Source organism: Bombus pascuorum, chromosome 10 (assembly GCF_905332965.1).
Source record: "Bombus pascuorum chromosome 10, iyBomPasc1.1, whole genome shotgun sequence".
In the NCBI taxonomy this organism is placed as follows: domain Eukaryota; kingdom Metazoa; phylum Arthropoda; class Insecta; order Hymenoptera; family Apidae; genus Bombus; species Bombus pascuorum.
The window spans coordinates 3,257,534-3,329,622 of record NC_083497.1 but is presented as its reverse complement, the minus strand read 5'-3'; the positions used below and the strand labels follow the sequence as shown (position 1 = coordinate 3,329,622).

Genomic DNA, 72,089 nt, shown 5'->3' with positions numbered 1-72,089 from the left:
ATCTCTACCGTGAATATATCTTAATTGAAAAAAATGGCAAAACTTCGTCTCTTGACACAATTTTTCCTGAGCAATTATTTCGTATTTTTTTGATAACACAGGAAGTACTCGATAATTGTACAAAAGTCAGGACTCAAATATTGCATTAATGGAGATGTAGAAACGATTCTATTTTTGGAAATTGAGATCTTAGACGTGTCAAATGTAGAAAAGGACAATGCGAGACAAATATTAAAACGCTGCGATAATTTGACTTTTAACTCAAAAATCAAACTTTCTTATTTTAATTTGTGATCAATAAAACTTTTACCAATATGCTTCCTACATTTTTCTATTAAAATAACACCAAATACGATATAATTTGGTTTCATCTTTAAATTAGTACCCAGGTACATTGTCTCAACGATATCCGACATTGGATCACGTTACATTATACGATCGCGGCGGACCGTCAAGCTTTTCGGTGCATCAGGAGAACCTCCTCTCTATAGTAGAAATGACGAATGTGCAACCAAGATACCTCTTTAGTTGTTAAATAGTTTTTTGCAAAAACTAATAAACATTTGAGCATGAGATTTTGGACACTTTTTCGGAATGACCAAAACTATATGTTCATAAAGTTTCTACTTCGAATTCTCAATTTTACGTGAATAATTGACAATTGAAAATAATGCGATTTTGGATAATTTTTATTTATTTACGACTTAACCATTCTTAACGTGTAACGCCTCATTTGATAGATATCTTTAACACCTACAATTTTAAATGCAAACTTTTTATGATCCGATTATTAGAATCATTGTTATATGCAAAAAATCTGGTTTCGATAACCTTAAAGGTAGTCTACAAAATCTGTGTCAGAAATTTTGAGTGATAAACATATAGGATTTGTTCCTCAATATGATTTTGCAAACATAAAAACTGTTCTGTATCTTTGGATTACATTTTGATACGCAATACATCAAAGAAATGGTACGCAAAGGCTTTTAAGCAATAAGTACATTATATCCACCTTTAAAGTTGAAAATAATTAATTAAATAATTAATATTAAAATGGCGAAAAGATTTTCTACCACAAAATGTCACACATATGTAGATACGTTTGAGTATTAATATCTAACAGAAATCAAGAATTTAATGATATTATTTATGTTCTTGAACTTTATCAAAAATTTTTTTATTTGATACTTGTTCGACCGTTCACAGAAAGACGCGTTCGCCATAGATCGCATCAACGGAAGTTGTAAATTCCCGTTACGATTATCTAATCGACGTTATGAAATGATCGATCCCCTATTTCGTTTCGAATAATAGAGGTGGTTGAACCGATTATAACACTGCAGTAACAGGTTACAATGTATACTTTATTCCAACAACTTAATGGATTTAACATCCAATAGAAAGGTGAATATGTCAACAGACAGTATACAAGTTAAGACGGAATACAAGATACACGTGGATACGGTGACAGAGAACAAATTGAAAACTAAAACTAAAAACTCCTGTTCTGTGACGGAGACATTTACACCATAGGTCAGTTACTAGTGGAAATTCCGGGAAAAATGGGAAAACCCACGTTTCCCCATTTTTTATTGACTGGAACAATGGCCCTAAGGAACGTCTCGAATTGACCTCTACGTTTCAGCAATTGAGGGCCATGAAGTTAAAACAAAATGATATTTCGTTTTATGACCATGCCTTAGGATTATTGCGGGCCGACCCATGATGTTTGCACCGCTAACGGACGTCCCGACCAAAGGACGGACTTCAGCCCGCACCAGATAACTGGACGTAACATCCTCGCCCCGTTGAGAGGGTACCGATCAAGATATTGTAACTATAGGATTAATTGGATCTTTCGTCAAAATCCTTCTCGATTGATTCTGTTGGATCGAGTTGGCTCGCTGGAGGGACGAGACGTTTGACACCTCGATCCAAGATGCTGGTTACCGTCTTCACCGTGGCCGTTCGGATGATGTTGTCTTAATTGTTGGAGATGTTGCCAATTAGATAAACGGTTGGGTGGAGTGTCTCTGAAATCTTGCTCCTGAAATCAGGCTCATTAGTGAATCGCCAATGAGGAAGTGGCGGGGAGTGAGGACCATTAGGTCATTTGGATCAGTGAAGATCGGAGTTAGCGATCTTGAGTTGAAAATGAATTTAATTTCAATGATGAGAATATTGAAATTTTCAAATGTGAGTAACTCATTGCCGATGATGCGTCTGAAATGGCATTTGAATGATTTCACCGCGGCCTCTCATAACCCGCCGAAGTGTGGGGAGTGAGGGGGTATGAAGCGCTATTCAATTTGCCGATCGGATAGAAATGTCTCCTTGTGAGCGTCCGACTGTAGGAGAATGCGAAGTTCTCTCAATTCGTTGTTGGCCCCAACGAAGTTCGCGCCGTTGTCGGAGTGGATGGTCGAGTAAAACCCTCGCCGCACGATGAATCTCCGAAGTGCGGCGTGAAGGCTTCGCTCGTGAGGTCGCTAACGAGTTCGATGTGCACTGCTTTGACTGATAGGCACATGAAGATGGCCACGTATACCTTGACCTTGCGGCGGTTGCGATCTTTTCTGTCCTTGATATAAAATAGTCCACAATAGTCGACGCCTACGTTTGCGAGTGGGTGAATTTCTGTTACTCGCGCTTCCGGCAGATTACCCATCACGTAATCCAACGGCGGTGGATTGGCGCAGCAGCAGCGGACGCAACTCTTTACTGTACGCCAGACTTGACTTCGGCCGTCGATGAGCCAGTACCTTTGTCTTACAATGTGGCTTGTGTTCCGGAATGCAGGTGGATTTTATGTTCATGTTCGATTATTAGAGCTATTACGGATGAATTAGGCAATATGATTGGATGCCTTTGGGTGAAGGATATAGGCGAGTGACTGAGTCGGCCCCCAACTCGCAATATCCCTTCCTTATCGATAAATGGATTGGGTCGTGTGACTTTCCTTTTACCGCCGCGTCTCAACCCTTACGAAGAGTGCTAATTTCTTCGGGGAAATGGCTGTTTTGTAACAATTTTATAATTTTGTTGCGTGCTATATTTAATTCGTTTACGGTTAAGCATATCGCTCGGTTCTACTTCTGTTTCCATCGAAGGCAGCGAGCGGTGATTTGGATTAATTTAGGCCAAGATGAGTATTTTTGCAACAAATTGTAGTCGGCGGGAGTAGCGGACAGACAGATCACCCTTTTCTGCTCCGGTATTTCAATTTATGGTGTTAGTGTTCATGTCGATCAGCAGTCTTCCGAGTGTTGGAGTCATTCAGCTCCGCGCTGGCAAATGGTCAGGTGCAGAAACTCTTCGGGCGTTTGACCTCGTGATATTAGATCCGCGGAATTGTCGTTAGTGGGAATATGGCGCCAATCGCGGATATTTGTTATTGTTTGAACCTCAGACACTCGGTTGGCGACAAATGCTTTGAACATGTGAGATGAGGTGTTTATCCAGTGGAGCACGATGGTAGAATCAGTTCAATAAACGGTTCGACTAAGATTGTTCAATAGAGCTTGCTGTACTGCCGAGATCAGAGCCGTGAGAAGCAGTGCTCCGCTCAGCTTAAGCCGAGAAATGGTCCGGGATTTGAGCGGGGCTACCTTTGATTTCGCCGTTAAAAGTTGTGTCCAGACGAGCCCGTCAGGGTTAATGATTCGGAGATAATGATGCGGAATGAGACTTTGCGTGATGTTTGACCTGATGCAGTATCGTATGATGCCATTGTCCGCACGTACGACATGATCTGGTGTTACAATCTCGCGCTGAGTGTCCTTTCTTCAGGCAATCGATGCATAAAGATGCCCTTATAACGTTAAAGATGTCCTTAAGGCGCTCGCCAAAGGGTTTAACCTGGAAAGTGTCACACCTCCTAATGATGTGTGGTTCTCGACAGGTGGGACATGTCGACGGAGCCTGTGTTACGATAAATGCGTGCCCCTTTTGGCATGCATTGACGGACCAGATTGTGTAGATCCGGTGATCCTTTTGTCGGTATGACCGTGGAGGTCGATATGGAACTTCGTGCCAATTTCTCGAAGAAGTACTGGACTGAACTGAAATGAGTGTACTGGGGCACTTCCTTGTTAGGTAACGTAAATTCCCATTGTTTCCTGATATTAGCTGGTAGTTTCGAAATGATGAGGCCGATAAGCATAGCGTTTGTATTGGTATAGGACTCTCCTAAATTATTCAATGAGTGGATATTTTGTTTGATCGTGTTCATTAAGTCCCTCAAGGCCGTTGGAGATTCTTTAGCTATTTCTGGATAATTAATGGTTGCGAGACAGTGGCATAAAGCGATGTGTCGTGGATACTCGAACCTCTCCTTGAGAAGGGCTATAACGTCAATGTAATTTGCATTGTTGGGGGTTAATACATTCACGCAGTCCACTGCCTCTCCCATTAGGGCAGACTGCAGGTATTAGAATTTTTGTATGGGCGTGAGGTGGTGGTTGTTGTCTATTATGAGGAGAAAGTGTCATAGAACGCTCCATGTCTTCAATTTCGCGTCGAACGTGGGGAGCCGCATTTCTGGTAATTGAACCGCTATCGACCTTGAGGTTACAGAGTCGAAGCTTATAGGTTTTGTAGGTTTTGATGGTGATAGGTTGTCAATGAAGTCTGTTAATCATATGTCAATAGCGTGATATTTGTCTAATAGAGCTTCTAGACGCGCATTTTCTTTCTTGTCGAGCTCCTTTAATTCTTTTTGGATAACGTTCATCCTGCTTCACGTGTCGTCAATTGTTTTGCGGCAAGACATTAAGATGTTTTTAATTTAATTATGCATTGTATATATTAATAATAATTTAATTATGCATTGTATATATTAATCTTTTTTAAATAAATAAACAAACAAATGTTGAACAAATAATAAGTTTTGACTTTCTTCTCTGAAATTTATTTATGTAAAATAATCGCCACAATTCTTCAAGCTTTTCCGCTAAATCATTAAAAAAAGTTATTAGACAAAAGTTAGTCGATATTCAGTTAATAACAAATTGCAATAATGTAAATGTGCAAAAAACTTGTTATTCAATAAAAAATCTGGATTATCACAATTTTTTGAATGATAACGTATATTTTTCTATACATTACTCGATGTAACTGTAGTGGCACATGAGTAGAGGACAATTCAAATCATATTATTGTTTTGCCTCGGAGTATCAAGTTCGTTAGGATACAAGTAATGTAAGAATAAATAGACTCCAGGCAAAACAATGTCGCCGCTACGAACAATCGTCGAACAAAGACGAATTTGAATTTTCCGACTCCCCCTACGAGTTTCCTTCTGTATCAACGAGCTATCTAAGTGTTATCGACGAGTATCTAGCGAACATTTTATCGAGTATTAATTAGCAATTTTACTTTGCGATTTATACTCTGTACGAGCGACTCAGCGAATATAGTTTGTATCCTATATATTATTTTTAAATATATTCGACGGTTAAGACAACAAACTATAACATCTAGTAAACCTCACGGTCAAACGTCCTATATACCAGTCCTCTACATAGCTTTATATATCTTTTAAAAGGTATTAGGGTACTTAGGTCGATTAGTCTAGAAGTTATAAATTTTGTCCTGAGTGCCCATACACTTGACACGCGCCGAAAAGAGGGAAGTATTAGAGTATCTATAACAACTCGAAGAAGATTAAAAATCCTCTTCAAGACACTCAGTGCGAAGTCAAAACGTATATCAAGGAGAACGAATCCCTTCAGTTATGACATTCACACATATATATTACATTTATATATTGACATTACATATTAAGTATGCCAACACACGGTGGTACACTTTTCATTTAAACTACGACAAAACAATAAAAAAGATCATACATTAACTTTTTATGGGTCGTTGTAAAGGGGAAGGAAAAATGAATTCTGAAAAAGTTGGTTAAAAGTAGAAAGCAACTACCACGAATCAGATAATGGGCACAGGATGTTGATTCGATCAGCGTGCCAATAAAACCCTTGCCTCGCTCAAAATGTTGAATTTTACAACATATTCCGAAATCGAATATGACGGCTACTTTCTAAATAATTACCATGTTTGGTCTTGTTTTAAACAGAAAAATCTCACAACGACATTAGTAAAAGTTTAAGTAAACAAAGAATTTCATCATTGTATTAGTATTATCACGTCTGCATCTAAATTCCTCCGGTGATCTCATTTGACCTTTTCAACTTGAACTTTTTTTGGAGAGGGGGGTAGGAGAATTAGTTGACTAGATAGTACAAAAATAGTACTAATGTAAAAAAATTTATGGGAAATGTAATTGATCAGAATCACGAACGAAAAAGTACAGGTCAAATTTTATAACATTTTATGTGGGCCTGTAATGAAAATATAAACAACACATTTTGAAGATTCATGTCATCTATATACATGCTGAAAATTTCATCGAAATCGGTTAATGCAGGAACAAGTAACAGGAACCAAAAGATGGACAAAAATGTAGATTTATTCCAGTTGTAGGCCGAAAATCATAAAAAACTGTGATTTTCATCATTTTTAATCATTTGTAGTTTATAATAACATCAACCGATTTTGATGAAATTTCTAGTATTTCTTTTTTTTGCGCACGCAAGGAAGGGAAAATGCAATTACGCATACCCAGTGGTCCGTAACACTGGGTTATGTAGGACTCGGCAAAATCGAAACACCTCTAATCACTTAAAACCCCTCCTCTTCCTAGTCTTTAACCCTTTCGCTACGGTCGCTTTCTCCGGAACGGCACTCCCGCTGAACGAGCCGCCGCGCCAAAACTGTGCACGATGCGCAAGATCGACAAATACAAAAATCGATCTCTACTCATAACTTCTCCAAAAATTTTACTCTTCAACAGTTCATTGTTGGGCCAGTATTCACAATATTCTTTTTATACGTGGGGAAATCCTCATGGACACCCCTCACCCACTCTTCTGGAATGCGGCGGGATAGTGTCCGACTTTGCCGACTAAAACCTCACAGTGAACCTGACGCTCAACAGGGATACTCGGGGACCTCTTTCGAATTACTGTCGGAGCCCTCTGCTTCGAATTACTGCGTCTTCTCTTATCTGAGGGAGTCGTTCCTTGGTTAGTTCGGGCATTGGGAGGGATTACCCCTCTCAACGCTATCCCCTGGGTCGTCGTGCAAGTCTGAGGAGATCCAGATCCTCCTCGGTCTATCGGCCCCTATGACCGCCTAGGCTGACGCAGGGTCGCCCTTTGGCGCAGAGCCGTACAAGGCTGGGATGTTCTCACTCACTCCCGCTCTGTTCGCTCCTTTACGAACATTACGCCTTCGCAGTATAAGCGGACTGCGAGGAACTCTTGTTGCCCCCTCAGCATCACTTTCACAACTGACGAAGGGTCTAATCTATCGCCAATCGTTAGTCGCAGAATACGACGTGAGGCCTCCCTCGCCGGACAAAATTCCAACATATGGTGGGCCGTGTCCTCGCCCTCTCCGCAGTGGTGACAAGTGTTCGTCACCTCTTCCGATTTTCTGCAGGTATTCCCCGAATATTCCATATCCTGCGAGCACCTGCGTCATCCGGAAGGACAGCAGAAGCCCTCCGCGGTTCCTCCAATTTGGCAAGACCGATTTAACGGCCTGGTGGCCACGAGCTTGGTTTTCGTCGAGTAGGTCGGAGCGCCACTGCTCTCACACCTCTCGTCTAGCTTCCCCCCGAACTTCTCGGACCGCCTGCCCGGCGGGGGATTCACAATATGACAATTTTTTATTTCGCGACATTAATAACTTGATGGTGAGAAAGCAATAAATTTCTGGAAGAGAAATGTTTCGGGAATTTATCGTATTAGCATCCTCATCAACGCTATTCCGATAATCGTTTGTCATGTTGAGGCGATGGATCGTGATAATGAGAAGAAGAAACACTTGAGTATATTTAACAATAAAAATTTATTAATATATTCAAGGTGTACACTTAGCGTAGGACTCGCGACTATTAAATTAGCAGTTCGCGGTTATTATTAGTAGCGGTTCGCGATTCGCAATTGCAAGTTCAACTTCTGGTCGATGCGTTTTGATGCGCGATATAAATTCGGATGCCGAGGAACTCTGATCAATTATCACGAACTGCCAACTATTGCTTTGGACCGATATGTAACGACTGACTTTCCTTCACGATGATGCCGCGAAGAAAAACTGTGATGGGATGTGTCTAAGGATGCGAGATCATCGGATTCGTTAAGGAAAGTCTTGGTTCGGAAAGTGAGGGAAATGAACGTCGTTGTTAATTGGCTAATTTTGTGTTGGTGCTAACTGCCCTTGAAAGAAAGTTGCTAGCGAGAAGCATCGTACGTGAGAAAAGCAGATTTCTCGTATCTTCCCGTAGGAGGTGGTAGGTTTAGTGACTGCTAAGAGAAAGATTGTTTGTCCCTTTGGAGAACCTTAGCTAAATAAATCCTAAGATTTATAGCAGGTCCTTAGGTTAGCTGAAAATATTCCGTGAGGATGTATCGACATCTGGCAATCATCTTATCCGAAGAATAGGGTCTTTGTGTAGCGAGAAACCGTTGGAAAGTTTACTGTCGAGTACCGCTACAATGTCAACAATGAAATTTATAAAGTTTTCGGAACAGAGTAATTGAAAAAAATCTAAAACTAGTGCCGAATAACTAATTGATGTTTTTATTCTCGAATGCTTGCAATGAAATTTATGAATATTTGGCCGGAATAATTCGTTAGTCCATGTAATATCCAAATTCAGTTGAAGTGTCTTCTTCGGATTCGGACATGTTGAATATGATTTCTCGAAATCTTTTATTACTTGTATTATATCTTTCTCGTGCCAGATTTGAATTTATCTGGTCACCTTCTGATAGCGGTCAGTTCCCTTTTGACTGCCGAAGAGTGCAGACGTGCCGGGTGCCCGGAGAGGTCTCTCCCTCGAAACAGGACGTGGAGAGAAAGCGTTCCCGAAAGTGCGAAAAACATGAAAACAAAAATGCAACGAGTGCCACCGCTCAGGATATCAAGCAACGGAGAAACATATGCCGTACACAAAAATACGGAAATCCAAGAATCTACAGAAACCGAAATGGAAATCACTCGAATGAACGACGATACAAACGCCAACAACAACGAAATGGCACAACAAGACGGAAGCTGGAAGGTCGTAACTCCCAGCAAAAGAAGAAAAATTACAACAAACGCAAATACTAGGAGGGCTGCAGAAACAGAAAGTAAGCAGTGGCTCCAAGAAATCCCACTACAAAACCCCTTCAGCATACTACCACAAGAGAAGGAACCAGAAACAACTGAAAAACCAAAACACAACGCCAAATCACCACCAATATACATCGATGCGCAAGTAATAGACCCCCTTCTCGAACTGCTAAACAATACGGCAGGCAAAGAAAACTACTCAATAAAACAATTAAAACTGGACCAGGTAAAAGTGCAAACCAACGCCCCAGAAACCTACAGAAAAGTGGTAAAAGTGCTAAAAGAAAAAAACGCCGGGTACCACACCTACCAGCTCAAAACTGACAAAAGCTATAAAGCAGTTATCAGAGGGCTACACCCAAGAACAAACACAAGCAACATATGCGACGAACTAGCCAAGATCGGACACCAGGTAAGGGCAATAAACAACATAACAAGATTTGATACCAAACAACCACTACCGCTGTTCCTAATAGAACTAGAACCGAACAAAAACAACAAGGAAATCTATGACATTAAACAAATCTTAAACACAATAATCACAGTTGAACCACCCAGACAAAAAAAAGACATACCTCAATGCATGCGGTGCCAACAATATGGGCACACAAAAAATTACTGCAACAGAAACCCGGTGTGCGTCAAATGCGCAGAAAAGCACCTGACAACTTACTGCCCATATACGGGAAAAATAAACGAGGTAAAGTGCTACAACTGCAACGGAAACCACCCAATCAGCTACAAAGACTGCCCAGCCAGAAAAATACTCCAACGTAAATTGTTTCCGCCGCTTAGAAGCAGGTCATATAACTACCACCACACACAACAAGACAGGGCAGAAGCTGAGACACCAATAAAAGTACAGTATGTAATGAACAACAACCACAACAATATCAACACCACTGGCAGTCGAAGCTACGCGCAAGCAACCAAGGAAGTAACACCCGTAGCCAACCAAAACCACAACAATAACACCAACGACGCTACAGAAATAAAAGAACTATTAAAACAATCCATCAAAAGCACCGACATGTTAACAAGAACGATAAGCGAACTAAACGAAGCATTCAAACAGCAATCATTACAAATCACAGCTATGATACAACTGATAACAACCATGCTAAGCAAAAAGTAAAAACGGACATACTAAAAATAGCTGCCTGGAACTCTAACGGCCTACAACAAAGGGCCATTGAAACCAAAGCATTCCTATACCACAACAACATAGACATACTACTCGTATCAGAGACGCATTTCACAACAAAAAGCTACACAAAAATACCGCACTATACTATATACGATACCAAGCACCCCTCAGGAAAAGCACACGGAGGAACCGCAGTGATAATAAGAAACGACATTAAACACCACCTACACAGCCAAGTTAGTAAAGAACACATATAAGCAACTACCGTTACCGTACAAACTAGCAGCAACCGTCTACAGCTGTCAGCAGTATATGCACCACCGCGACACAAAATTACAGCACAAATGTGGGAAGAATACTTCCAACAACTAGGCGACAAGTTTATCGCAGCAGGAGACTACAACTCAAAGCACACAACATAGGGATCAAGAATCACTACACCTCGAGGCAGAACCCTGGAAAAACACATCAGGAAAAACAATCTCAATATATTATCCACAGGAAGACCGACATACTGGCCGACAGACCTGAGCAAAATCCCTGACCTACTCGACTTTGCAGTCACAAAGGGATTAAACGGAAATAAAATAAATATAGCATCCAGCCTCGAGCTTAGCTCCGACCATACACCCATAATAATAACATACAGAAACAAGCCAATACTCTACAACAACTCAGAGACGCTATGCAACAAATCCACTAATTGGCAAACCTTCAAAGAAATAATTGAAAGCAAAATCAACTGCAACATCCCACTGAAAACGCCCCAACACATCGAACAAGCTGTAACAACACTTACAAAAACTATACAAGAGGCAGCACGGGCAACCACAAAACCAGCAACTACCACTAGACAAACAAAACAAATCCCATCAGACATCCTCGAAAAAATTAGAGATAAAAGAAAAGCGAAAGCAAAATGGCAAAAACATAGAACAAAAGAAAACAAAAAACACCTAAACAAACTCGCAAAGGAAATAAAAAACGAAATAAAAGAGCACAACAACAACGAATTCACAAAGTTCATAGAGTCACTATCTGCACACGAGAACTGCAACTACTCGCTATGGAAAGCCACAAAAAAAATAAAGAAGGCGATAAAACCAGCCCCAGCAATCAGAAAAGCAGACAACACATGGGCAAGAAGCAACGAAGAGCAAGCCGAAGAATTTTCCATCCACTTATGCAACACATTTACACCACACAACATCAATAACAGCAACCACAACAGCCATACGGACGACGACGCGATAGCCACTAGCACTGCAATCGACAAGCAATACACCATACCCAAAACAACAGCACAAGAAATAAGAAAAATAATAGAAAAAAACAAAAACAACAAAGCACCAGGAATCGATCTAACCAATGGCAAAATATTGAAAAACCTCCCTCCAAAAGCGATACGGCTAATTACAATAATATTCAATGCAATACTAAGAATACAATATTATCCTACATTATGGAAACAGGCACAAATCATAATGTTACCCAAACCAGGCAAAGACCCACATGAAGCAACATCCTACAGACCAATATCACTACTCCCCGTGCTCTCCAAAATACTAGAAAAAGTAATATACGCCCGACTAAAACCAATAATAGAGAAGGAAAAACTAATACCAGACCATCAATTTGGATTCAGAAATAAACACTCCACCATAGAACAAATGCACAGGCTTGTCAAGGAAACAATACACACAATAGAAAACAAACAATATTGTACAGCCCTATTCATGGACATAGAGAAAGCTTTCGACAAAATAAACCACGAAAGCCTAATACAAACAATCAAGAAACAATTCCCGGAAAAAATATACCAAATAATAAAATCATACATAAGCAACAGAACCTTCACAGTAAAAATCAAGGACGCACACTCCGAAGCAAAAGACATCAAAGCAGGTGTTCCACAAGGAAGCGTCCTAGGACCCATACTATACACACTATACACGGCCAACATTCCAGCAACTACCAATAGCAAAATACTGACATTCGCAGACGACACAGCCGTGCTAGTCAGGCACACTAACCCTGTAACAGCAGCCACAATACTACAAGAGCACATCACAAAAATAGAAAAGTGGCTACAGGACAAACAAATCAAAGCTAACCATGACAAATGCAACCACATTACATTCACATTGAGAAAACAGATAACACCAAACATCTTCCTGAACGGCACGCAAATAACACAAACAAGGCAAGTCAAATACCTTGGACTTCACATAGATACACACTTCACATGGAAACAGCACATCAAATCAATAATAGACAAGATACAGATAGCAAGGAGACAAATGCACTGGCTAACAAGCCGAAAATCCAAACTAAGCACAGAAAACAAACTGAAAATATACAAAATAATCATAAAGCCAATCTGGACATACGGAATTCCACTATGGGGAACAGCAGCAATGAGCCACATAAACAAAATAGAAACAATCCAAGCCAAAATCCTTAGAACAATGGTAAACGCCCCGTGGTACGTTAGAAACGAGGACATAAGGAAAGACCTCAGAATACCAACGGTCAAGGAGGAGATTACCAGATTCGCAACAAGATACAGAACAAGAATAGAAACACACCCGAACCAGCTGGCAGCTGAAACGTGCAACACAACAAACATCGCAAGAAGACTAAAAAGGAAACACCCAATAGACCTCACAAAAGATATAACTTAGAAAAAAACGAAGCTGGCACCCCGCTGGGGGTAGCCGCCCACATGCTATATTATTTTTTATTTATATTTTTTTTTCTTCACCAACAAGATATAACACTTTACCAAATGTCCGCAAGGACAAATTGTAAAATAACCAAAATAAAAAAAAAAAAAAAAAAAAACCTCCTGATAGCTACGAATAATTTCAATTTATGTTAATACCTCCTTTTCTGTTATTTGTCATCATTTTAAGGGTGGCATAAAATCTGTTCAGAAATAATTAATCTAAAGAAAGGTAAACAAATTTGAAAAACAACAAAGCATACTATTTTGTCTGTTGTTGGGAAAAAAGTAAATTTAATTATCTTTCTTCAGTAAGCGCTAACTTTATTCGCTACGAACATTCGGACAAGTGTCTCGAGACTGATTAGGCTGATACATAGTATTGAGATGTTTCGTCCATGAGAAACAAATGATACAAAATAATGCAAAACAAAGTACTAACGCTACATGTCCAAAGTACGATACTTGATTTTCTTTTTTCTTTTTTTTTTATTTTATTTTTGGTTTTTACAATTTGTTCTGAAGGACATTTGGTAAAGTGTTATATCTCATTGGTAAATAAAAAAATAAAATAAAATAAATATAGCATGTGAGTGGCTACCACCAGCGGGGTGCCAGCTTCGTGTCTTCTAAGTTATATCTTTTATGAAGATACTTGATGTGCAATAACTCCAGTCGCTCATTGTATGTACAATACGCGGCATCTTGCGCAGAGCGACTATAGTCGCCCGTAGTACGTCAGTGACATTTTATGGAATAGTAAAGAAAGGGTTGATAAGTACTCAAATCACGTCGACACCGCCTTTCGGCATTACTTAAGCGTGCTTTTCTATACCTCTTTATTCAATTTATGGCCTAATCATCCAGTTTAGAACTTTTTCCTTTGCTTTCAAAATTTTATTTATTAATTACTAATTAATAATTATTTAATTTTTATTAGGTAATAAAGAACTATTACATAGTGAATCCTTATTTCGCCCTGTATTTCACCCGTTATTCATCAATACTTTCTACTATGTTTGTAAGTAGTAATACTTATTATTGTCATCGACGGGATACCCGGTCAAGGCCGACATAGCGTCGATAAAAACGATCGTCGGTAAATCAATGTACCACTACTCTTCACAGAATTTCCGAACGTAACCCGTCCGCCCGTTTTCGGAAGAGGAAGAACCCGGCACGGTGTAAAACGTCACATCAAGACGACACCAGGACCACCGGTCTACAGCAAGCCTCGATATGCCTCAAACAGGTGAAGGCGGAATCCGGAATGATGTTAAAACAAGGAGTGATTAGGCCATCGAAGAGCCCATGAGAGTCACCCCTGCACGTCGTCCCCAAAGAAAACGGAGGGCTACAACCCTGCGGGGACAACCGGGCGCTAAACGACCGTACCATAGCCGACAGGTATTCGTCGCCGCATGTCGAAGATTTCGCGCAACAACTGCATGGTAAGCGAATATTCTCAAAAATCGACCTCATCCGCGCGTAACATCAAATTCTGATAGCTCCCAATGACATCGAAAAGATAGCGATCAGAATCCCGTTCGGACTATTCGAAGCAGTAGATACCATGTTTGGACTTCGCAACACGACACAAATGTGCCAAAGATTCGTCGACGAAATTACGCGCGATTTAGATTTCGTTTATGCGTACATCGACGATTTCCTGATAGCCTCGGAAGACGAAAAGCAACACCGCGAACATTTGCGAACGCTGTTTAAACGTCTAAACGATTACGGCGTGGTAATAAACCCCGCGAAATGTGATTTCGGCGCGAGTGAAATACGGCGCTGAACGCGTGAATGCAATACTAAAAGTTCGGTATGATTAATTTCTACCGACGTTTCCGGGGCCGCGAATATTTTCCAACCGCTAAATGAAATGCTAAAAGGCGTAAAGAAGGGCAACGCACCCATCACGTGGTTAAAACAGGCTGAAGATGCCTTCCACGAGTCAAAACGCGACCTCGCAGACACCACGATGTTAGTCCATCCGATACCAAGCGCGTCAGTCAGCCTCGCAGTAGACGCGTCCGATTATGCGATAGAAGCGGTCTTACAGCAACGTGTGTGCAACCTGGCAACCGCTGGGATTCGTTACGAAATCCCTGACTCGCGCGTAGTGGAAGTACTTCGAATACTACGAAGTACTTGCGATGTACACCGCGTTAAACGGTTTAGACACGCTGCGGAGAGGAGAAATTTTGTGATTTTTATAGACCACGAATCTCTCGCATACACGTTTAACCAAAATCTCGATAAGTGTTCGCCACGCCAATTCCGACACCTCGATTATATTGGGCAGTTTACAACCGACACTCGGTATATTAAAGGCCTAGATAACAACGTAGCCGACGCTTTATCCCGAATCGAAGCGATAGAGAAATCCGTAGACCACCGAACTCTCGCAGCCACACAAAAGAATGATACCGAGTTACATGAAATCGTCAACTCCGGCACATGCGCGTTGCAGCTAAAAAAGGTACGTTTCCCCGACCACGACGTGGAAATATTTTGCGATATAACGAGTGAAGTCGTACGACCGTATGTACCAAAACCCTTGCGGCAGCGTATTCAATTCGCTACACGGACTTTTCCGTCCAGGGAAACTGACGACGCGTTTCGTCTGGCCGTTGATGAACAAGGATTTTTGAAACTGGACACGGCAATGAATCCTGTGTCAGCGATGTAAGGTCACCAAGCATGTTTCCACATCCGTCGGAACATTCGGAGCTTTGGCAGGTCGCTTTGAACACATACATGTAGACATGTAACGGCACTTGACAACAACAACGACCGGAAGACTGCAGCGCAGTGAGTCCTGTTTTGCGGCCAAGTTTCAGGACAAAATACAACACACACAAGAATACACAAAAATCACGCACCAATGCGACTTAAACCCAAAAAAACAAAAAAATAAACGCAAAAACCTAAAACCCACGACACATATTAGACCATGGCTACGTCGTACCGACGCGTATCGGTACTTTTGCCTAATCCACCCTACAACCGAAATTCATTGTTTATTGTGAATAACATACACATGTAATACTCATCTTCTTGGACAATAAACGTTATAAAAAAAAAAAAAAAAAAACTGCAGCGCAGTGGTTAACGCCTTTGGTTACGAACATTCAGAAGACCCGGGTTCAAATCCCGGCGTCCGTAATCTAATTTTTCTAAATCTAAATGAGAAGAAAGCAGCAGTACCTCACCCAGCTACATCTACACCAGCAGTAGCCTACTACCACAACTATACCACCTTAGACACATTATCGTGATGCGATATTCTCTCAAGGCTACCGATATTGTCTTTAATGTATATCGACGTTTTCTCACGTTGTCCCGAAGCCATTCCCATCGCCGATATGGAAGCATCAATCGTTGCTTCAGCCCTCCTCCTTCCTTCCTGGATAGCTCCTTTCGACGTGCCTTTAAGATATAACATCCGATCACGGACGCCAATTCGAGTTCTAACCATTTGAAGAATTATGCCGGTTGCTCAGCATTTGCACACGACGGCCTACATCCCGGCAGTTAAAAGCAGCAATCAAATACCACGATACGAATGACTGGGTAGAGAAATTTTACCAATCGTTTTATTGGGTATACGAACCGCCATTAAGGAGGACCTGAACGCAATGGCAGCCGAAATGGTTTATGGCACCGGAATACGGTTGCCGGCAGAATTCTTTTTACTAGCGGATCAACAGGCAAACTCAGAATACGCGATCTGGTTAAAAGAGCGAATCGAAAAAATCAAATCACACCCGATCGCACGACATGGCATGAAGAAAATTTTCATTTTCTACAAACTCGCGTCATCGCCATATGCATTTTTTGCGCTACTATGCTGCCAGAAACCCTTTACAACCACCTTTCGACGGACCATATAAGGTGATACAACGAGACGATAAACACTTTACCGTAGATATAAACAACAAGATGCTAAGAGTTTCCATAGACCAGTTAAAACCCGCTTTTGTTGTACCCGACGACATCGAACAACAACAATAAGACGAAACTAGCTCAGTAACCTACGACGCGTTCGTCCAGCTCAAAATCCAAAATAATCGAAACGTAGGGCGGGCAATTCGGAGCGAAGAGAACCAAAAAAAGTAAACACACTATACTCACGGGTAGGAATGTCCGCTTTCCTGAGCGATTCCAAGCGGGTTATAAATGGATAAGTCAATAAACTAACCAAATTAAGCGAATAGGTTAAATGCGTAGCATTAAGTAGATTAAGAAAATAAATATAAATAATAGAATAAGCTTAGTATATAGGATCTACCTGCGCGGAACAACGACAGCCCTAATACTCAACAACCTTCGTAAAAAGAAAGGAAGAAGAAAAAAGAAAAACGTTAGCACTGGTAAGAGGGTAATGTAGCGGCACAAGGCCGTTGTTACGTCCCGGAACCAGCAATAATCCTAACCCTGGGACAGCGTCCGATCTCCCACTTCTTCGCTCTCGAACAACTTCCACACTCTCGTACTGTCCGAATCGGCCAGTCTTTTGATAAGTTCGTTCTTCAACCGGTCGTATAGTCCCGTCGCCGGCAGGTCGAGCACTATGTCCTCGACTTGTTTTATTTATCATTCCCCTAGTTCGCGATGGCGATGTTAAATTTCGTTCTGTCCCTCACGATGCGCGCGGACTCGAACTGCGCTTCCAAGAGGATTAACCACAGCACGACTTCTTGCAGCCAAAATTATGGTATGCGGAGTTATTGACCCACCGTGTCTATACTGTCGGTGGCGTTCGTCTGACACTTTCTCGCCGACACTTTCGCCTAACATCGCCTAATACGTTCACCTCTTTCTCTTGAGATCACGTCGGGATCACCAATTTGAGATGTAGAATGTGAAGAGTGTCAAAGGACTGCTCGGCATATTAATTTAACGGTGCGTTTATTAATATTATTAGCACGTGTTGCCTGGGCCGTATTCGGATATTTCATCGGTCTTTCTTAAACGATCTCTCCGCGATACTATAGTAAAGGCCAAAGAAGCAGCTGGAAAAAGAATCATTGTGCCAGGGCCGCGAGACGCGACGCGTTCGTCGTTAATTGTAGTTTTAGCAAGATGACAATTCCTTAGGATTATTGCGGTTCCCGGGACGTAACAGAAGCCTTGTGCCGCTACATTAGTTCTGATTATCTCCTATTATTCCCTCAACATTATACTTCTTATTTAATAATTTTATTAGCTTCAAATTTTCCTTTTATTTTTTTTTATTTCATTTCATTTTATTTCATTTTATTTCATTTCATTTTATTTCATTTTATTTCATTTCATTTTATTTTATTTTATTTTGAATTTAATTTTGCTTCAGTTCTATTGTTAATTGTAATTTAATATTTTAATGTACTTTAAGCTTGAAGTTATGTTAATTATTGAGACTACTTTATTTTACTTTAATTTAATTTTTATTTTAATTTTATTCTTAATTTTACTCTTAATTTAATTTAATTATACTTATTTTTTATTGCAATATAGTTAAGAATAAAATATCTACTGCCTCATGCATCATTATATATTATTTAGTTTATCAATCATAATTAGTTAACTGTACTTGGGTGAAAAATTCAATCTATTTCTCCTTTCTGAAGGCCGATTCCCATGAACTTCCAAGAGTTCTGTCTCTGTGTATATGATGTATTATATTACATTAATTCATATTATCTATATTTTCTTTTTCTTACTACACCCGTCTTCTTATGTGGAGCTAACACTTCCTTTGTTGAATTACTATCTCACCAGATACCATCTTATGGTTGAAAATACAATTCACTTCGCAACATGTAATGTTTACTTCATGCACGCATCGATTATTATTGCCTTCAAGATGGCTGCTTGTGTACCGTTACCAATATATTTTAGTCTTGTGTCTTATAATTCTTGATTAGTACTGTGTTAATTATTTATCTACTTCTTATTTCTAATCCTCTTTTAATGAGTAACGTGCAACTGAAATAACTGTAATACCATTTTAGTGTTTTATTATAATGTGTGTATTTATAGTGTGTTAATTTAATATCAAATGCATTGTATTGCTGTTAGAGTCCATAAATTATTAATAGCCCAGCCTCCCAACTAGGCTGTGAATAGGTTATTAACCACCTATTATTCTTTATTTGGTATTTTGTTTAATTTGTTTAATTTAATACATCACTGGTGTATAATACCAACAACCGCTATTGTCATGTAATTTAAAATATAGTGTTATAGATTATTTCAATTCGTCAGGTTGTTATAAAACTTATTTTTCTAAATAAAATTTAATATAATAATATCATATATGCCATAGCAGTATAATAACCTCTTATTTTAGTCGTGTTTGCCGTTGATATTCTGTTAACCTGTCTTGATTAATTTCTAACCTCTTTTTATGTTCATTAGCTGTTTATATTTCTTTCTCTTTCCTTTGTTTTTGCTTCATAATTGCATGACGCAGTTTTTTAAATCTATTCCATATGTCGTCGTTAGTTAAAATTTTGCTCATTAAATTATTGCTATTTATAGTTTCTCGAATTTTATTCTCCAGTTCAATATGCTGTGTCGCCCACTTAGGACATATACACAGTGCATGTTAAGCATTGTCTGGTTCTTCATTACATTTTCAACATTTATTATTACTTCCTTTATTTATTCTGCTTCTATATGCATTAAAAATGTAAGTATCTGCATATTATAATAACCTTATCTTTTTTTATTAGTGAAGATCACTACGCCATCAATTAATTTTCTTGCCCACTTTTCTTTTTTGTAATGTAACCATTCTTTTTCCTGGTCTTCTGTAGCTTTCTCAATCATCCTTTCAATTTCCTCTTTCAAAGAGTTTAGCTCTCTACCAGTAGTGTCAGCTAACATGTTCCATAAGTATTTACTTTTCATGTGGTATATCTTTGCTAACATTTGCACTTTTATGTATATCGGCATGTTACTTGTCAGCATGTACAGTGCTGCATGTGATACAGTTCTGTATGGTATGTAAGTTCTAGTTAATGCTGCTCTTTGCTCTCTTGTCATTATTTACTTATTCTTAATCATCTTTAAGGCTCCAGCTCCATATTGGTATAGCATACATTAATACGGATTCCCAAATATTATAATAAAGTCTTCTGGCATGGTTCAACGATCCTCCCACATTTGATAACAGGCTTCTCATTGCTCCTACAATCGCATTGGCTCTCGTGCATACTTTTTCAATGTGAGTAGTATATTTCGTACTGTTATCGATTTCGATTCCTAGGTATTTTATAACATTTTTTGTTTTCAGGTTATGGTTCCCTATCTTGATATCTATTACTTTAGGTATTCTCATACCTGTTACCAGTATAATTTCAGTTTTTCTATTGCCCAACTGTAGTTGTTCATTGTACACCATTTGTTCATTGCTTCATTTAATTTAAAATTGATATTCTTACCTTTCTTTATTAAAGATATGAGAGCAAAGTCTTCCGCAAAGACAATTGACGTTAATTTGTCTATTCTTTTCAGGTTGTTCAACAACTATCGTACACCAGATTGCATAAAAATAGACCCAGAATCAATCCCTGTGGAACTCCCATGTACACATATCTTTCAATTGTCCCAAATAAGTTTGCTACTGCTATTTTTCTTCCAGATAAGTAATTGCGTAAGAGTATCATAAGTTTATCAGATACTTTCCTTTCTTTAACCTCATTTAGAATATTTAACCATTTTATTGAATTAAAGGCATTTTTGATGTTTATAGTGACTAGTATGCATACTAAATTCTTTTTCTTGCGGGTATCAGCTATCCTCATTACTTAACAGCCAGCATCTACAGTACTGTGTTTCCTCCTAACACCAAACTGATTATTATTAAATAGATCCATTCCAATACATCTCTCAATCAGTTTTTTGAAGATGTTTTCCCACATTTTACTTAGCGCAGGTAAGATACTAATCGGCCTATATGCTCTGGGCTGTAATGGATCTTCCCCAGATTTCAGCAGAAACCCTAGCTATTTTCAATATTCCCGGAATTCTCCCATCCTTGGTGATATTATTAAGCATTTGGCATACTTCACTTGTTCTCTTCTGTGCAATCAACTTAATAATATCAGCTGGAACTCCATCCTACACAACCACTTTCTTAGATTTACCTTTCTGGCTGCTTCAATTACGTCTTCATTACTGATCGTTAAGTCAGTATTTATTTCATCTTCGTCATTATTGTGTAAAATTTCTCCTGCCGGCAATGTCGGTTTCGTCGTAAATAGCGTTTCTATTATTTTTGTAACAGATATGTCCTTAGGTGCGGCTCTCTTAGCTATTTTTGCCATGACGCTTTGTACGGTTTACCCCATGGGTCCTATTCTAAAGTGGTACAGTACTCATTCCATGCTTTTGCTTTGCTCTTTTTGATTTCATTGATCAATTCTTTTCTATTTTTTTTTTTTTGTAAATACTCAATAATTCGTTGTAATATTCTCTGTTTCTTTTTTTGGCTCTAATAGCTTTTCTTCAACATTTGTTCGTTTTTATCCTAATTTTTTCTATCCCTTTGCTTCACCAAGAGTTCGCTTCTGTTGCCAAGCTTACAGCCGTGCATTGATAGGTCATATATCCAATCATGTGACATCTGAAGCATTTTGTTATTTTAGGAATGACCCTTGTTGCAGCGATGGTTAACCCCATTCTGTTTTTTATTATTTTACTATCATCTAGCATATAGGACGATGGTATTGTCACGGATCGAATTTTTGTCTGGTCATGGATAGCGACGTTTGTGTGGTTATTGATCTGCTTTCGCAGACTATTCTTTTATCCGCCCTACCCCTAGTCGCCTTTTTTTTCTTTAGGTTCTTCATCTACTCAACCAAAGACGTAGCATGTCCATCAGAGTTATTGCCCCAATTCTTACAATTTCTGGGTCCTTTTTCTATAACAAATGCAATCTTCTTTTTAACGTATTAATATTCATTACTGCCTCCATCAGTATTTCAATTAGTAGCTTTAGCTCATCTGTTTTATAGTGATTGATTCAGCGTCTTCTGATAGAGATGCTTTATCTTCTTTTTCTTGTTTTCCTCTCCTCTTGTTTATGTTCTGCATTGAGGTGGTTTTATTTAAATCCGCCTTATCTTTTGCACGCCTCGGTGCAATTAGTGTACTATAGTTACTGCAATCAGAATCGCCCGGTCTGTCATCCTCGATTTTACTGATTGCAGTTATTTTATTTTTGTTTCTTTCAATAGGACTCTTCGCCTCCTCTTCATACTCCTTTTTGGAATGAACGGGTCTGTTTCCTTTCTTGCACTCCTCTTTAGATGTGGTAATATTTTGCACGTTACCTTTAGTTTCCTCTTTCTTGTGGTTCTCCGTATTCCGTTTCCAGTTTCCTCATCAGAGTCGTTTGGACTGGTGTCTTCTTCTTTCTCCGTTTCCTCCACGTCGTTCCTCCAGTCATATGATGACCGTCGAGTCGAGTCTGATGAAATTTCCACTATGTGACAGATATAACTCTACAAAATATGTTGTTTAAATTTTCATTAGAGGCTCAGATAAAAAGATTGTAAAAAGTGACCTTTACTATTTTCTTCATGATTCCGAACGCTTGTAATTCTCTCAATACATTATCTAGTAAACTATTCCTCCTAATTTCCACCCCAAAAACTCAGGTTATTTGGCCCAGTTTCTAAAAAGTTATTATTTTTTGAAGGGCGTTCGAATACTTTCATGAGCTGCTGTATATATAAACAAGGGTTGGGCGGGCTTACACGATGGTGTAAGAAATGTCTGCTTTAACTCAATTGCAAATGAATATTATGAATATCTGGGTTAACTTTTTCAATGCTTTGGTGCAAGGCGGCCTGCAGCGCTTGCGTGTCGTGAATTACTTTTCGTTTAATTAAATACTACAATAACTAATCGTAATTATTACATAAACTTAAAGATTCATATAATTTCATTATGGTTACATTTCTCAACTTTTTAACGACTTTAATGTAGGTACAGGATAACTGAGAGATTCGAAGATGCAAACATCGAATATCTCGGAAATATCTAGGGCCGAGTGGCAGTTATATGCATGTATAGAAAAAAGTTGTTCAGAATTATGCCCCCGATAACATATTCAAAAATCATCGACATCGTTGTGTAATAAGGACAAACTTCTAAATAATTACCAAAAATTAGTCACATGAAATTATGTCTCTTTTAAAACCATTCAAATTTTATCTGAAACATTTTTCATAAAAATCGTTATTTATGTAGTAATTGAGATGGTTTCATTATTCGTACCCCACACTGTATACATACTTGTACTTTTCCTTTTCATTAAATCTTCATAAAATCATCAAAGCTTATTGTTCATATTAAATAAACAATTATTATGATAATATGGATAAATAATGGTAGTTTTTGCGAGATCGCGTCAACGAGAGTCGTAAATTCCTGTTACGATACGTTAATCAACGCCACGAATCAGCCGATCCCCCATTTCAATTAAGATAATAGGGGCGGTTGAAATGATTATAACACTGGGTTAACAGGTTTAATATACACTCTTATTTCCAACAACTTTTAAGAATACGATTAATTCGTAGTGAAGTATTTTTCACGAAGATAACAATTTGAGATGTTGACTGATCGAAGATGTATTAACCAACTAGTAACTCGCTCTCAACTCGCTCTCAACTCTCTCTCGACTCAACTGACGATTCGCGACTAGACTCTTGACTAACAACTGACTGTTAATCAATTTTCTCCCTCAAGTATCCCATTGTTGTCTTTTCATATCCCCACAACGCACGTGCTCCGTAACCATCTGTGATCATGGTCATGTACGCCTTCTTCCGAGTAACTATTTGACTGAAGGACCGAAGGCATATTGATGGATCAGTAGGCCGATTGAAGTTTACCAACCCTTTCGGTCTATCGGCACTTACGTTTTATCACAACACGGTATATATTTCGTCGGTCTTTCTTAAACGATCTTTCCGCGATACTACAATAAATACCAAAGAAGCCGCTGAAAAAAGAATTGTTGTGCCAGGGCTGCGAAACGCGTCGCGTTCATCATTTGTTATACTTTTAGCAAGATGACGGTTCCTTAGGATTATTGCGGGTCGAAATAAGTATGTTTATACAGATGGTGGCTATCTTGACCGAGGGATGGATTATGATTTACGGTAGGTCCCGGGACGTAACATAAAATAATAAATAAGATTTCAGAGATAGGAATAAATAAGATAAAGAAAAAAAAATATTTCAGAAATTGATAATATTTTCGTTATGCTGTAGTAGAAAGTAAATTGATAAATAAATTTCATTTTCGGCTTTACTTTTTAGTTACTGACAATTAATAATCCGCCAAGATACCCCTGCACGTGAGCAAACCTCCTTACACGAACGAAAAGAGGTCAGTCCAAGCAGCGGAGCGCTCAGTGATGCTCAATCCAAATGTTGATTTGACATTTTGTAGGAGTTATTGAAAAATTGACTTTAGGTTTTCCGGTAAATATTCACTTCACATCATAAAATGTCAAATTAATTCGTCTTTCCTATGTTAGAGTTTTTTTAGAACATATTTCTAATCTTTTTCTTCCCACGCTCAAAATATATTACGATCATAAAAGGAAGAATGAGATATTTCCGAAACCCATCTGGTAAAGGGAAAGTCTACTTATCTAATGACCATCTGTAATAAATCTTTAGCTATGTGAGGTTTCCAGATCGTGCAAAATAAGTTTGCGCTTTTTTTGAACACATCTGGAGCACAGCCTATTCGCTTCCTCTATACCATATCCTTGTTTCCAAAAAAATTTCTCAAATATCATAACCGTTCTGAGATAATACCGAGTTATGCAACGGAGGTGAAAGCATTGGCAAAGAGTATTGTAAATTTTTCTTTCGGAATGAACTCTCCATCACTACAATGCCGTGTTTTAGACATTTTGAAGCAAGGGCTAGAATAGTTTTGGAAGAACAGAATCATTCTGACAGTCTACGAGAAACTTCCAAAGAAGTGAAAATAATAAGTTAGTTATTTGGGCGTATTGTGTGTGCAATCTGCGTAGTGCGTGTATTATGCGGGTAATGAGTGTTGTACATAGTGTAGCAGTATTTATATTGTAGCCATATTTATTACAATATGTATAAATTTGGAGAACTTTCGAACATGCACCTTTGCTACGGTGCGGCGGATAGCAATAGCACAAAAGCACAAATTTTATACGTCGAAAAATATCCCAATAGGACTATATCCAGCGCAAATATATTTTGCAAAATAGACCAACGATAATGTACCGGGATACCGGTACATTAAAACCTGCTAAATCTAGCGGACAAATTCAGCACGATGATCCGGATCTGGGAAATAGAATACTGCATCGTATGCAAGAAAATTCAAGAAGAAAAGATTTTTGCGAATGGATATAACATCATTCTATTTATGATACAACATGTAATAAATGTGGAATAACAAATATACGTAACGAACATTTCTGGGCATGTGAAAATCCACACGCATTAAAAGTTGACTCATGCAGGATGGTGCACCGTCACAATTTACCAATGCAGTGCAACAGTACTTGACCAGCTGTTTTGGAAACGGGTGGATCGGTCGAAGAGGATGTGTGCTTTGTTCTGTTAGCCAAGTTCTGTTTACAAGAAAGAGGAGAACATGTTAAACATCTATTGTAATTTGTTGTATTTTTTGTAGACACTCGCGGCTGGGACAATCGCGGTGCATGTGTGATTTTGTTGTAGACACTCGCAAAGGCAAAGATTAGAGGAAACATGAATCAGCTCCTACTCGAAAATTTTATAGGGCGTTTTTCGATATTTTCTTATAGGTTTCTACGAGTAAGTTTCGATATTTTCTTATAGGTTTCTACGAGTAAGCAGGTTTAATGTTCATCTACCATTTCTTTTGCGAAACATCGTGCGGGGTTGTTTACGTCTGTGAATACCATGGTTTTCTTCTCTACGATTTATATGAGGTAAGCGGTTATCCATGTGTGACCTTCGTTTGTCTAAGGTTTACGTGTAGGGGTATTTTTAATTGTCAATAATTAGAAGACAAAGCTGAAAACGCAATTTTTTTACTCTTGATTTTCATCTTATTTCGATGTCAAGAATCACCCCTCAAATTTCTTGACATCTGTAACTGAACACCCTATATGCATAATTGAACTTATATGAAAACTTAACTGCTGCCGTCAAATTGTTCAATATTCCAAAAGGCAACGTAATGTATACATACACATATATCATTTCTAGTGTAACCGCGTAACCATGTGTAATGCATAACCAGGAGGGTATTTTTATCACAAATTTTTATTTCTATTAATTTTACCACACTCGTCTGTGATTTTACCATCTTTATTATTTGGATTCAATTCCTATACTGACTGCTATAAGTCGCAGAAGGCGTGAGAAATACTCTGCTTTTTTACGCGATCAGTATTTGAAAATATGGGACATGAAGTTCGATAAGATGCAAGGTCTATGTTGCATACTCTGGTTTAGTTCATATTCTTTACCTTCAACACTTTCACCGGAGGATGGCGTTAAACATCGTAGTATTCTACATATGTATAACGGTTGATTTATAAAACAAAACTCCTGGCACACAGTGGGATGGATTAACAATTAAGTAGGCACTTATTTCATTTTTTACATATTTCATCATTTATTGATTCTAATTCAAGATCATAGATAATACTACTACTATTCATTTAAATCTGTGATAAAAATATATTTAAAAAATAGGAGGCTTTATTATGTATCTGAGTCAGTATCTATACCTCCTCGTCTAGCAAATACGTATAATTTGTCCAACTGTGTCCTGTCTATCAAAAACAAATCACTAATCGACTCACAAGTCAATAGTGGTAAATAGGATATCCGTGAGATAGGCATGTAAAATAATATAGTTAAGAGGCAAAAGATATTAGTTAAGGACTAGCGAACGATGGACAATCGTTAAAGTCAAGAGTGAATTTACCAAAGTCATTTTCAGGGATGTCATTAGTTATAACGAAAGTTATAATTAAAAGGAAAAAAGTTGCAGTATAAGAATGTAGGGTGTATGTGCATGTGCACTCTGTGACACACATGTACCCTGATACATGGAGGTGTCGGCGACCAAGTCGAACATGCTTTGATTCCGTTATCTCAACCGACAAAACCATTTCGCGTCTGATTTCACAATCCGTGAGATCGCTGAAACCGGCAACCGAAAATGCACGCACGCGCACGTGTGTGTAAGTGTGAACACACGTGTGCGTGAATTAAGGAAATAAAAGAGACGATCCTGACTGTGACCAAACAGTCCAAAGGAAACCCGAACCGAGTGACTTATTAAACTCACCTCTACAAGACGCTCTTACAAGAATTACTAGATTAATTTAAACGATTTTAGTTGCAAATAACTATCATAAAAGATCAAATTGTTTTTGGCCATCGATATTATAATTATAACTGTTAGGGTCCCTGATCATTTCACCTATCCTCCACCCACTTTTGTTGTAAAAAGAATATCAATTCCTCAATGCGTTGGATGCGGATGAATATAAGTAACTAAATTTTGGGAAATTGAATTTATCTAGAATAACGAGGTATGCTTGAATTTACAAATACAAAAAATTTCTTTAACTTAAACAAATTTAAGAATAATAACAAAATACGTTATGTTGATAATAGATTAATGGTCATATAAGCATTTATAATTTTCCTTATAAGAAGAAAGCTAACTAAAACCATTTCAATAGAATTTAGGCAGCTGACTGCTTTTTAGAAATAGAAATCTAAAAAATATTTTAGGACAACTTTAAGTTTAAGACAATATTTAGCAGATTATGAAAAAATATGCATTATTCATAAAACTTGGCTGCATATTTGTTTTATAGCAATAGAAGAATTAAAAAATTAATCCCCAAGGTGGTCCAAGGGAAAGCGGTGTAAAAGTGTTCATTGCTGTTGAGGAAAGTTTTGTAAAGAGATTCGTTTCTCTTCGCTTAAAGGTCCTCGCTTAAAGGTACTATAAAATTTATAAATTTCGAGAACCTATTCGGGATCTCTCAGTTGTCTCTATTTATTATATCTAGTTGCATTCTCATTTATGGATTGTTCCTTACTCGAATGACAAGCTAATTTAGTCGAGTATTTCTCCATGGGTGTTTTTATTAAGGTGTTAAGGTAAGGTCTTAGGTATGATACACCACTATATGTCATCTTATCATCTGTCTATCTATCATATGTCATCTTATATTACGACGCGCCACTATAGTGGCTCACTCTACTGACTCATTAGCTTACCGTTTGAACCGTTTGATCTTTTTCATTTGTCTTGCTTTACACTTTTTTCGCCCTCACAACATTTTATAACAGTATTAACAATATACAGATAGAATATATGGTCTTCTTTTTTGTAAAGCCAGTGTCAGGTATCAAATGTTGCTTTTCATCAAAATAAATATTCCATTATTAAATGCTCTTTTTAACATGCCGATCCGTATCCTTATAATTCTTTAGAATTTTCAACCTGAAAATGTCGCTTTAAAAAAAAAATTAAGAGCAATTTGACAGACACTATCGCGTTATAAGTGTGAAAATTGTGATGTGGGTCTATGTGACGTGCTGTGCTCTAAAATATATCACACTCAATTGTAGTATTAATTGTTACAGTAAATTATTAAAGTTAAAATATACGCATCATATTTTTAAGAAAAATTATAATTTAGTTATCAAAAACTTCGTTCCAATGTGCTTGCGTAGAGAACAGCATTATCCGTCACACATTGCAGTGCTGTATCGATTACGCGTAATTCGTGTCAACTTCTGCCGTACAGAAAAACAGCCTCGCACAAAATTCAGCCATATTTTTGATTGATAGTTCTCCGCGACTTGTAATTATCGATCAAGTAATATATAAAGATTTCGTGCTGGTTTATTATTTAGTAAGTCTTGCCAGAGGTTTACTTATAAATTTTAATATTTTTAGATTTAGAATTTTTAATTCATATTAGATCAGTTGTTTGTTACATTTTCGAATATAGTATGCTTAATCATCAAAACAGTTTTTCCGTTTATGTACTTCGCAATTTTAATTTAAAAAATATTTACTCCGCTATAGTAATGTTATATGTGTAAACAATCTTAAAAATACTTTCAATCGCGTAATTACATTATTTTTTTCTATTGTAATCTATTTACTGCATTACTACATTATTTATTATATATAGGTATGTTGCGGGTATTTTATTTCAAATAGTATAATGCGTAGAAAAATGTATAAAACATTAAAAATATAGTTTTAGTAGATTGTATGATAATTATCTTTTAAGAAGTAATTATGTGTATGTATAATCAATAATAGAAGAAGATTCTTAATGTAACTCTTTTCAAATGAAAAAAAAAATTGGATTTTATCCATTATAACATATTTAATCTAATTAATATCCAGTACAACAAAAAGTAATACAAGACAAATAAGTGTACTTACGAGTTACGTTAACAATTAACATTACACAGTTTACATTGATAATATTTTAACTACATGTATCATTTATTTAAAATCTAAAATGTTTTCATATATTTGGAGCCATTTTTGGTAATGTTATCTGGAACTTTTGTATCTGTCTTTTTTTCACGAACTATTTTCGTAAAATGATTTATGCGCTTTTATTTGCTAACTTATACTCGTGTATATGATATACATATATATATATATATTTATTGTAATAAACCGTTTTATAGGCGGCGCTGTACAAAAAATGCACATACTATATCAGCTATACATATAATATATATATTAGACTGCACGTACTACAAGCTGCTACAAGTCAACAAGTTAACAATACACATATAGTGCCTTTGCAAAGCAGCAAAATTGTTCATTACATCAAGTTTACAAATTATAATGTTTTCTCTAAATATTGTATATATTAAAACGAACTAAGTAGATTATTCAATAAGTACTATAAAGAAAAAGAAGCTCTAAACAGGAAAGAACAACTTATCATTACTATAAAATTTTTAAGTACATTCCTCTGCTTTTTATATTTATATTCTTTTAGTTTTATCATGTTGGAAAGATTGGAACTTTGTTCCAAGCATGGTTTCAAGTTAATAAGTTGTAGTACTCATATATAAGAAACACGTGTAAATTTGTACAAGAATAATATTAGTGCCTATATTATAAGAACTAATTTTTAAAATATCATTTCTGTAAATAATAAATGTAAGACAACTTGTATTTTAAAAAGGTAGTATTAACTATGTTATCGTTATGTTTTAATTTATTAGAGAATAAAATTGATAAAATAATATTCGTAATATATTAATTTTTTATGTGTAATATAAATAATAAATTTAGTTTTTATTTTTTCAGAATGCATATTTTATAGTTTATCCAAACCTAAGATACTATGAACCGTTTACTACTATTATTATTCTTCGTTAATTTTATAAATAATAGTATATCATGGGAGACTTTTATGAGGAGTCGAAGCAAATATGGTAATCTAGGTGCTCCAATTTTATCTGAAGATCATGAACTTCCAAGTGCTGAATGGTTTACATAGTTTCTAGATCACTTTGATCCAACTGATGTGCGTGTTTGGCAACAGGTAATAAGAATATATTAAATATTTCTTAATTTTTATTTTATAATATAAATCTTTTTATTATTTTTTCAGAGATATTTCGTAAATGGAGAGCACTATAAGAAAGGTGGTCCAGTATTTTTGGTGATAAGTGGTGAAGCTGCAGCAAATGCTAAATGGATGGCAGAAGGTCAATGGATCGAATATGCTAAGCAATTTGGAGCGCTATGTTTTCAAGTGGAACACAGCTTTTATGGACAAAGTCATCCTACTTCGTATGTAACATTGTTTATAAAATATATAATTGATACATTTTAAGTTATAATGTTACGTTTTTGTTATCTGCAGGGATCTCGGCGTGAAAAATTTAATGTATCTTTCATCGCAACAGGCACTTGCAGATTTGGCTTACTTTATAGAATTCATGAATATTAATTACAAGTTACCAGCTGGTACTAAATGGATTGCATTTGGAGGATCATATGCTGGATCATTAGCTGCTTGATTGCGTAATAAATATCCTCATTTAGTACACGGGGCTGTTTCTGCTAGTGGTCCTTTATTAGCAGAAATTGATTTTCAGGGTAAATATAAGATACACTTAAATATAAAAAATATTTTATTTAAAACAGAAGTGTTTTATATTAATAATTATACTTTATAGAATACTTTGTTGTTGTTGAAAATGCCCTCAAAGAATATTCTGAAGCATGTGTAAATGCAATACTAGAAGCAAACAAACAATTTCATATAATGTTACATCATCCTATCGGTCAACAAGGAATAGCTAAAAATTTATGTAAGTAAAAGTAAAATTCTTCATTTACAAATCAAATATATCATTATTGAAAAATTATTTTTACTTATAGTTTATGTGATCCAATCAACGAACATACCAAACGTAATGATATTTCGAATTTGTATGAAACAATAGCAAGCATCTTTGCTGGTATTGTACAGTACAATAAAGACAATCGTAATAATTCCGCAATGGCTAATTTAACTATCGATAGTGCCTGCGACATATTAACGAACGAAACATTGGGTATTGCTATTGACAGACTTGCAATTTTGAGCACTAAAATATTACAGGCATCAGAAAAAAAGTGTTTGGATTATATGTATAATAAAATGATTCATAAACTTCGGAACATAACATGGGCTAGCGAAGAAGCAGAAGGGGGTAATGTATTTTTTTACTTATACTATTGCTGTTTTAATTTTTATTTATTGTATTTTAAAATATATTTCTTGTAGGACGTCAATGGACGTACCAAACGTGTACAGAATTTGGATTCTTTCAAACTTCGACAGCACGCCCAAAATTATTTAGTGAAACTTTCCCAGTAGATTTCTTTGTACAACAATGCATTGATATATTTGGCCCAAGGTTTATTTAAAATTTCTCAATTATGATAAATCATTAGCTATAAAATTATAACATTTCCGTATTCTAACAGGTACAATATTCATTTGCTGAATTCGGCAGTGAATAGAACAAATATTCTGTATGGAGGATTAGATTTAAAGACTACAAATGTAGTATTTATTTGTACATGGATCAATTGATCCTTGGCATGTTTTGGGAATTACAAAATCACCAAATCCGCAAATACCTGTCATTTATATTGATGGTGTGTACATATTAATTGAAATTTTTCATTTTTCGTGTAATACAAAAAATTTATTTATTATTATGACGATAGGTACTGTTCATTGTGCCAACATGTATCCTCCTTCCAAAAATGATCCACTTCGGTTGAAAGCTGCCAGAGTTGAGGTTGAACATTTAATAGATGAATGGCTGCATAATTAAATATGATATTTTTAACGCTGTGTGTGCTACATTTAACTACTTTATGATAAGTAGTTTTTTATTTTTTTAAACAAAAATGATGTATTAAAAGAATTAAATTTATCTTATTAACTTTTTGAACAATTTGTATTTTCCTTTATGAACTTCTGTGAAACAATTATGATACATAAATATTTTTAGTTGAAACAATTCGTGCATAACTAAGACTAAAACTAACTATGTACGTACATAACAAGTTACTGAAGATACACGAGTGTTCACCATTCTGTGTTTATGTTTAAACAACTAGAATGCATGTATAGATACAATTAAACAAGTTTGCCCATAATGGCACTATTACAATTTTTTGTAGATTACTGAAGTATTAAATAAATACATGTACAAACTTACTACGAATATCTTACGTCAGTCAATGAATAAATACATATCTATTAATTATATATGTTTTATTCTTGACAAGCATGAGAAAAGATGTTCAACTGGTTAAAATAATACTAAACACAAATAATTTATTAAGGTGTTTTAAAATCTGCAAAAACAGATCCGACATGAATTTGAATAAGTGCAAAGTGTCTTAAAATGAGCACCATAACTGAATGAATTTTGATTCTGATATGTATAGCGTCGGCCTTTCCTTAACGGTACCATCTTCGAATATCGTTTCGTTATGAGTTTGTTCGATTCCTTTAAGGCGAGGCCAAGGTACCCATTACAGATATTGATCAACCGAGTATGCGTATGATTTTCATAAAATATTGTCAATCCTATTATAATCGAACATTCTTATAATAGTTTGTATAGAATTCGTTTAAAAATTATTAGAATTCGTTTGATCAGTAATTATACATATACATATATTACTCTCTCATTTTTTTGGCATATCCTTCGATCAACTCGTGATCCTCCTACATTCACAACTTTCGTCTTTGACTTACGCTACTGCAGTATACGGTATTTACATTACGTAACAAGGTAGTCGTAAATAATTTACTGTATAACAGAACAATAAATGTAGAATGAATTAGTTTTTCTATCTATGAATCACGCTTAAAAATTCTCCTACGCAACGTTTGAATTGTTCACCATGTTCTTTTAAGTTTCCATTTTAAATGGAGTTACAAATTATTTCATAAATGATATTTCATAAGATCGTTGAAATTCCATGGAAAATGGTTAATCCCCTACTTACTGTGGCTATAAAAAGTATTACTGCACCATTGTATTTCTTATAGCACTTACATATCAATTAATTAGATTACAGAATATTACATTTCGTATCGCTTAGTTAATAGTTATTTCATACGACTCGTATGTCATTTAAACGTTTCATTTAAAAATGAGAGTATGTGTCAATACTTGTCGTGGCCATTGTATTTATTTGAATTCATTGAGAAAATAATTGTCATATAATTAAACCATCAGATTTAATAGAGATGGAATTCATTTAAGAGATATGTCACTTTAAAATTTTTCTTGTATCTTCTTCGAAACTACAATGCTCTCTGATCCAGCTATCGCGAAATTTCTAGAACTATACATCAAATTTTCATCAAATTTTATTCTGCATAATTTACTATTATTTTTGCAATTTAAAACTTTATATCTTCGGAAGAAATTCAAAACCAATAATGTAATGGCACAAACTCTCCTATCCTACCATACTACCATTATATTTATTATTTCTTAAAGACAGACTAATGAAAATAACATACAAATTTGCTGTATTTTCATTGCTGCAAGGAATAAGAATAGGTACATACAATTGTCATTTACAAATCAATTCAGTTAATCAGTTAACTATTTAGTATTTTTTGATCTTTTAAATAATTAAATATAAAAACAAAAATATATGTGGAATGAATATAAGTTTTGGAAATATACTTATTATACACATATATTTACAGAAAAAATTTCTTTAAAAGAAAATTAATTTAGATAGAATATCATTTCATATATTATCATTTATATTCTTTAACGATAGTCAAAGGTATAATGAATAATGGTATTTAATTTTACATTCGACCCAAACAGAGATTTCAACGACGACGTACCCCAAGGCCGGTAGACAGAATGCCCACTATCGGCGAGGAAAAGGGAGTACCATATACATTTGTATAATGGTATCGAAGGTACAGCGGCAGAAGACTTTGTGCTGGTATTGATTACACCAGGCCGACAGTGGGACAACTAATGTCCAATAATGAAATGTATTTAAAACTCTATTAATCACAAAAATTATGAACATTATAATGTAACGTGCGCTTTCCCTTTAATTAAAATTATAATACTATAATAACAGATAGACTGCACTGTTGCTTGTTGCAAAATGAACATCTTAAAATATCAACCCTTCTTCTTTCTACATACAACTCACTAATATCTATGTACAACTATTATGATACACTTTATACATTTCTCAAGTATAAATTACCACTACGTTCACGAGTGCTTAGAGGAAAACAAGATAAATATAATTAAAGTAAGTACAGGCGAAAATACTGCGGATATTTTTACGAAGGCACTGTGTAGAGAGAAATTTGAAAGGTTTAGATCATGGATGAATGTAAACTAAGAGGAATGTAAATAAAGTAATAAGGTTTAAAGGTTCTATTAAGTAATTCGACAAATCATGTAAATCCGATAAGCAGTCGTTAAGAAGCATCTGGAAGAGTAGGTTGACAACAAGCGAGCGTGCGAGTAGGTTTACGAGGTCTTCAGAGTATAACATATGTGTATAACTGTTGTGTGTTGAATAAAGTGAACTATTTGAATTTCCGAATCCCTTCTATATCTTTACACTAAGTTATTAAATTCATAGTTTAATAAACAGGATATATACAAGGCATTTGTTCAGTTCAGCTTCACAATCTTCAATTTTGATGCACAAAGGAAATATTAATTGTTCATAAAGTACGACCTGCACTCTTTCTGGCAAACTATTGCCTATATAAAAATTACATTAAATTTGGAATAATATTGCTTTGCGTAGGTTCTGATAATAAAACAATTGAACTATTTTTAACTGGCATTTGATATATCTATATCAACTGTTTCTTCTTTCAGCAATGCCCGTTTGTCTTCTTTACTAGTAGCTTGTCGTTTACCACCAACTTTACGTTTACCTCTATTGAGTACACCATTTTCTTCTTCATCCATCATACGCAAAATTTGCGTTTGATCAGAACTTTCTATCGGTGCGATCGAAATATCACGAACTGCACGAAATTTACCACAATTGTTTAAATGTTCATTTTCTAGCCGGAAGAAATTCCAAACGAATCGCCTTAAAATGAATATATTTTTATATACTAATTACTCTAATTTAAATATTCGTTGAGGTACATATAAATAATAAAATAACTAAAGACGCACCTGAAGACTTCAAGAGGTGCTACTACCGATGTCATTAAATCACTAGATACATATCCACACTCAATAAGAACGAAACTCGCGATCCATGCAAACCTCAGAATAAAATCCTCGATTATAGCAAAATAATAAAATCCCTAAAGAAATATCAAGTGCAATAAATAATTGACTAAAAAAGAAAGATTAGAGCATACTTTTATTTACATACCGCTGCTGAATATACTACTTCCTCGCGTAAGAATTTATTTTCACCAGCATTGCTATCTAAAAGACCCCAATCCATTTTTAAATCCCACGTTAGTGAATAAATAGAATTGACAATGCAACTAAAGATCCAAAGCCACAACCATGGATTTTCCCAACGATTTGAATATTCCGCTAAAATTAATATTTTTTATCTCCTTGATTGAAAATAATATCAATCACACTAGAAAATTGTTTGTAACTTACCAGCATTGTAGGCACACATCGTATTAGATATAACAACAAGGAATGTAGTTGAATATTTTCCAGCATTAGCCAAATGTGGAAATGCCTCTTTAGAATCACGATATCGTCGTATACATTGTGCAAAACGAAACCATGCAGGTAGGCAATTAACAATAGGTCTAACAATTAAGGACCCAGACATACATTGCGTAGTATCTCCTGCTTCTAACCAATTTCCATTGGTAATATAAAAACATGTTAAAAAGTGGAAGTCTAACAGTGCCGTGGCCATACTATTTAATTGATCTGCTAACCAGAAATCAGCGAAATTCACGTACGCAAATGGTGATATTAAAACTCTTCCCTAAAAATAAAAATAAAATTTTATTTCTTATAAATTGAAGCAATTCTTGCAGTATATGTTATGTTAATAGTACTTACAATGATCTTTAATAACCAAAACCGTGCCTCGTGACGAAACATTTTCAATGGATTTAAGAGGAATGCTAACATGATACAGACTAAAACTAATGGATTCACATATGGAGGAATGCTTAAGCTGACACTGTATAAAAAACTTAATAAACTGAGAGTCCATATAACTCCAAGAACAGCCGCTAATTCCATAAGATGTTGTTCAGATAAATGGTTTCGCGGATCCAATTCAAATATCAACACGTGATTCACACCGGACGATCGCCATCCATAAACATTCACGCCAATAAGAAACAAAAATTCTATAATAAGCAGAGGTCCACGATATAATCTAAATGCAATTTTTAAGTTTTCACCGCCATCATGAAATATTGCTAGAAATAAAATAAAAGAAAATAGAGTATATAATTATATTTACTTTAGTTATTACATACTTCTTGTTATTACCTGAAAGTACAACTGCCACAAAGAGAACAATGAAACTACCAGAAAATAATCCAACTTTAAAAGTGGTCCATGGACTTTGATGCTCACCTAAAGGTGGTACACGTAAACGTTTCATTGCACGTTGTCTGTCTCCACCTTCCAAATCATTTGTTACTGTAGTTTCTGTATCTTGTATAAGATTGTCTATATCTTTTGATGTATAAAAATGTGCGGTTTCTACACATTCCATCCTCCATTTTGATCCGCTATCAACAGACAATAACTGAAAATAGAAATAAAGATAATATTACACCATGTACATATAAGACACAAATTGCTATGATGTATGAGGTGTGCTGAGTTTTAAACCTAGAGAAATACAACAAAAATAAGTATGAATTAATGCAACAATAAGAAACAAAATCTCTTTCTCTATGTACCTTATCGTGTTTTTTAAGAATCTTTCGAAAACCAGTGTAATTAAGATTTTGATAGTTCTGAAGAAGTATAAGAGACAAATAAAATTCTGAAAATGCAAGTTTCAATTCTCTCAGCTTCCTTGTTGGTAATAAATGAGGTTTAACATTCACTTTCCCTTTATTTTTCCCTCCACCATGTTGTAATTCTAATGCTGTCTTCAATTCACTTTGAAGAGCTGCATATTTACGTGTGGCTTCGGCTAACTTCTCTATACATATATAAAAAAGATCCATGTTTATTCAAATGTTTTATTCTTAATAGATGTGATTGTAATTTCCATTTATTTGAATTTATATGTACATAATCATGTAGAAAATCCTTACCAGAATAAAAAGTATTAATTTTCTTCAATTCACGATCACAAAATGTAAAGAATACTTCATCAAAAGAAGCAAAGTGTCGAGATATCACTTCTGGTTCAACACTTTCAGCTGACGGTGCTTCTTCTACAGCAGTATAGAGCATTGCCTTCATTTCCTATTAACCCAAAGAGGTCATTTTAATTAATAGTGTTCTGATCTTTCATTGTACAGAGTGTCTCAGAATAAGTAGGAAATATTTTGGGAGTGGCTTCTATATACCTAAACCATAAAAAGTTCATATGAGGATATGTCCTATTTGACTTTCTTTTCAAATTATAACGGTTTTTCTTTTGCAATTCATATTTCTTTCCGTAGACAAGTATTGTGTTTCTCAAGTTTCCAGAAAATATAGACTACATCTGGATATTTAAACATAGTAGGACAGTCATTGGTAAGATATCTGCAAGCTTGCATTGGAATATAAAAATACCATCTCAAATACCTTTTATGAAAAGTAGTATATAATGTAGTATACAAAATAAAAGAATAAAAATTAAATCCACTATAACTCGAAAACAAACTCAAGTAAGATATATTTATATAAAGTCTTTCTATTGTTTATATATGCAGAAGCTACTTCTAAAATATTTCCTACTTATTCTGAAACACCCTGTATATCTCCATTAGCATAGAAATAAATTTTTAACAAAGACAATTAAAATATAAATATTTTAATTTCCAAGGCTATTTTATTTTACCTCATAGCTTATGTATTGCTTACGCCATTCGGGCGTAATGTGAGCAGACAGATGTTCTGCAAACTTCATCTTGCTTCAATTAATGCAACAATCTGCAATAAACAAATTCGTTTAAATTATTGCTAAAGCGATATAAATATATAATATTAAAAATTTCCATAAAATAATTATGTATATAATAAAGCATACATAAAAGAATGAGATATATAAGTGAAGTACAAAGTGAGAAAATCATATATTATAATTGAAGAAACTTTTTTATTTCTATAGTCTATATATCTTCATAAACAACATTTACTCGATGTATTAATTTATTATTACGAACAGCGTATACCAAAAAAATAACAATATAATAAAATGAGCAAAGTGAAATATTATGATAATATAATTGCAAAGTAGAAAATGAAAAGATGAACAATTTAATCAAATGTTTCGTTTCACGCTCGTCTTTAAGGAATTAAACCACGAAAGAGATCACATACACATATAATGCACTTAAAACCTTTGTCGGCAGTACTAAATCAATATTTTCTGAATTCGTTTACTTCATGATAAATTATTATTACTTACATATTGTAAAGATATAGGACGGATTCGGAAATTCAAATAATTCACTTTATTTCACACACAACAGTTATACACATGTATTATACTCCGAAGACCTCGTAAATCCACTCGCACGCACGCTTCTTGTCAACCGACTCTTCCAGATGCTTCTAAACGACTGCCAATCGTCCTTTGCCACAACTCAGGCCTGGACACGCCCTGACGCTTGAACACACACATTCGCATGTACAGTGTAACTGTATCATCTTCCTGACGCATATATATGGATGTCTTTATTCTTACTTCTTATGTTTAACTGTCAAGCTTTACACGACACATAGCGCCATTGTTTCTTCATGCGTACAGGCGATATTCATTAGACGACTACAAGTCTTTTTATTACTTAATTTAGAACGTTCTTCGCAAATATAGATAGCTTCTAGTGTCCATCTGTATAGTAAGGATTGACGAGAATTTTCCGATTAAATACCTTTGATAATGTCATCGCTCGAAGATTTATTTCAGTTAGATAAAATGCTTATATGTGATATGTATATAATCTATAATAGTTATATGCAGTTTATAATGTTAAGCATTCATATTTCGATTCTTACTTTACAAAAAAAGATTTTGTTTATATGCTTACGTACATATGTATACATGCATATTGAATGTAAAAAATATATCCTCATACATACATATATATATATATATATATACATATATATGTATATTGTTTTTGTACAAACGTTTTATTTTTATTTTTTTTAACCGAACTATATCCATCAAATAGTTGATTAAATATAAGAAAGTAGAACTATAGCACACAAATAATTACGAACATTTTTATTTGAAGTTGGCTATGTGGATTTTTGTATTTTTTATCAGATATTGAGACAATCTTTTATTATATTATTACCCTCAGAATATTCTCTCAATTAACATTTACTTTGAATTTAATTTTTAATATAAATAAAACATTTTTTCGATTTTGTCAAGCATTTTTAAATGTTATAACAATAATAAAATTTTATTAAATATATATGTGAATTCAATCTTCTACTTTGTAAAAGATTGCAACATGCACAAATATATATTTAAATATATATAAACGGAACTATTAAATATATAAAAAACAAAATATTATAATATCATAAGATAAATAGTATAATGCGTAGAAAAATGTATAAAACATTAAAAATATAGTTTTAGTAGATTGTATGATAATTATCTTTTAAGAAGTAATTATGTGTATGTATAATCAATAATAGAAGAAGATTCTTAATGTAACTCTTTTCAAATGAAAAAAAAAATTGGATTTTATCCATTATAACATATTTAATCTAATTAATATCCAGTACAACAAAAAGTAATACAAGACAAATAAGTGTACTTACGAGTTACGTTAACAATTAACATTACACAGTTTACATTGATAATATTTTAACTACATGTATCATTTATTTAAAATCTAAAATGTTTTCATATATTTGGAGCCATTTTTGGTAATGTTATCTGGAACTTTTGTATCTGTCTTTTTTTCACGAACTATTTTCGTAAAATGATTTATGCGCTTTTATTTGCTAACTTATACTCGTGTATATGATATACATATATATATATATATTTATTGTAATAAACCGTTTTATAGGCGGCGCTGTACAAAAAATGCACATACTATATCAGCTATACATATAATATATATATTAGACTGCACGTACTACAAGCTGCTACAAGTCAACAAGTTAACAATACACATATAGTGCCTTTGCAAAGCAGCAAAATTGTTCATTACATCAAGTTTACAAATTATAATGTTTTCTCTAAATATTGTATATATTAAAACGAACTAAGTAGATTATTCAATAAGTACTATAAAGAAAAAGAAGCTCTAAACAGGAAAGAACAACTTATCATTACTATAAAATTTTTAAGTACATTCCTCTGCTTTTTATATTTATATTCTTTTAGTTTTATCATGTTGGAAAGATTGGAACTTTGTTCCAAGCATGGTTTCAAGTTAATAAGTTGTAGTACTCATATATAAGAAACACGTGTAAATTTGTACAAGAATAATATTAGTGCCTATATTATAAGAACTAATTTTTAAAATATCATTTCTGTAAATAATAAATGTAAGACAACTTGTATTTTAAAAAGGTAGTATTAACTATGTTATCGTTATGTTTTAATTTATTAGAGAATAAAATTGATAAAATAATATTCGTAATATATTAATTTTTTATGTGTAATATAAATAATAAATTTAGTTTTTATTTTTTCAGAATGCATATTTTATAGTTTATCCAAACCTAAGATACTATGAACCGTTTACTACTATTATTATTCTTCGTTAATTTTATAAATAATAGTATATCATGGGAGACTTTTATGAGGAGTCGAAGCAAATATGGTAATCTAGGTGCTCCAATTTTATCTGAAGATCATGAACTTCCAAGTGCTGAATGGTTTACATAGTTTCTAGATCACTTTGATCCAACTGATGTGCGTGTTTGGCAACAGGTAATAAGAATATATTAAATATTTCTTAATTTTTATTTTATAATATAAATCTTTTTATTATTTTTTCAGAGATATTTCGTAAATGGAGAGCACTATAAGAAAGGTGGTCCAGTATTTTTGGTGATAAGTGGTGAAGCTGCAGCAAATGCTAAATGGATGGCAGAAGGTCAATGGATCGAATATGCTAAGCAATTTGGAGCGCTATGTTTTCAAGTGGAACACAGCTTTTATGGACAAAGTCATCCTACTTCGTATGTAACATTGTTTATAAAATATATAATTGATACATTTTAAGTTATAATGTTACGTTTTTGTTATCTGCAGGGATCTCGGCGTGAAAAATTTAATGTATCTTTCATCGCAACAGGCACTTGCAGATTTGGCTTACTTTATAGAATTCATGAATATTAATTACAAGTTACCAGCTGGTACTAAATGGATTGCATTTGGAGGATCATATGCTGGATCATTAGCTGCTTGATTGCGTAATAAATATCCTCATTTAGTACACGGGGCTGTTTCTGCTAGTGGTCCTTTATTAGCAGAAATTGATTTTCAGGGTAAATATAAGATACACTTAAATATAAAAAATATTTTATTTAAAACAGAAGTGTTTTATATTAATAATTATACTTTATAGAATACTTTGTTGTTGTTGAAAATGCCCTCAAAGAATATTCTGAAGCATGTGTAAATGCAATACTAGAAGCAAACAAACAATTTCATATAATGTTACATCATCCTATCGGTCAACAAGGAATAGCTAAAAATTTATGTAAGTAAAAGTAAAATTCTTCATTTACAAATCAAATATATCATTATTGAAAAATTATTTTTACTTATAGTTTATGTGATCCAATCAACGAACATACCAAACGTAATGATATTTCGAATTTGTATGAAACAATAGCAAGCATCTTTGCTGGTATTGTACAGTACAATAAAGACAATCGTAATAATTCCGCAATGGCTAATTTAACTATCGATAGTGCCTGCGACATATTAACGAACGAAACATTGGGTATTGCTATTGACAGACTTGCAATTTTGAGCACTAAAATATTACAGGCATCAGAAAAAAAGTGTTTGGATTATATGTATAATAAAATGATTCATAAACTTCGGAACATAACATGGGCTAGCGAAGAAGCAGAAGGGGGTAATGTATTTTTTTACTTATACTATTGCTGTTTTAATTTTTATTTATTGTATTTTAAAATATATTTCTTGTAGGACGTCAATGGACGTACCAAACGTGTACAGAATTTGGATTCTTTCAAACTTCGACAGCACGCCCAAAATTATTTAGTGAAACTTTCCCAGTAGATTTCTTTGTACAACAATGCATTGATATATTTGGCCCAAGGTTTATTTAAAATTTCTCAATTATGATAAATCATTAGCTATAAAATTATAACATTTCCGTATTCTAACAGGTACAATATTCATTTGCTGAATTCGGCAGTGAATAGAACAAATATTCTGTATGGAGGATTAGATTTAAAGACTACAAATGTAGTATTTATTTGTACATGGATCAATTGATCCTTGGCATGTTTTGGGAATTACAAAATCACCAAATCCGCAAATACCTGTCATTTATATTGATGGTGTGTACATATTAATTGAAATTTTTCATTTTTCGTGTAATACAAAAAATTTATTTATTATTATGACGATAGGTACTGTTCATTGTGCCAACATGTATCCTCCTTCCAAAAATGATCCACTTCGGTTGAAAGCTGCCAGAGTTGAGGTTGAACATTTAATAGATGAATGGCTGCATAATTAAATATGATATTTTTAACGCTGTGTGTGCTACATTTAACTACTTTATGATAAGTAGTTTTTTATTTTTTTAAACAAAAATGATGTATTAAAAGAATTAAATTTATCTTATTAACTTTTTGAACAATTTGTATTTTCCTTTATGAACTTCTGTGAAACAATTATGATACATAAATATTTTTAGTTGAAACAATTCGTGCATAACTAAGACTAAAACTAACTATGTACGTACATAACAAGTTACTGAAGATACACGAGTGTTCACCATTCTGTGTTTATGTTTAAACAACTAGAATGCATGTATAGATACAATTAAACAAGTTTGCCCATAATGGCACTATTACAATTTTTTGTAGATTACTGAAGTATTAAATAAATACATGTACAAACTTACTACGAATATCTTACGTCAGTCAATGAATAAATACATATCTATTAATTATATATGTTTTATTCTTGACAAGCATGAGAAAAGATGTTCAACTGGTTAAAATAATACTAAACACAAATAATTTATTAAGGTGTTTTAAAATCTGCAAAAACAGATCCGACATGAATTTGAATAAGTGCAAAGTGTCTTAAAATGAGCACCATAACTGAATGAATTTTGATTCTGATATGTATAGCGTCGGCCTTTCCTTAACGGTACCATCTTCGAATATCGTTTCGTTATGAGTTTGTTCGATTCCTTTAAGGCGAGGCCAAGGTACCCATTACAGATATTGATCAACCGAGTATGCGTATGATTTTCATAAAATATTGTCAATCCTATTATAATCGAACATTCTTATAATAGTTTGTATAGAATTCGTTTAAAAATTATTAGAATTCGTTTGATCAGTAATTATACATATACATATATTACTCTCTCATTTTTTTGGCATATCCTTCGATCAACTCGTGATCCTCCTACATTCACAACTTTCGTCTTTGACTTACGCTACTGCAGTATACGGTATTTACATTACGTAACAAGGTAGTCGTAAATAATTTACTGTATAACAGAACAATAAATGTAGAATGAATTAGTTTTTCTATCTATGAATCACGCTTAAAAATTCTCCTACGCAACGTTTGAATTGTTCACCATGTTCTTTTAAGTTTCCATTTTAAATGGAGTTACAAATTATTTCATAAATGATATTTCATAAGATCGTTGAAATTCCATGGAAAATGGTTAATCCCCTACTTACTGTGGCTATAAAAAGTATTACTGCACCATTGTATTTCTTATAGCACTTACATATCAATTAATTAGATTACAGAATATTACATTTCGTATCGCTTAGTTAATAGTTATTTCATACGACTCGTATGTCATTTAAACGTTTCATTTAAAAATGAGAGTATGTGTCAATACTTGTCGTGGCCATTGTATTTATTTGAATTCATTGAGAAAATAATTGTCATATAATTAAACCATCAGATTTAATAGAGATGGAATTCATTTAAGAGATATGTCACTTTAAAATTTTTCTTGTATCTTCTTCGAAACTACAATGCTCTCTGATCCAGCTATCGCGAAATTTCTAGAACTATACATCAAATTTTCATCAAATTTTATTCTGCATAATTTACTATTATTTTTGCAATTTAAAACTTTATATCTTCGGAAGAAATTCAAAACCAATAATGTAATGGCACAAACTCTCCTATCCTACCATACTACCATTATATTTATTATTTCTTAAAGACAGACTAATGAAAATAACATACAAATTTGCTGTATTTTCATTGCTGCAAGGAATAAGAATAGGTACATACAATTGTCATTTACAAATCAATTCAGTTAATCAGTTAACTATTTAGTATTTTTTGATCTTTTAAATAATTAAATATAAAAACAAAAATATATGTGGAATGAATATAAGTTTTGGAAATATACTTATTATACACATATATTTACAGAAAAAATTTCTTTAAAAGAAAATTAATTTAGATAGAATATCATTTCATATATTATCATTTATATTCTTTAACGATAGTCAAAGGTATAATGAATAATGGTATTTAATTTTACATTCGACCCAAACAGAGATTTCAACGACGACGTACCCCAAGGCCGGTAGACAGAATGCCCACTATCGGCGAGGAAAAGGGAGTACCATATACATTTGTATAATGGTATCGAAGGTACAGCGGCAGAAGACTTTGTGCTGGTATTGATTACACCAGGCCGACAGTGGGACAACTAATGTCCAATAATGAAATGTATTTAAAACTCTATTAATCACAAAAATTATGAACATTATAATGTAACGTGCGCTTTCCCTTTAATTAAAATTATAATACTATAATAACAGATAGACTGCACTGTTGCTTGTTGCAAAATGAACATCTTAAAATATCAACCCTTCTTCTTTCTACATACAACTCACTAATATCTATGTACAACTATTATGATACACTTTATACATTTCTCAAGTATAAATTACCACTACGTTCACGAGTGCTTAGAGGAAAACAAGATAAATATAATTAAAGTAAGTACAGGCGAAAATACTGCGGATATTTTTACGAAGGCACTGTGTAGAGAGAAATTTGAAAGGTTTAGATCATGGATGAATGTAAACTAAGAGGAATGTAAATAAAGTAATAAGGTTTAAAGGTTCTATTAAGTAATTCGACAAATCATGTAAATCCGATAAGCAGTCGTTAAGAAGCATCTGGAAGAGTAGGTTGACAACAAGCGAGCGTGCGAGTAGGTTTACGAGGTCTTCAGAGTATAACATATGTGTATAACTGTTGTGTGTTGAATAAAGTGAACTATTTGAATTTCCGAATCCCTTCTATATCTTTACACTAAGTTATTAAATTCATAGTTTAATAAACAGGATATATACAAGGCATTTGTTCAGTTCAGCTTCACAATCTTCAATTTTGATGCACAAAGGAAATATTAATTGTTCATAAAGTACGACCTGCACTCTTTCTGGCAAACTATTGCCTATATAAAAATTACATTAAATTTGGAATAATATTGCTTTGCGTAGGTTCTGATAATAAAACAATTGAACTATTTTTAACTGGCATTTGATATATCTATATCAACTGTTTCTTCTTTCAGCAATGCCCGTTTGTCTTCTTTACTAGTAGCTTGTCGTTTACCACCAACTTTACGTTTACCTCTATTGAGTACACCATTTTCTTCTTCATCCATCATACGCAAAATTTGCGTTTGATCAGAACTTTCTATCGGTGCGATCGAAATATCACGAACTGCACGAAATTTACCACAATTGTTTAAATGTTCATTTTCTAGCCGGAAGAAATTCCAAACGAATCGCCTTAAAATGAATATATTTTTATATACTAATTACTCTAATTTAAATATTCGTTGAGGTACATATAAATAATAAAATAACTAAAGACGCACCTGAAGACTTCAAGAGGTGCTACTACCGATGTCATTAAATCACTAGATACATATCCACACTCAATAAGAACGAAACTCGCGATCCATGCAAACCTCAGAATAAAATCCTCGATTATAGCAAAATAATAAAATCCCTAAAGAAATATCAAGTGCAATAAATAATTGACTAAAAAAGAAAGATTAGAGCATACTTTTATTTACATACCGCTGCTGAATATACTACTTCCTCGCGTAAGAATTTATTTTCACCAGCATTGCTATCTAAAAGACCCCAATCCATTTTTAAATCCCACGTTAGTGAATAAATAGAATTGACAATGCAACTAAAGATCCAAAGCCACAACCATGGATTTTCCCAACGATTTGAATATTCCGCTAAAATTAATATTTTTTATCTCCTTGATTGAAAATAATATCAATCACACTAGAAAATTGTTTGTAACTTACCAGCATTGTAGGCACACATCGTATTAGATATAACAACAAGGAATGTAGTTGAATATTTTCCAGCATTAGCCAAATGTGGAAATGCCTCTTTAGAATCACGATATCGTCGTATACATTGTGCAAAACGAAACCATGCAGGTAGGCAATTAACAATAGGTCTAACAATTAAGGACCCAGACATACATTGCGTAGTATCTCCTGCTTCTAACCAATTTCCATTGGTAATATAAAAACATGTTAAAAAGTGGAAGTCTAACAGTGCCGTGGCCATACTATTTAATTGATCTGCTAACCAGAAATCAGCGAAATTCACGTACGCAAATGGTGATATTAAAACTCTTCCCTAAAAATAAAAATAAAATTTTATTTCTTATAAATTGAAGCAATTCTTGCAGTATATGTTATGTTAATAGTACTTACAATGATCTTTAATAACCAAAACCGTGCCTCGTGACGAAACATTTTCAATGGATTTAAGAGGAATGCTAACATGATACAGACTAAAACTAATGGATTCACATATGGAGGAATGCTTAAGCTGACACTGTATAAAAAACTTAATAAACTGAGAGTCCATATAACTCCAAGAACAGCCGCTAATTCCATAAGATGTTGTTCAGATAAATGGTTTCGCGGATCCAATTCAAATATCAACACGTGATTCACACCGGACGATCGCCATCCATAAACATTCACGCCAATAAGAAACAAAAATTCTATAATAAGCAGAGGTCCACGATATAATCTAAATGCAATTTTTAAGTTTTCACCGCCATCATGAAATATTGCTAGAAATAAAATAAAAGAAAATAGAGTATATAATTATATTTACTTTAGTTATTACATACTTCTTGTTATTACCTGAAAGTACAACTGCCACAAAGAGAACAATGAAACTACCAGAAAATAATCCAACTTTAAAAGTGGTCCATGGACTTTGATGCTCACCTAAAGGTGGTACACGTAAACGTTTCATTGCACGTTGTCTGTCTCCACCTTCCAAATCATTTGTTACTGTAGTTTCTGTATCTTGTATAAGATTGTCTATATCTTTTGATGTATAAAAATGTGCGGTTTCTACACATTCCATCCTCCATTTTGATCCGCTATCAACAGACAATAACTGAAAATAGAAATAAAGATAATATTACACCATGTACATATAAGACACAAATTGCTATGATGTATGAGGTGTGCTGAGTTTTAAACCTAGAGAAATACAACAAAAATAAGTATGAATTAATGCAACAATAAGAAACAAAATCTCTTTCTCTATGTACCTTATCGTGTTTTTTAAGAATCTTTCGAAAACCAGTGTAATTAAGATTTTGATAGTTCTGAAGAAGTATAAGAGACAAATAAAATTCTGAAAATGCAAGTTTCAATTCTCTCAGCTTCCTTGTTGGTAATAAATGAGGTTTAACATTCACTTTCCCTTTATTTTTCCCTCCACCATGTTGTAATTCTAATGCTGTCTTCAATTCACTTTGAAGAGCTGCATATTTACGTGTGGCTTCGGCTAACTTCTCTATACATATATAAAAAAGATCCATGTTTATTCAAATGTTTTATTCTTAATAGATGTGATTGTAATTTCCATTTATTTGAATTTATATGTACATAATCATGTAGAAAATCCTTACCAGAATAAAAAGTATTAATTTTCTTCAATTCACGATCACAAAATGTAAAGAATACTTCATCAAAAGAAGCAAAGTGTCGAGATATCACTTCTGGTTCAACACTTTCAGCTGACGGTGCTTCTTCTACAGCAGTATAGAGCATTGCCTTCATTTCCTATTAACCCAAAGAGGTCATTTTAATTAATAGTGTTCTGATCTTTCATTGTACAGAGTGTCTCAGAATAAGTAGGAAATATTTTGGGAGTGGCTTCTATATACCTAAACCATAAAAAGTTCATATGAGGATATGTCCTATTTGACTTTCTTTTCAAATTATAACGGTTTTTCTTTTGCAATTCATATTTCTTTCCGTAGACAAGTATTGTGTTTCTCAAGTTTCCAGAAAATATAGACTACATCTGGATATTTAAACATAGTAGGACAGTCATTGGTAAGATATCTGCAAGCTTGCATTGGAATATAAAAATACCATCTCAAATACCTTTTATGAAAAGTAGTATATAATGTAGTATACAAAATAAAAGAATAAAAATTAAATCCACTATAACTCGAAAACAAACTCAAGTAAGATATATTTATATAAAGTCTTTCTATTGTTTATATATGCAGAAGCTACTTCTAAAATATTTCCTACTTATTCTGAAACACCCTGTATATCTCCATTAGCATAGAAATAAATTTTTAACAAAGACAATTAAAATATAAATATTTTAATTTCCAAGGCTATTTTATTTTACCTCATAGCTTATGTATTGCTTACGCCATTCGGGCGTAATGTGAGCAGACAGATGTTCTGCAAACTTCATCTTGCTTCAATTAATGCAACAATCTGCAATAAACAAATTCGTTTAAATTATTGCTAAAGCGATATAAATATATAATATTAAAAATTGCCATAAAATAATTATGTATATAATAAAGCATACATAAAAGAATGAGATATATAAGTGAAGTACAAAGTGAGAAAATCATATATTATAATTGAAGAAACTTTTTTATTTCTATAGTCTATATATCTTCATAAACAACATTTACTCGATGTATTAATTTATTATTACGAACAGCGTATACCAAAAAAATAACAATATAATAAAATGAGCAAAGTGAAATATTATGATAATATAATTGCAAAGTAGAAAATGAAAAGATGAACAATTTAATCAAATGTTTCGTTTCACGCTCGTCTTTAAGGAATTAAACCACGAAAGAGATCACATACACATATAATGCACTTAAAACCTTTGTCGGCAGTACTAAATCAATATTTTCTGAATTCGTTTACTTCATGATAAATTATTATTACTTACATATTGTAAAGATATAGGACGGATTCGGAAATTCAAATAATTCACTTTATTTCACACACAACAGTTATACACATGTATTATACTCCGAAGACCTCGTAAATCCACTCGCACGCACGCTTCTTGTCAACCGACTCTTCCAGATGCTTCTAAACGACTGCCAATCGTCCTTTGCCTCAACTCAGGCCGGGACACGCCCTGACGCTTGAACACACACATTCGCATGTACAGTGTGACTGTATCATCTTCCTGACGCATATATATGGATGTCTTTATTCTTACCTCTTATGTTTAACTGTCAAGCTTTACACGACACATAGCACCATTGTTTCTTCATACGTACAGGCGATATTCATTAGACGGCTACAAGTCTTTTTATTACCTAATTTAGAACGTTCTTCGCAAATATAGATAGCTTCTAGTGTCCATCTGTATAGTAAGGATTGACGAGAATTTTCCGATTAAATACCTTTGATAATGTCATCGCTCGAAGATTTATTTCAGTTAGATAAAATGCTTATATGTGATATGTATATAATCTATAATAGTTATATGCAGTTTATAATGTTAAGCATTCATATTTCGATTCTTACTTTACAAAAAAAGATTTTGTTTATATGCTTACGTACATATGTATACATGCATATTGAATGTAAAAAATATATCCTCATACATACATATATATATACATATATATGTATATTGTTTTTGTACAAACGTTTTATTTTTATTTTTTTTAACCGAACTATATCCATCAAATAGTTGATTATATACATATAAGAAAGTAGAACTATAGCACACAAATAATTACGAACATTTTTATTTGAAGTTGGCTATGTGGATTTTTGTATTTTTTATCAGATATTGAGACAATCTTTTATTATATTATTACCCTCAGAATATTCTCTCAATTAACATTTACTTTGAATTTAATTTTTAATATAAATAAAACATTTTTTCGATTTTGTCAAGCATTTTTAAATGTTGTAACAATAATAAAATTTTATTAAATATATATGTGAATTCAATCTTCTACTTTGTAAAAGATTGCAACATGCACAATTTATTTGTTGATAATATATACGTTCGACAAGTTTTATTTTTTAAATTCATTTATTCATGACATTACACATATACATTAGAGACGTTATAGACATTATTACACATATATGTTATAGACGTCACGTTAACGACTATACAATAGAATGGCGGCATTAAATTGGCATCACGTGTAACTTCATAAAAGATATAAATTAGAAAAAACGAAGCTGGCACCCCGCTGGGGGTAGCCTCTCACATGCCATATTTATTTTTATTTTATTTTATTTTATTTTCTTTTCTTTCTTTTTTTTTTTTTTTCTCACCAATAAGATATAACACTTTACCAAATGTCCTTCAGGACAAATTGTAAAAATACCAAAATAAAAAGAAAAAGAGAAAAAATATATATATATATATATATATCTACGTATATTTTTTTAGTTTTTTAGTTCTTTTATTAGTTTAGTTTACTACATGCAAAGCACATCCCAAAGATTGATTTCGTCTATTATTGTATAATCATTATTTTAAATTAAACATAATAAAACATGTTTTACAAGGTAAACGCAATATCTGTACAGCTTGCTACAGTTTTATAATTTCCTTAAGTTAACTTATGCTGTTTATGATATTGCAAAGAAATAAATCATAATATATTCATTAATTAAACAAAGAAATGCTATTACTTGTAAGAATAATCAAATATAAAAACAAAAATATATGTGGAATGAATATAAGTTTTGGAAATATACTTATTATACACATATATTTACAGAAAAAATTTCTTTAAAAGAAAATTAATTTAGATAGAATATCATTTCATATATTATCATTTATATTCTTTAACGATAGTCAAAGGTATAATGAATAATGGTATTTAATTTTACATTCGACCCAAACAGAGATTTCAACGACGACGTACCCCAAGGCCGGTAGACAGAATGCCCACTATCGGCGAGGAAGAGGGAGTACCATATACATTTGTATAATGGTATCGAAGGTACAGCGGCAGAAGACTTTGTGCTGGTATTGATTACACCAGGCCGACAGTGGGACAACTAATGTCCAATAATGAAATGTATTTAAAACATTATTAAACACTGTATCAATTTCTATCGTGTTGCAATTGTTCTCTATTGTATCTATTGTTATGTATCATATCCCTTAATTGATTTTCAAAATTCTTCTTTCATTAGCGTATCTAAATTTGGTTGATCTAGTATTAAAAGTAGAAAGTTTTTATCATTTCAATTATCAACGCTTTGAAAATTTGTTAGACAATTGTTGTTGTTACACATAGATACATAGAATAGATATATAGATACATGTCGTGTTACTCGATGTATAGATATGATTATATTTAATAAGTAAGATTATATTTTACTAATGAATTATAAATAGCCTATATGCAAGTATTATTTACATATTTAATTCGCTACAAACTGCATACAATTATATGTAATCACATATAATTATATATAATCACATATAAAATAAATACAATTGTTTGATGAGATAAGCTACAAATTATTATGATACACAATGATATTATGATACAAAACTATTATGATACACTTTATACATTTCTCAAGTATAAATTACCACTACGTTCACGAGTGCTTAGACACAAGCTGAGCGGCTGACAACAAGCGAGCGTGCGAGTAGGTTTACGAGAGGTCTTCAGAGTATAACATATGTGTATAACTGTTGCGCGTTGAATAAAGTGAACTATTTGAATTTCCGAGTCCCTTCTATATCTTTACACTAAGTTATTAAATTCATGGTTTAATAAACAGGATCTATACAAGGCACTTGTTCAGTTCAGCCTCACAATCTTTAATTTTGATGCACAAAGGAAATATTGATTTTTCATAAAGTACGACCTGCACTCTTTCTGGCAAACTATTGCCTATATAAAAATTACATTAAATTTGGAATAATATTGCTTTGCGTAGGTTCTGATAATAAAACAATTGAACTATTTTTAACTGGCATTTGATATATCTATATCAACTGTTTCTTCTTTCAGCAATGCCCGTATGTCTTCTTTACTAGTAGCTTGTCGTTTACCACCAACTTTACGTTTACCTCTATTGAGTACACCATTTTCTTCTTCACCCATCATACGCAAAATTTGCGTTTGATCAGAACTTTCTATCGGTGCGATCGAAACATCACGAACAGCACTTTCAGCTGACGGTGCTTCTTCTACAGCAGTATAGAGCATTGCCTTCATTTCCTATTAACCCAAAGAGGTCATTTTAATTAATAGTGTTCTGATCTTTCATTGTACAGAGTGTCTCAGAATAAGTAGGAAATATTTTGGGAGTGGCTTCTATATACCTAAACCATAAAAAGTTCATATGAGGATATGTCCTATTTGACTTTCTTTTCAAATTATAACGGTTTTTCTTTTGCAATTCATATTTCTTTCCGTAGACAAGTATTGTGTTTCTCAAGTTTCCAGAAAATATAGACTACATCTGGATATTTAAACATAGTAGGACAGTCATTGGTAAGATATCTGCAAGCTTGCATTGGAATATAAAAATACCATCTCAAATACCTTTTATGAAAAGTAGTATATAATGTAGTATACAAAATAAAAGAATAAAAATTAAATCCACTATAACTCGAAAACAAACTCAAGTAAGATATATTTATATAAAGTCTTTCTATTGTTTATATATGCAGAAGCTACTCCTAAAATATTTCCTACTTATTCTGAAACACCCTGTGTATCTCCATTAGCATAGAAATAAATTTTTAACAAAGACAATTAAAATATAAATATTTTAATTTCCAAGGCTATTTTATTTTACCTCATAGCTTATGTATTGCTTACGCCATTCGGGCGTAATGTGAGCAGACAGATGTTCTGCAAACTTCATCTTGCTTCAATTAATGCAACAATCTGCAATAAACAAATTCGTTTAAATTATTGCTAAAGCGATATAAATATATAATATTAAAAATTGCCATAAAATAATTATGTATATAATAAAGCATACATAAAAGAATGAGATATATAAGTGAAGTACAAAGTGAGAAAATCATATATTATAATTGAAGAAACTTTTTTATTTCTATAGTCTATATATCTTCATAAACAACATTTACTCGATGTATTAATTTATTATTACGAACAGCGTATACCAAAAAAATAACAATATAATAAAATGAGCAAAGTGAAATATTATGATAATATAATTGCAAAGTAGAAAATGAAAAGATGAACAATTTAATCAAATGTTTCGTTTCACGCTCGTCTTTAAGGAATTAAACCACGAAAGAGATCACATACACATATAATGCACTTAAAACCTTTGTCGGCAGTACTAAATCAATATTTTCTGAATTCGTTTACTTCATGATAAATTATTATTACTTACATATTGTAAAGATATAGGAGGGATTCGGAAATTCAAATAATTCACTTTATTTCACACACAACAGTTATACACATGTATTATACTCCGAAGACCTCGTAAATCCACTCGCACGCACGCTTCTTGTCAACCGACTCTTCCAGATGCTTCTAAACGACTGCCAATCGTCCTTTGCCTCAACTCAGGCCGGGACACGCCCTGACGCTTGAACACACACATTCGCATGTACAGTGTAACTGTATCATCTTCCTGACGCATATATATGGATGTCTTTATTCTTACCTCTTATGTTTAACTGTCAAGCTTTACACGACACATAGCACCATTGTTTCTTCATACGTACAGGCGATATTCATTAGACGGCTACAAGTCTTTTTATTACTTAATTTAGAACGTTCTTCGCAAATATAGATAGCTTCTAGTGTCCATCTGTATAGTAAGGATTGACGAGAATTTTCCGATTAAATACCTTTGATAATGTCATCGCTCGAAGATTTATTTCAGTTAGATAAAATGCTTATATGTGATATGTATATAATCTATAATAGTTATATGCAGTTTATAATGTTAAGCATTCATATTTCGATTCTTACTTTACAAAAAAAGATTTTGTTTATATGCTTACGTACATATGTACACATGCATATTGAATGTAAAAAATATATCCTCATACATACATATATATGTATATTGTTTTTGTACAAACGTTTTATTTTTATTTTTTTTAACCGAACTATATCCATCAAATAGTTGATTATATACATATAAGAAAGTAGAACTATAGCACACAAATAATTACGAACATTTTTATTTGAAGTTGGCTATGTGGATTTTTGTATTTTTTATCAGATATTGAGACAATCTTTTATTATATTATTACCCTCAGAATATTCTCTCAATTAACATTTACTTTGAATTTAATTTTTAATATAAATAAAACATTTTTTCGATTTTGTCAAGCATTTTTAAATGTTGTAACAATAATAAAATTTTATTAAATATATATGTGAATTCAATCTTCTACTTTGTAAAAGATTGCAACATGCACAATTTATTTGTTGATAATATATACGTTCGACAAGTTTTATTTTTTAAATTCATTTATTCATGACATTACACATATACATTAGAGACGTTATAGACATTATTACACATATATGTTATAGACGTCACGTTAACGACTATACAATAGAATGGCGGCATTAAATTGGCATCACGTGTAACTTCATAAAAGATATAAATTAGAAAAAACGAAGCTGGCACCCCGCTGGGGGTAGCCTCTCACATGCCATATTTATTTTTATTTTATTTTATTTTATTTTCTTTTCTTTCTTTTTTTTTTTTTTCTCACCAATAATATATAACACTTTACCAAATTTCCTTCAGGACAAATTGTAAAAATACCAAAATAAAAAGAAAAAGAGAAAAAAAAAATATATATATATATATATCTACGTATATTTTTTTAGTTTTTTAGTTCTTTTATTAGTTTAGTTTACTACATGCAAAGCACATCCCAAAGATTGATTTCGTCTATTATTGTATAATCATTATTTTAAATTAAACATAATAAAACATGTTTTACAAGGTAAACGCAATATCTGTACAGCTTGCTACAGTTTTATAATTTCCTTAAGTTAACTTATGCTGTTTATGATATTGCAAAGAAATAAATCATAATATATTCATTAATTAAACAAAGAAATGCTATTACTTGTAAGAATAATCAAATATAAAAACAAAAATATATGTGGAATGAATATAAGTTTTGGAAATATACTTATTATACACATATATTTACAGAAAAAATTTCTTTAAAAGAAAATTAATTTAGATAGAATATCATTTCATATATTATCATTTATATTCTTTAACGATAGTCAAAGGTATAATGAATAATGGTATTTAATTTTACATTCGACCCAAACAGAGATTTCAACGACGACGTACCCCAAGGCCGGTAGACAGAATGCCCACTATCGGCGAGGAAGAGGGAGTACCATATACATTTGTATAATGGTATCGAAGGTACAGCGGCAGAAGACTTTGTGCTGGTATTGATTACACCAGGCCGACAGTGGGACAACTAATGTCCAATAATGAAATGTATTTAAAACATTATTAAACACTGTATCAATTTCTATCGTGTTGCAATTGTTCTCTATTGTATCTATTGTTATGTATCATATCCCTTAATTGATTTTCAAAATTCTTCTTTCATTAGCGTATCTAAATTTGGTTGATCTAGTATTAAAAGTAGAAAGTTTTTATCATTTCAATTATCAACGCTTTGAAAATTTGTTAGACAATTGTTGTTGTTACACATAGATACATAGAATAGATATATAGATACATGTCGTGTTACTCGATGTATAGATATGATTATATTTAATAAGTAAGATTATATTTTACTAATGAATTATAAATAGCCTATATGCAAGTATTATTTACATATTTAATTCGCTACAAACTGCATACAATTATATGTAATCACATATAATTATATATAATCACATATAAAATAAATACAATTGTTTGATGAGATAAGCTACAAATTATTATGATACACAATGATATTATGATACAAAACTACTATGATACACTTTATACATTTCTCAAGTATAAATTACCACTACGTTCACGAGTGCTTAGACACAAGCTGAGCGGCTGACAACAAGCGAGCGTGCGAGTAGGTTTACGAGAGGTCTTCAGAGTATAACATATGTGTATAACTGTTGCGCGTTGAATAAAGTGAACTATTTGAATTTCCGAGTCCCTTCTATATCTTTACACTAAGTTATTAAATTCATGGTTTAATAAACAGGATCTATACAAGGCACTTGTTCAGTTCAGCCTCACAATCTTCAATTTTGATGCACAAAGGAAATATTGATTGTTCATAAAGTACGACCTGCACTCTTTCTGGCAAACTATTGCCTATATAAAAATTACATTAAATTTGGAATAATATTGCTTTGCGTAGGTTCTGATAATAAAACAATTGAACTATTTTTAACTGGCATTTGATATATCTATATCAACTGTTTCTTCTTTCAGCAATGCCCGTATGTCTTCTTTACTAGTAGCTTGTCGTTTACCACCAACTTTACGTTTACCTCTATTGAGTACACCATTTTCTTCTTCACCCATCATACGCAAAATTTGCGTTTGATCAGAACTTTCTATCGGTGCGATCGAAACATCACGAACAGCACTTTCAGCTGACGGTGCTTCTTCTACAGCAGTATAGAGCATTGCCTTCATTTCCTATTAACCCAAAGAGGTCATTTTAATTAATAGTGTTCTGATCTTTCATTGTACAGAGTGTCTCAGAATAAGTAGGAAATATTTTGGGAGTGGCTTCTATATACCTAAACCATAAAAAGTTCATATGAGGATATGTCCTATTTGACTTTCTTTTCAAATTATAACGGTTTTTCTTTTGCAATTCATATTTCTTTCCGTAGACAAGTATTGTGTTTCTCAAGTTTCCAGAAAATATAGACTACATCTGGATATTTAAACATAGTAGGACAGTCATTGGTAAGATATCTGCAAGCTTGCATTGGAATATAAAAATACCATCTCAAATACCTTTTATGAAAAGTAGTATATAATGTAGTATACAAAATAAAAGAATAAAAATTAAATCCACTATAACTCGAAAACAAACTCAAGTAAGATATATTTATATAAAGTCTTTCTATTGTTTATATATGCAGAAGCTACTCCTAAAATATTTCCTACTTATTCTGAAACACCCTGTATATCTCCATTAGCATAGAAATAAATTTTTAACAAAGACAATTAAAATATAAATATTTTAATTTCCAAGGCTATTTTATTTTACCTCATAGCTTATGTATTGCTTACGCCATTCGGGCGTAATGTGAGCAGACAGATGTTCTGCAAACTTCATCTTGCTTCAATTAATGCAACAATCTGCAATAAACAAATTCGTTTAAATTATTGCTAAAGCGATATAAATATATAATATTAAAAATTGCCATAAAATAATTATGTATATAATAAAGCATACATAAAAGAATGAGATATATAAGTGAAGTACAAAGTGAGAAAATCATATATTATAATTGAAGAAACTTTTTTATTTCTATAGTCTATATATCTTCATAAACAACATTTACTCGATGTATTAATTTATTATTACGAACAGCGTATACCAAAAAAATAACAATATAATAAAATGAGCAAAGTGAAATATTATGATAATATAATTGCAAAGTAGAAAATGAAAAGATGAACAATTTAATCAAATGTTTCGTTTCACGCTCGTCTTTAAGGAATTAAACCACGAAAGAGATCACATACACATATAATGCACTTAAAACCTTTGTCGGCAGTACTAAATCAATATTTTCTGAATTCGTTTACTTCATGATAAATTATTATTACTTACATATTGTAAAGATATAGGACGGATTCGGAAATTCAAATAATTCACTTTATTTCACACACAACAGTTATACACATGTATTATACTCCGAAGACCTCGTAAATCCACTCGCACGCACGCTTCTTGTCAACCGACTCTTCCAGATGCTTCTAAACGACTGCCAATCGTCCTTTGCCTCAACTCAGGCCGGGACACGCCCTGACGCTTGAACACACACATTCGCATGTACAGTGTGACTGTATCATCTTCCTGACGCATATATATGGATGTCTTTATTCTTACCTCTTATGTTTAACTGTCAAGCTTTACACGACACATAGCACCATTGTTTCTTCATACGTACAGGCGATATTCATTAGACGGCTACAAGTCTTTTTATTACCTAATTTAGAACGTTCTTCGCAAATATAGATAGCTTCTAGTGTCCATCTGTATAGTAAGGATTGACGAGAATTTTCCGATTAAATACCTTTGATAATGTCATCGCTCGAAGATTTATTTCAGTTAGATAAAATGCTTATATGTGATATGTATATAATCTATAATAGTTATATGCAGTTTATAATGTTAAGCATTCATATTTCGATTCTTACTTTACAAAAAAAGATTTTGTTTATATGCTTACGTACATATGTACACATGCATATTGAATGTAAAAAATATATCCTCATACATACATATATATGTATATTGTTTTTGTACAAACGTTTTATTTTTATTTTTTTTAACCGAACTATATCCATCAAATAGTTGATTATATATAAGAAAGTAGAACTATAGCACACAAATAATTACGAACATTTTTATTTGAAGTTGGCTATGTGGATTTTTGTATTTTTTATCAGATATTGAGACAATCTTTTATTATATTATTACCCTCAGAATATTCTCTCAATTAACATTTACTTTGAATTTAATTTTTAATATAAATAAAACATTTTTTCGATTTTGTCAAGCATTTTTAAATGTTGTAACAATAATAAAATTTTATTAAATATATATGTGAATTCAATCTTCTACTTTGTAAAAGATTGCAACATGCACAATTTATTTGTTGATAATATATACGTTCGACAAGTTTTATTTTTTAAATTCATTTATTCATGACATTACACATATACATTAGAGACGTTATAGACATTATTACACATATATGTTATAGACGTCACGTTAACGACTATACAATAGAATGGCGGCATTAAATTGGCATCACGTGTAACTTCATAAAAGATATAAATTAGAAAAAACGAAGCTGGCACCCCGCTGGGGGTAGCCTCTCACATGCCATATTTATTTTTATTTTATTTTATTTTATTTTCTTTTCTTTCTTTTTTTTTTTTTTCTCACCAATAAGATATAACACTTTACCAAATGTCCTTCAGGACAAATTGTAAAAATACCAAAATAAAAAGAAAAAGAGAAAAAATATATATATATATATATATATCTACGTATATTTTTTTAGTTTTTTAGTTCTTTTATTAGTTTAGTTTACTACATGCAAAGCACATCCCAAAGATTGATTTCGTCTATTATTGTATAATCATTATTTTAAATTAAACATAATAAAACATGTTTTACAAGGTAAACGCAATATCTGTACAGCTTGCTACAGTTTTATAATTTCCTTAAGTTAACTTATGCTGTTTATGATATTGCAAAGAAATAAATCATAATATATTCATTAATTAAACAAAGAAATGCTATTACTTGTAAGAATAATCAAATATAAAAACAAAAATATATGTGGAATGAATATAAGTTTTGGAAATATACTTATTATACACATATATTTACAGAAAAAATTTCTTTAAAAGAAAATTAATTTAGATAGAATATCATTTCATATATTATCATTTATATTCTTTAACGATAGTCAAAGGTATAATGAATAATGGTATTTAATTTTACATTCGACCCAAACAGAGATTTCAACGACGACGTACCCCAAGGCCGGTAGACAGAATGCCCACTATCGGCGAGGAAGAGGGAGTACCATATACATTTGTATAATGGTATCGAAGGTACAGCGGCAGAAGACTTTGTGCTGGTATTGATTACACCAGGCCGACAGTGGGACAACTAATGTCCAATAATGAAATGTATTTAAAACATTATTAAACACTGTATCAATTTCTATCGTGTTGCAATTGTTCTCTATTGTATCTATTGTTATGTATCATATCCCTTAATTGATTTTCAAAATTCTTCTTTCATTAGCGTATCTAAATTTGGTTGATCTAGTATTAAAAGTAGAAAGTTTTTATCATTTCAATTATCAACGCTTTGAAAATTTGTTAGACAATTGTTGTTGTTACACATAGATACATAGAATAGATATATAGATACATGTCGTGTTACTCGATGTATAGATATGATTATATTTAATAAGTAAGATTATATTTTACTAATGAATTATAAATAGCCTATATGCAAGTATTATTTACATATTTAATTCGCTACAAACTGCATACAATTATATGTAATCACATATAATTATATATAATCACATATAAAATAAATACAATTGTTTGATGAGATAAGCTACAAATTATTATGATACACAATGATATTATGATACAAAACTACTATGATACACTTTATACATTTCTCAAGTATAAATTACCACTACGTTCACGAGTGCTTAGACACAAGCTGAGCGGCTGACAACAAGCGAGCGTGCGAGTAGGTTTACGAGAGGTCTTCAGAGTATAACATATGTGTATAACTGTTGCGCGTTGAATAAAGTGAACTATTTGAATTTCCGAGTCCCTTCTATATCTTTACACTAAGTTATTAAATTCATGGTTTAATAAACAGGATCTATACAAGGCACTTGTTCAGTTCAGCCTCACAATCTTCAATTTTGATGCACAAAGGAAATATTGATTGTTCATAAAGTACGACCTGCACTCTTTCTGGCAAACTATTGCCTATATAAAAATTACATTAAATTTGGAATAATATTGCTTTGCGTAGGTTCTGATAATAAAACAATTGAACTATTTTTAACTGGCATTTGATATATCTATATCAACTGTTTCTTCTTTCAGCAATGCCCGTATGTCTTCTTTACTAGTAGCTTGTCGTTTACCACCAACTTTACGTTTACCTCTATTGAGTACACCATTTTCTTCTTCACCCATCATACGCAAAATTTGCGTTTGATCAGAACTTTCTATCGGTGCGATCGAAACATCACGAACAGCACTTTCAGCTGACGGTGCTTCTTCTACAGCAGTATAGAGCATTGCCTTCATTTCCTATTAACCCAAAGAGGTCATTTTAATTAATAGTGTTCTGATCTTTCATTGTACAGAGTGTCTCAGAATAAGTAGGAAATATTTTGGGAGTGGCTTCTATATACCTAAACCATAAAAAGTTCATATGAGGATATGTCCTATTTGACTTTCTTTTCAAATTATAACGGTTTTTCTTTTGCAATTCATATTTCTTTCCGTAGACAAGTATTGTGTTTCTCAAGTTTCCAGAAAATATAGACTACATCTGGATATTTAAACATAGTAGGACAGTCATTGGTAAGATATCTGCAAGCTTGCATTGGAATATAAAAATACCATCTCAAATACCTTTTATGAAAAGTAGTATATAATGTAGTATACAAAATAAAAGAATAAAAATTAAATCCACTATAACTCGAAAACAAACTCAAGTAAGATATATTTATATAAAGTCTTTCTATTGTTTATATATGCAGAAGCTACTCCTAAAATATTTCCTACTTATTCTGAAACACCCTGTATATCTCCATTAGCATAGAAATAAATTTTTAACAAAGACAATTAAAATATAAATATTTTAATTTCCAAGGCTATTTTATTTTACCTCATAGCTTATGTATTGCTTACGCCATTCGGGCGTAATGTGAGCAGACAGATGTTCTGCAAACTTCATCTTGCTTCAATTAATGCAACAATCTGCAATAAACAAATTCGTTTAAATTATTGCTAAAGCGATATAAATATATAATATTAAAAATTGCCATAAAATAATTATGTATATAATAAAGCATACATAAAAGAATGAGATATATAAGTGAAGTACAAAGTGAGAAAATCATATATTATAATTGAAGAAACTTTTTTATTTCTATAGTCTATATATCTTCATAAACAACATTTACTCGATGTATTAATTTATTATTACGAACAGCGTATACCAAAAAAATAACAATATAATAAAATGAGCAAAGTGAAATATTATGATAATATAATTGCAAAGTAGAAAATGAAAAGATGAACAATTTAATCAAATGTTTCGTTTCACGCTCGTCTTTAAGGAATTAAACCACGAAAGAGATCACATACACATATAATGCACTTAAAACCTTTGTCGGCAGTACTAAATCAATATTTTCTGAATTCGTTTACTTCATGATAAATTATTATTACTTACATATTGTAAAGATATAGGAGGGATTCGGAAATTCAAATAATTCACTTTATTTCACACACAACAGTTATACACATGTATTATACTCCGAAGACCTCGTAAATCCACTCGCACGCACGCTTCTTGTCAACCGACTCTTCCAGATGCTTCTAAACGACTGCCAATCGTCCTTTGCCTCAACTCAGGCCGGGACACGCCCTGACGCTTGAACACACACATTCGCATGTACAGTGTGACTGTATCATCTTCCTGACGCATATATATGGATGTCTTTATTCTTACCTCTTATGTTTAACTGTCAAGCTTTACACGACACATAGCACCATTGTTTCTTCATACGTACAGGCGATATTCATTAGACGGCTACAAGTCTTTTTATTACCTAATTTAGAACGTTCTTCGCAAATATAGATAGCTTCTAGTGTCCATCTGTATAGTAAGGATTGACGAGAATTTTCCGATTAAATACCTTTGATAATGTCATCGCTCGAAGATTTATTTCAGTTAGATAAAATGCTTATATGTGATATGTATATAATCTATAATAGTTATATGCAGTTTATAATGTTAAGCATTCATATTTCGATTCTTACTTTACAAAAAAAGATTTTGTTTATATGCTTACGTACATATGTATACATGCATATTGAATGTAAAAAATATATCCTCATACATATATATATATATACATATATATGTATATTGTTTTTGTACAAACGTTTTATTTTTATTTTTTTTAACCGAACTATATCCATCAAATAGTTGATTATATATAAGAAAGTAGAACTATAGCACACAAATAATTACGAACATTTTTATTTGAAGTTGGCTATGTGGATTTTTGTATTTTTTATCAGATATTGAGACAATCTTTTATTATATTATTACCCTCAGAATATTCTCTCAATTAACATTTACTTTGAATTTAATTTTTAATATAAATAAAACATTTTTTCGATTTTGTCAAGCATTTTTAAATGTTGTAACAATAATAAAATTTTATTAAATATATATGTGAATTCAATCTTCTACTTTGTAAAAGATTGCAACATGCACAATTTATTTGTTGATAATATATACGTTCGACAAGTTTTATTTTTTAAATTCATTTATTCATGACATTACACATATATATTAGAGACGTTATAGACATTATTACACATATATGTTATAGACGTCACGTTAACGACTATACAATAGAATGGCGGCATTAAATTGGCATCACGTGTAACTTCATAAAAGATATAAATTAGAAAAAACGAAGCTGGCACCCCGCTGGGGGTAGCCTCTCACATGCCATATTTATTTTTATTTTATTTTATTTTATTTTCTTTTCTTTCTTTTTTTTTTTTTTTCTCACCAATAAGATATAACACTTTACCAAATGTCCTTCAGGACAAATTGTAAAAATACCAAAATAAAAAGAAAAAGAGAAAAAATATATATATATATATATATATCTACGTATATTTTTTTAGTTTTTTAGTTCTTTTATTAGTTTAGTTTACTACATGCAAAGCACATCCCAAAGATTGATTTCGTCTATTATTGTATAATCATTATTTTAAATTAAACATAATAAAACATGTTTTACAAGGTAAACGCAATATCTGTACAGCTTGCTACAGTTTTATAATTTCCTTAAGTTAACTTATGCTGTTTATGATATTGCAAAGAAATAAATCATAATATATTCATTAATTAAACAAAGAAATGCTATTACTTGTAAGAATAATCAAATATAAAAACAAAAATATATGTGGAATGAATATAAGTTTTGGAAATATACTTATTATACACATATATTTACAGAAAAAATTTCTTTAAAAGAAAATTAATTTAGATAGAATATCATTTCATATATTATCATTTATATTCTTTAACGATAGTCAAAGGTATAATGAATAATGGTATTTAATTTTACATTCGACCCAAACAGAGATTTCAACGACGACGTACCCCAAGGCCGGTAGACAGAATGCCCACTATCGGCGAGGAAGAGGGAGTACCATATACATTTGTATAATGGTATCGAAGGTACAGCGGCAGAAAACTTTGTGCTGGTATTGATTACACCAGGCCGACAGTGGGACAACTAATGTCCAATAATGAAATGTATTTAAAACATTATTAAACACTGTATCAATTTCTATCGTGTTGCAATTGTTCTCTATTGTATCTATTGTTATGTATCATATCCCTTAATTGATTTTCAAAATTCTTCTTTCATTAGCGTATCTAAATTTGGTTGATCTAGTATTAAAAGTAGAAAGTTTTTATCATTTCAATTATCAACGCTTTGAAAATTTGTTAGACAATTGTTGTTGTTACACATAGATACATAGAATAGATATATAGATACATGTCGTGTTACTCGATGTATAGATATGATTATATTTAATAAGTAAGATTATATTTTACTAATGAATTATAAATAGCCTATATGCAAGTATTATTTACATATTTAATTCGCTACAAACTGCATACAATTATATGTAATCACATATAATTATATATAATCACATATAAAATAAATACAATTGTTTGATGAGATAAGCTACAAATTATTATGATACACAATGATATTATGATACAAAACTACTATGATACACTTTATACATTTCTCAAGTATAAATTACCACTACGTTCACGAGTGCTTAGACACAAGCTGAGCGGCTGACAACAAGCGAGCGTGCGAGTAGGTTTACGAGAGGTCTTCAGAGTATAACATATGTGTATAACTGTTGCGCGTTGAATAAAGTGAACTATTTGAATTTCCGAGTCCCTTCTATATCTTTACACTAAGTTATTAAATTCATGGTTTAATAAACAGGATCTATACAAGGCACTTGTTCAGTTCAGCCTCACAATCTTCAATTTTGATGCACAAAGGAAATATTGATTGTTCATAAAGTACGACCTGCACTCTTTCTGGCAAACTATTGCCTATATAAAAATTACATTAAATTTGGAATAATATTGCTTTGCGTAGGTTCTGATAATAAAACAATTGAACTATTTTTAACTGGCATTTGATATATCTATATCAACTGTTTCTTCTTTCAGCAATGCCCGTATGTCTTCTTTACTAGTAGCTTGTCGTTTACCACCAACTTTACGTTTACCTCTATTGAGTACACCATTTTCTTCTTCACCCATCATACGCAAAATTTGCGTTTGATCAGAACTTTCTATCGGTGCGATCGAAACATCACGAACAGCACTTTCAGCTGACGGTGCTTCTTCTACAGCAGTATAGAGCATTGCCTTCATTTCCTATTAACCCAAAGAGGTCATTTTAATTAATAGTGTTCTGATCTTTCATTGTACAGAGTGTCTCAGAATAAGTAGGAAATATTTTGGGAGTGGCTTCTATATACCTAAACCATAAAAAGTTCATATGAGGATATGTCCTATTTGACTTTCTTTTCAAATTATAACGGTTTTTCTTTTGCAATTCATATTTCTTTCCGTAGACAAGTATTGTGTTTCTCAAGTTTCCAGAAAATATAGACTACATCTGGATATTTAAACATAGTAGGACAGTCATTGGTAAGATATCTGCAAGCTTGCATTGGAATATAAAAATACCATCTCAAATACCTTTTATGAAAAGTAGTATATAATGTAGTATACAAAATAAAAGAATAAAAATTAAATCCACTATAACTCGAAAACAAACTCAAGTAAGATATATTTATATAAAGTCTTTCTATTGTTTATATATGCAGAAGCTACTCCTAAAATATTTCCTACTTATTCTGAAACACCCTGTATATCTCCATTAGCATAGAAATAAATTTTTAACAAAGACAATTAAGATATAAATATTTTAATTTCCAAGGCTATTTTATTTTACCTCATAGCTTATGTATTGCTTACGCCATTCGGGCGTAATGTGAGCAGACAGATGTTCTGCAAACTTCATCTTGCTTCAATTAATGCAACAATCTGCAATAAACAAATTCGTTTAAATTATTGCTAAAGCGATATAAATATATAATATTAAAAATTGCCATAAAATAATTATGTATATAATAAAGCATACATAAAAGAATGAGATATATAAGTGAAGTACAAAGTGAGAAAATCATATATTATAATTGAAGAAACTTTTTTATTTCTATAGTCTATATATCTTCATAAACAACATTTACTCGATGTATTAATTTATTATTACGAACAGCGTATACCAAAAAAATAACAATATAATAAAATGAGCAAAGTGAAATATTATGATAATATAATTGCAAAGTAGAAAATGAAAAGATGAACAATTTAATCAAATGTTTCGTTTCACGCTCGTCTTTAAGGAATTAAACCACGAAAGAGATCACATACACATATAATGCACTTAAAACCTTTGTCGGCAGTACTAAATCAATATTTTCTGAATTCGTTTACTTCATGATAAATTATTATTACTTACATATTGTAAAGATATAGGAGGGATTCGGAAATTCAAATAATTCACTTTATTTCACACACAACAGTTATACACATGTATTATACTCCGAAGACCTCGTAAATCCACTCGCACGCACGCTTCTTGTCAACCGACTCTTCCAGATGCTTCTAAACGACTGCCAATCGTCCTTTGCCTCAACTCAGGCCGGGACACGCCCTGACGCTTGAACACACACATTCGCATGTACAGTGTGACTGTATCATCTTCCTGACGCATATATATGGATGTCTTTATTCTTACCTCTTATGTTTAACTGTCAAGCTTTACACGACACATAGCACCATTGTTTCTTCATACGTACAGGCGATATTCATTAGACGGCTACAAGTCTTTTTATTACCTAATTTAGAACGTTCTTCGCAAATATAGATAGCTTCTAGTGTCCATCTGTATAGTAAGGATTGACGAGAATTTTCCGATTAAATACCTTTGATAATGTCATCGCTCGAAGATTTATTTCAGTTAGATAAAATGCTTATATGTGATATGTATATAATCTATAATAGTTATATGCAGTTTATAATGTTAAGCATTCATATTTCGATTCTTACTTTACAAAAAAAGATTTTGTTTATATGCTTACGTACATATGTACACATGCATATTGAATGTAAAAAATATATCCTCATACATACATATATATGTATATTGTTTTTGTACAAACGTTTTATTTTTATTTTTTTTAACCGAACTATATCCATCAAATAGTTGATTATATACATATAAGAAAGTAGAACTATAGCACACAAATAATTACGAACATTTTTATTTGAAGTTGGCTATGTGGATTTTTGTATTTTTTATCAGATATTGAGACAATCTTTTATTATATTATTACCCTCAGAATATTCTCTCAATTAACATTTACTTTGAATTTAATTTTTAATATAAATAAAACATTTTTTCGATTTTGTCAAGCATTTTTAAATGTTGTAACAATAATAAAATTTTATTAAATATATATGTGAATTCAATCTTCTACTTTGTAAAAGATTGCAACATGCACAATTTATTTGTTGATAATATATACGTTCGACAAGTTTTATTTTTTAAATTCATTTATTCATGACATTACACATATACATTAGAGACGTTATAGACATTATTACACATATATGTTATAGACGTCACGTTAACGACTATACAATAGAATGGCGGCATTAAATTGGCATCACGTGTAACTTCATAAAAGATATAAATTAGAAAAAACGAAGCTGGCACCCCGCTGGGGGTAGCCTCTCACATGCCATATTTATTTTTATTTTATTTTATTTTATTTTCTTTTCTTTCTTTTTTTTTTTTTTCTCACCAATAAGATATAACACTTTACCAAATGTCCTTCAGGACAAATTGTAAAAATACCAAAATAAAAAGAAAAAGAGAAAAAATATATATATATATATATATATCTACGTATATTTTTTTAGTTTTTTAGTTCTTTTATTAGTTTAGTTTACTACATGCAAAGCACATCCCAAAGATTGATTTCGTCTATTATTGTATAATCATTATTTTAAATTAAACATAATAAAACATGTTTTACAAGGTAAACGCAATATCTGTACAGCTTGCTACAGTTTTATAATTTCCTTAAGTTAACTTATGCTGTTTATGATATTGCAAAGAAATAAATCATAATATATTCATTAATTAAACAAAGAAATGCTATTACTTGTAAGAATAATCAAATATAAAAACAAAAATATATGTGGAATGAATATAAGTTTTGGAAATATACTTATTATACACATATATTTACAGAAAAAATTTCTTTAAAAGAAAATTAATTTAGATAGAATATCATTTCATATATTATCATTTATATTCTTTAACGATAGTCAAAGGTATAATGAATAATGGTATTTAATTTTACATTCGACCCAAACAGAGATTTCAACGACGACGTACCCCAAGGCCGGTAGACAGAATGCCCACTATCGGCGAGGAAGAGGGAGTACCATATACATTTGTATAATGGTATCGAAGGTACAGCGGCAGAAGACTTTGTGCTGGTATTGATTACACCAGGCCGACAGTGGGACAACTAATGTCCAATAATGAAATGTATTTAAAACATTATTAAACACTGTATCAATTTCTATCGTGTTGCAATTGTTCTCTATTGTATCTATTGTTATGTATCATATCCCTTAATTGATTTTCAAAATTCTTCTTTCATTAGCGTATCTAAATTTGGTTGATCTAGTATTAAAAGTAGAAAGTTTTTATCATTTCAATTATCAACGCTTTGAAAATTTGTTAGACAATTGTTGTTGTTACACATAGATACATAGAATAGATATATAGATACATGTCGTGTTACTCGATGTATAGATATGATTATATTTAATAAGTAAGATTATATTTTACTAATGAATTATAAATAGCCTATATGCAAGTATTATTTACATATTTAATTCGCTACAAACTGCATACAATTATATGTAATCACATATAATTATATATAATCACATATAAAATAAATACAATTGTTTGATGAGATAAGCTACAAATTATTATGATACACAATGATATTATGATACAAAACTACTATGATACACTTTATACATTTCTCAAGTATAAATTACCACTACGTTCACGAGTGCTTAGACACAAGCTGAGCGGCTGACAACAAGCGAGCGTGCGAGTAGGTTTACGAGAGGTCTTCAGAGTATAACATATGTGTATAACTGTTGCGCGTTGAATAAAGTGAACTATTTGAATTTCCGAGTCCCTTCTATATCTTTACACTAAGTTATTAAATTCATGGTTTAATAAACAGGATCTATACAAGGCACTTGTTCAGTTCAGCCTCACAATCTTCAATTTTGATGCACAAAGGAAATATTGATTGTTCATAAAGTACGACCTGCACTCTTTCTGGCAAACTATTGCCTATATAAAAATTACATTAAATTTGGAATAATATTGCTTTGCGTAGGTTCTGATAATAAAACAATTGAACTATTTTTAACTGGCATTTGATATATCTATATCAACTGTTTCTTCTTTCAGCAATGCCCGTATGTCTTCTTTACTAGTAGCTTGTCGTTTACCACCAACTTTACGTTTACCTCTATTGAGTACACCATTTTCTTCTTCACCCATCATACGCAAAATTTGCGTTTGATCAGAACTTTCTATCGGTGCGATCGAAACATCACGAACAGCACTTTCAGCTGACGGTGCTTCTTCTACAGCAGTATAGAGCATTGCCTTCATTTCCTATTAACCCAAAGAGGTCATTTTAATTAATAGTGTTCTGATCTTTCATTGTACAGAGTGTCTCAGAATAAGTAGGAAATATTTTGGGAGTGGCTTCTATATACCTAAACCATAAAAAGTTCATATGAGGATATGTCCTATTTGACTTTCTTTTCAAATTATAACGGTTTTTCTTTTGCAATTCATATTTCTTTCCGTAGACAAGTATTGTGTTTCTCAAGTTTCCAGAAAATATAGACTACATCTGGATATTTAAACATAGTAGGACAGTCATTGGTAAGATATCTGCAAGCTTGCATTGGAATATAAAAATACCATCTCAAATACCTTTTATGAAAAGTAGTATATAATGTAGTATACAAAATAAAAGAATAAAAATTAAATCCACTATAACTCGAAAACAAACTCAAGTAAGATATATTTATATAAAGTCTTTCTATTGTTTATATATGCAGAAGCTACTCCTAAAATATTTCCTACTTATTCTGAAACACCCTGTATATCTCCATTAGCATAGAAATAAATTTTTAACAAAGACAATTAAAATATAAATATTTTAATTTCCAAGGCTATTTTATTTTACCTCATAGCTTATGTATTGCTTACGCCATTCGGGCGTAATGTGAGCAGACAGATGTTCTGCAAACTTCATCTTGCTTCAATTAATGCAACAATCTGCAATAAACAAATTCGTTTAAATTATTGCTAAAGCGATATAAATATATAATATTAAAAATTGCCATAAAATAATTATGTATATAATAAAGCATACATAAAAGAATGAGATATATAAGTGAAGTACAAAGTGAGAAAATCATATATTATAATTGAAGAAACTTTTT

The 72,089-nt window shown here is 32.6% G+C and overlaps 2 protein-coding genes, 1 long non-coding RNA gene and 2 pseudogenes across 3 annotated transcripts in view; 3 read left to right on the top strand and 2 right to left on the bottom strand.

Annotated features, from left to right (window-relative positions):
* Positions 1-315, top strand: part of LOC132911196 (uncharacterized) — a 658-nt gene extending 343 nt beyond the window's left edge. Inside the window, exons 1-2 of the long non-coding RNA XR_009658940.1 lie at positions 1-9; positions 102-315. The exon at positions 1-9 is cut by the window's left edge and continues 343 nt beyond it. This is a non-coding gene — a long non-coding RNA (uncharacterized LOC132911196). The remainder of the gene's footprint in view (positions 10-101) is intronic.
* A 30,109-nt stretch (positions 316-30,424) lies between these two features.
* LOC132911433 (putative serine protease K12H4.7) lies at positions 30,425-32,906 on the top strand (annotated as a pseudogene).
* On the bottom strand, positions 32,549-39,362 carry LOC132911432 (solute carrier family 53 member 1-like). Its single transcript, XM_060968044.1, has 10 exons — positions 39,238-39,362; positions 38,668-38,759; positions 37,931-38,084; positions 37,568-37,815; positions 37,149-37,410; positions 36,708-37,075; positions 36,288-36,630; positions 36,046-36,215; positions 35,841-35,974; positions 32,549-35,751 (listed from the first exon to the last, which is right to left on the bottom strand). The coding sequence occupies exons 2-10, from the start codon at positions 38,734-38,736 to the stop codon at positions 35,487-35,489; spliced, it is 2,013 nt and encodes a 670-aa protein (XP_060824027.1). The 5' UTR covers positions 38,737-38,759; positions 39,238-39,362; the 3' UTR covers positions 32,549-35,486.
* Positions 39,363-41,484: 2,122 nt separating this feature from the next.
* LOC132911435 (putative serine protease K12H4.7) lies at positions 41,485-43,966 on the top strand (annotated as a pseudogene).
* Positions 43,609-50,420, bottom strand: LOC132911434 (solute carrier family 53 member 1-like). The gene is made up of 10 exons (XM_060968045.1): positions 50,298-50,420; positions 49,728-49,819; positions 48,991-49,144; positions 48,628-48,875; positions 48,209-48,470; positions 47,768-48,135; positions 47,348-47,690; positions 47,106-47,275; positions 46,901-47,034; positions 43,609-46,811 (listed from the first exon to the last, which is right to left on the bottom strand). The coding sequence occupies exons 2-10, from the start codon at positions 49,794-49,796 to the stop codon at positions 46,547-46,549; spliced, it is 2,013 nt and encodes a 670-aa protein (XP_060824028.1). The 5' UTR covers positions 49,797-49,819; positions 50,298-50,420; the 3' UTR covers positions 43,609-46,546.
* Between the last annotated feature and the right edge of the window lie 21,669 nt (positions 50,421-72,089).

What these genes read in the sequence shown, in the direction of transcription:
- LOC132911432 (XM_060968044.1), bottom strand. Translation starts at nt 38,736, where the DNA reads ATGAAGTTTGCAGAACATCTGTCTGCTCACATTACGCCCGAATGGCGT. An exon ending in TGTGGCAGTTGTACTTTCAG is followed by an intron (nt 37,076 to 37,148) that starts GTAATAACAAGA and finishes TTTTATTTCTAG; the next exon opens with CAATATTTCATGATGGCGGT. An exon ending in GATGTGTGCCTACAATGCTG is followed by an intron (nt 36,216 to 36,287) that starts GTAAGTTACAAA and finishes TATTAATTTTAG; the next exon opens with CGGAATATTCAAATCGTTGG.
- LOC132911434 (XM_060968045.1), bottom strand. Translation starts at nt 49,796, where the DNA reads ATGAAGTTTGCAGAACATCTGTCTGCTCACATTACGCCCGAATGGCGT. An exon ending in AATTAATACTTTTTATTCTG is followed by an intron (nt 48,876 to 48,990) that starts GTAAGGATTTTC and finishes ATATATGTATAG; the next exon opens with AGAAGTTAGCCGAAGCCACA. An exon ending in AAGTAGTATATTCAGCAGCG is followed by an intron (nt 47,035 to 47,105) that starts GTATGTAAATAA and finishes ATATTTCTTTAG; the next exon opens with GGATTTTATTATTTTGCTAT.